This window comes from Ylistrum balloti, unplaced genomic scaffold (genome assembly GCF_031769215.1).
Source record: "Ylistrum balloti isolate Yb309-2 unplaced genomic scaffold, AGI_CSIRO_Ybal_v1 Utg370758, whole genome shotgun sequence".
In the NCBI taxonomy this organism is placed as follows: domain Eukaryota; kingdom Metazoa; phylum Mollusca; class Bivalvia; order Pectinida; family Pectinidae; genus Ylistrum; species Ylistrum balloti.
Window position 1 is genome coordinate 1,133,315 of NW_026782445.1, and position 72,089 is coordinate 1,205,403.

Genomic DNA, 72,089 nt, shown 5'->3' on the forward strand with positions numbered 1-72,089 from the left:
ACAAAGATTGCTTTCTTCTGTGTAAAAGTTTTAATTTGGGGAAGAAATGTATGAAGTTCCTCACTTGGATTCTAAACTAGAACTACACTGACATCAGTAACAGAAAATTACAATGATAAAGTTCAGAAAATAAAAAGATAAGACAATAATACTGAGAATTTTGGAATAAACCATTTTAAAGTTAACACAAGCCATATGATATGAAAACAGACTGAATTCCAATCTATTTTAATTAGAAAGTCTTTTCTAGCACAGCATGGATTTTATATAACTACTCAAATATTATTGCACTTTTATCAGCACATCACCTGAATGTACCATAGTGATCTAAAAACACATAAAACATGAGAATTAGAAACCTCAGTTGTGTAGATGAAGTCATTGGTTATATTAAAGAAATTACCTATCTTCTACTTTTCATCAAGATATCCTATTTATTTCAGCAGTAAGCAACACACATATTCTATATATCAAAACAAAGTAACTCTTTGTAATGTTACAAAGCAAGAGAACTCTCTGGCCATTGTTTATGATATATCTGGAAACTGCACATAAACCTGACTGTGCTTGGTGTATCTATTTCTCAGCCACTGCAACACCGTTCTAAATATAATTTTGACAGATGATGTATAGATTAGAGTAATTTCACTCTATATAATAAAGTTATTCTTATATTATTTTGTAAATCTGATCATTTGAAAACGTGTCACTTATCAGTTGAATGATTCCCAATACCTGAAACCTTTAAATCCAGTAAATATTAAAGATGAGATATGTGTTTCACATAGAACATAGATAGCAATAAAATTCCACAACACTTCACAACTGTAATAACTTGTGGCAGTAAACATTGCAATTTTCATGATTTACTTTATTTATCAAACTTTAAATTTTAAATCATTGAAATCCTCAGATTAAAACAGATTTCTCTTACAAAAAGGGTCCATTAGGCCTGTATCACACAGATCTCTGTTACAACAGAGGTCCATTAGGCCTGTATCACACAGATCTCTGTTACAACAGGGGTCCATAAGGCCTGTATCACACAGATCTCTGTTACAACAGAGGTCCATTAGGCCTGTATCACACAGATCTCTGTTACAACAGGGGTCCATAAGGCCTGTATCACACAGATCTCTGTTACAACAGAGGTCCATTAGGCCTGTATCACACAGATCTCTGTTACAACAGAGGTCCATTAGGCCTGTATCACACAGATCTCTGTTACAACAGGGGTCCATAAGGCCTGTAGGTCGTGGTCCGGCATAAGAGGCCACCTGCCGGACCAGGTCTCTGTTACAATAAGACCCCTCGCGCGCTTACATCCGGGCCAACAAGAGTGATTAGTATAAGTTGACATAACTTGTTTCGCAATTGTTGTAAAATAAATAAAGTTTATATATATATAAGGCCTGTATCATACAGGTCTCTGTTACAAAAGAGGTCTATAAGGCCTGTATTATAGAGGTCTCTGTTACATCAGGGCTCCATTAGGCCTGTATCACACAGATCTCTGTTACAACAGAGGTCCATTAGGCCTGTATCATACAGGTCTCTGTTACAAAAGAGGTCTATAAGGCCTGTATTATACAGGTCTCTGTTATAACAGGGGTCCATTAGGCCTGTATCGTACAGATCTCTGTTACAACAGGGGTCCATTAGGCCTGTATCATACAGGTCCTCTTTAGGCCTGTATCACACAGGTCCCTGTTACAACAGTGGTCCATAAGGCCTGTATCAAACAGGTCTCTGTTACAAAAGAGGTCTATAAGGCCTGTATTATACAGGTCTCTGTTACATCAGGGCTCCATTAGGCCTGTATCACACAGATCTCTGTTACAACAGGGGTCTATAAGGCCTGTATCATACAGGTCCCTGTTACAACAGGGGTCCATAAACCTGTATCATACAGGTCTCTGTTACAACAGGGGTCCATTAGGCCTGTATCACACATGTCCCTGTTACAACAGGGGTCCATTAGGACTGTATCACACAGATCCCTGTTACAACAGGGGTCCATAAGGCCTGTATCATACAGGTCTCTGTTACAACAGGGGTCCATTAGGCCTGTATCACACATGTCCCTGTTAGAACAGGGGTCCATAAGGCCTGTATCACACAGGTCCTCGTTACAACAGGGGTCCATAAGGCCTGTATCATACAGGTCTCTGTTACAACATGGCTCCATTAGGCCTGTACTGAAGTATTGTTTGTCAGGTGAACTAGGAAAGAATTTATCAATTCCAAAATATTATCAATAAGATATTTTCATTCAACAGAAAATTATCAATGAAGGGATGCTAAATTCTGTCCATCAACTCAAAAGCACTAAGAACAAGCAGGTTAGTTTAAGAAATTAAAAGTTGTCTAGCTAATCTTTCAAAAATATAACTTAAATGCAATTCGATTTTTTATTGAGTAAGAAAAACAGAAACTTGAAACACCAAGATCCAGGTGATAACAAGCAGATTTAATCTTGACAAGTCAGCGAGGAGCCGAGTTTTGAACAATGGAATGTAAAACATGTCAACATGTGTTCAACAACCACCATCATTCCTCAGATAAGTAACAAAATCAATGCATGCACCAGGCTTTATACAACTTCTTCTTTAAAAACACAAAACATTCCTCATCATATCATGTACACACATGAATGTTCACTTCATAACTTTTTAAAACCTTAATGAATGCCAATTCATTGTTTAATTTTAAAACTGTCATATCTATCTGATCCAGTATCGTATGTTGGAGTCAGGATGTATAATGTTTTATATAAATTCAAAAGCAAATTATACAAACAGAGAATATTTCTAAAACATTGAAGACACATTATGGAAAACCAAACCCCATAAAACTGACAATGATGTGATGTCCATGTCCCTTCACTACACAGTATCTCAATGACTCTTAATATCCAGATTCCCCCAGGACATAGTAACACTGACCCTCAACATTACGGTCATTTCACTATATAGTATCTCAATGACTCTTAATATCCAGATTCCCCCAGGACATAGTAACACTGACCCTCAACATTACGGTCATTTCACTATATAGTATCTCAATGACTCTTAATATCCAGATTCCCCCACGACATAGTAACACTGACCCTCAACATTACGGTCATTTCACTATATAGTATCTCAATGACTCTTAATATCCAGATTCCCCCAGGACATAGTAACACTGACCCTCAACATTACGGTCATTTCACTATACAGTATCTCAGTGTCCCCTAACATCTAGGTCCCTTCACTACACAGTGACTCCTAACACGACCCCTAACACTGTGGCCCCTTCACTACACAGTAACTCAGTGACCCCTAACATCTAGGTCCCTTCACTACACAGTGACTCCTAACATGACCCCTGACACTGTGGCCCCTTCATTACACTGTAACTCAGTGACCCCTAACACCCAGGTCTTTCTATTGCTAAGTATCAAATAGACCCCTAACACCCAGGTCTTTCTATTGCTAAGTATCAAACAGACCCCTAACACCCAGGTCTTTCTATTGCTAAGTACCAAACAGACCCCTAACACCCAGGTCCTTCTATTGTTAAGTACCAAACAGACACGTAACACCCAGGTCCTTCTATTGCTAAGTACCAAACAGACCCCTAACACCCAGGTCCTTCTATTGCTAAGTACCAAACAGACACTTAACACCCAGGTCCTTCTATTGCTAAGTACCAAACAGACCCCTAACACCCAGGTCCTTCTATTGCTAAGTACCAAACAGACCCCTAACACCCAGTTACCACAGTGAGCTCTTTCTATCATTCTATGAGACAGTTGTCTATGTGCTGATTGATTTCAGTATTACTTATTTTATTATCAAATTCCTTCCCACATACAGGACAGTTCATGTTAGGTTTGGCTTCCTTCTTTGCTGTAGCCTTGGCAAACATCGACATGATGTTTGATTGTCGTGGCCGTTTGGCTGTTCTGGAAGATGCCTCGTTCTCAGCACTGCGTTTCTTAGAAACATTTTGTTTTCCTGAGTTCGAATCTTGTTTTGAGACTTGATGACTATTGCCAGCTTGAGTTCTGCAGTTTGCATCTGCAAGTTCTGACTTTGGGATAATTACACAGTCAGACTTTGAGTTATTTCCCTTATCTGAACTTTCAAGGTCACTTGAACTTTTCCTTGTAGTTCCTGAATCAGAACTTGACTCAGATGACACATGTTTGTTATCACTTTCTGACAATTTATTAGCATCCTGGCTGGATTTCGTGATATTATCACAGTGAGGCGATAAGGAGCTACTTTCCTCCTCAATTGATTGTGCATCAAAGCTGGTCTCTGATGGAGAACTAAACACACAAGGCTTGGATTCACTTTTTTGGATATTTTCATTGATGCTCTCAGTCTTCTTCTGGCCAGCAGATTTGAAGAAAGTTTTAAGTGTAACAGGTGGTCTGAGAGCTCGAGCTAGAGACTTGCCATTAACTTCAGTAACTTCCTCCACAACCAATGATCTCACTTCCTGTTTCCCATCATCCTCTGCACCACTTCCTGAAGCCTCACATCCACTGGTAGCAACACTACCATCTGGGTTTCGCATCATTACCTAGAAATATAATCACAGCTCACTGCATAACTGAATCACACCTACAAGATGTATATTGAACTGTAATTTAATTATGTTCCCAGAATGCCTTCTGATTTGTTTGTTTACAACTATATAACAATATTAAATAAAGGTAATATTCATAGAAAACACATAAAAAACAATGACATACAACAATCATGTAATACCGGACATCAACGTTACATTTGATACATGTGACTAGAAATACAACATGTTTATATTTAATTATTTGAAGATTACAAATTTCAGTGAGAACTAAATACTGACTTTCAGTGAGAACTAAATACTGACTTTCAGTGAGAACTAAATACTGACTTTCAGTGAGAACTAAATACTGACAGTGAGAACTAAATACTGACAGTGAGAACTAAATACTGACTTTCAGTGAGAACTAAATACTGACAGTGAGAACTAAATACAGACTTTCAGTAAGAACTAAATACTGACAGTGAGAACTAAATACTGACAGTGAGAACTAAATACTGACTTTCAGTGAGAACTAAATACTGACAGTGAGAACTAAATACTGATTTTCAGTGAAAACTAAATACTGACAGTGAGAACTAAATACAGACAGTAAGAACTAAATACTGACAGTAAGAACTAAATACTGACTTTCAGTGAGAACTAAATACAGACAGTAAGAACTAAATACTGACTTTCAGTGAGAACTAAATACTGACAGTAAGAACTAAATACTGACTTTCAGTGAGAACTAAATACTGACTGTAAGAACTAAATACTGACAGTGAGAACTAAATACTGACAGTGAGAACTAAATACTGACAGTAAGAACTAAATACTGACAGTGAGAACTAAATACTGACAGTGAGAACTAAATACTGATTTTCAGTGAAAACTAAATACTGACAGTGAGAACTAAATACAGACAGTAAGAATTAATACTGACAGTGAGAACTAAATACTGACTTTCAGTGAGAACTAAATACTGACTTTCAGTGAGAACTAAATACTGACAGTGAGAACTAAATACTGACAGTAAGAACTAAATACTGACAGTGAGAACTAAATACTGACAGTGAGAACTAAATACTGACAGTGAGAACTAAATACTGACAGTAAGAACTAAATACTGACTTTCAGTGAGAACTAAATATGACTCAGACTAAATACTGACAGTGAGAACTAAATACTGACAGTGAGAACTAAATACAGACAGTGAGAACTACATACTGACAGTAAGAACTAAATACTGACAGTGAGAACTAAATACTGACAGTGAGAACTAAATACAGACAGTGAGAACTAAATACTGACTTTCAGTAAGAACTAAATACTGACAGTGAGAACTAAATACAGACAGTGAGAACTAAATACTGACAGTGAGAACTAAATACTGACAGTGAGAACTAAATACTGACAGTGAGAACTAAATACAGACTTTCAGTAAGAACTAAATACTGACTTTCAATAAGAACTAAATACAGACAGTGAGAACTAAATACTGACAGTGAGAACTAAATACTGACAGTGAGAACTAAATACTGACAGTGAGAACTAAATACTGACTTTCAGTAAGAACTAAATACTGACAGTGAGAACTAAATACTGACTTTCAGTGAGAACTAAATACTGACAGTAAGAACTAAATACTGACAGTAAGAACTAAATACTGACTTTCAGTGAGAACTAAATACTGACAGTAAGAACTAAATACTGACTTTCAGTGAGAACTAAATACTGACAGTAAGAACTAAATACTGACTTTCAGTAAGAACTAAATACTGACTTTCAGTGAGAACTAAATACTGACTTTCAGTAAGAACTAAATACTGACAGTAAGAACTAAATACTGACTTTCAGTAAGAACTAAATACTGACAGTAAGAACTAAATACTGACTTTCAGTAAGAACTAAATACTGACAGTAAGAACTAAATACTGACAGTGAGAACTAAATACTGACTTTCAGTGAGAACTAAATACTGACAGTAAGAACTAAATACTGACAGTAAGAACTAAATACTGACAGTGAGAACTAAATACTGACAGTAAGAACTAAATACTGACAGTGAGAACTAAATACTGACAGTGAGAACTAAATACTGACAGTGAGAACTAAATACTGACTTTCAGTGAGAACTAAATACTGACAGTGAGAACTAAATACTGACTTTCAGTGAGAACTAAATACTGACTTTCAGTGAGAACTAAATACTGACTTTCAGTAAGAACTAAATACTGACAGTAAGAACTAAATACTGACTTTCAGTGAGAACTAAATACTGACTTTCAGTGAGAACTAAATACTGACTTTCAGTGAGAACTTTCAGTGAGAACTAAATACTGACTTTCAGTAAGAACTAAATACTGACAGTAAGAACTAAATACTGACAGTGAGAACTAAATACTGACAGTGAGAACTAAATACTGACTTTCAGTGAGAACTAAATACTGACAGTAAGAACTAAATACTGACTTTCAGTGAGAACTAAATACTGACTTTCAGTAAGAACTAAATACTGACAGTGAGAACTAAATACTGACTTTCAGACTTTGACAGTGAGAACTAAATACTGACAGTAAGAACTAAATACTGACAGTAAGAACTAAATACTGACTTTCAGTGAGAACTAAATACTGACTTTCAGTAAGAACTAAATACTGACAGTAAGAACTAAATACTGACTTTCAGTGAGAACTAAATACTGACAGTGAGAACTAAATACTGACAGTAAGAACTAAATAATGACAGTGAGAACTAAATACTGACTTTCAGTGAGAACTAAATACAGACAGTGAGAACTAAATACTGACAGTGAGAACTAAATACTGACAGTGGGAACTAAATACTGACAGTAAGAACTAAATACAGACTTTCAGTGAGAACTAAATGCTGACAGTAAGAACTAAATACAGACTTTCAGTGGGAACTAAATACTGACTTTCAGTGATAACTAAATACTGACTTTCAGTAAGAACTAAATACTGACAGTAAGAACTAAATACAGACTTTCAGTGAGAACTAAATACTGACAGTGAGAACTAAATACAGACTTTCAGTGAGAACTAAATACTGACAGTGAGAACTAATTACTGACTTTCAGTGAGAACTAAATACTGACTTTCAGTAAGAACTAAATAGTGACAGTGGGAACTAAATACAGACTTTCAGTGAGAACTAAATACTGACAGTGAGAACTAAATACTGTCCCTCAGTGAGAACGAAATACTGTCCTTCAGTGAGAACTGAATTCTGACTATCAGTTTTCTGTGGCTTGAAATTTTCTCTATGTTCAATCTTCCCAGGAGAATTTTAAAAAGCTAGGAAGCATAAAAATGATTTTTTTAATCGTAACTTGAGATTGTGTACTTAAAGCTGAAACTCTAATTTCCAGTTGGGTATGAATCCCACTTGACATGATAAGATTTCACATGACTGATATAGTGTACCCAGTAATCCAGCAATGATTTGAAGGCAGAAAGAAGAACATGCGTTTTAATTAGCTAACCCTGTTACAGGCTAACAATGTTTTATGTATGGGAGACTATCATTCACTCATCAGACTTTTTATTTTATCTAATGTTCTTAAACTAATCAATACATGAGAAGCTTTGTTGGATTTCCAACAGTTTAACACTTAAAATTCTGGCATAAATGATTTAAAATCTACTGTAAGCCATCAAATTCAATTATGTTAAACTTCCAAATCAGTCTTTGGAGTTTTAACCTAAACACTGAGCTTGGTAACAAAATCAGCTATTGACTGGAGCAAACTTAAATTGATTTGTCGTAACCTGCCACAGAAAAAGTTGTCACTACGAAGTCAGAATCCAATATGGTTTAGAGAAGCCAAAGTGCGCTCTGTAGAGATCTCTCCTTACCCGCAGTGTAGTCTTAAACTACTGATGTTTGGAAATCAATGTCAAAAATTAGTCAATTATCATCAGTTATAAGAGGCCTACTTAATGACCCTGATTGATGTAGCAGCTTAAGATGTGTACAGAGTTTCTTTTGAAGACGGAGTGGTGCTTGCTCCGATAACCACGATTACTAGCGGGAGTTTTTACAACATGCTCTCGCACAGTTTCCAAATCGAAACACTAATTACAGACAGTCATCAATTTTCACATGGAAGATTATGTTTCAGCTCATAATTAAAACAAATTAATAGTCAAAATGATTTCCAATGTCCCAGATGTCGAAGTTGTGATGACACATGAACATCTAAATAGGCACCATTGAATAAATGATAGGAAATCACCGATACTGAAACACAGAAAATGAACGTCCTGAAGATGAATAACGGTGAATGGAAAAGACAGAAAATAACTAATGTTATTTACGATGTGATAAAGGTGACTGACGGTTCGTTCCAACAGGTGTACAGTGTTTGCTATTATAATGAGTCATTTTTTAATTCATGATTGATGGTTATTTAAGTTGACAAAGCTAAAGTTGTTTGAGAACAACATAGATCGCCTATTGATAACATATTGCATGCACTGGTAAATACGAATTTACCCGGTTGGGCCCCACAACTACAACAAATATAGTTCAGCATATTGCCAATAATCCGTATACTTGCCTGAACTTTGGAAATTTTGAAGATATTTTTGATCCAGTACTGCTTGAAAACACTTGCTCAACAAGAAGCCCAAAGCCTCTATATATATATGATATGATAGTGGCTCAATGGGTTTAAGTTGTTCACCTGTTCAACTGCATACACAGAAGACTGTCAGTTCATGTCACTATCTGTAAACTTGAAATCCTATTCCTGAACCATGCTACTACAAAAATACCATGACTCTGGACCTATTGCTTGTTAAAAGAAGAAATTTGAAGTTCTTAACACATTTGACCCAAAGGACCTTGAAAGTAGGTCAAGTCAAACATTTGGACAAACTTTGTATCCCTTCATTCCAGGATGCTACAGGCCCAATATCAGCACCCTGGACCTTTTGCTTATTGAGAAGTTGTTTGAAATGTTTAAAACATTTGAACCCTGTATCCTTGAAAGTTGGTCAAGGTCATTCATTTGAATACATTTGGTAGCCCTACATCCAAGCATGCTACAGGCCTAATATCAATACCCTGGACCTTTTGATTATTGAGAAGCAGTTGTTTGAATGGAAAGTTTATGTGTGATGGACGCTGCATGATGACGGATAAAACATTTTAACAGAGATCATGTAGGATATTAGTTACAACTTCATTCAGCCTTTCAAGAAAAGAAGCTAACTTTCAGTCATACCAAACAACAAAATCAGATTACAAGACACTTGGAGATAAAATGGTGATTCATAAATAAATATTTTCATTTTATTGATACTAAATTTCCAGTTGTTAATACATGCCAGGTTAAACAAATTCTATACAGTATAAGATTTCTGATCTTAAATTTAAAACAAATTACCAGATTTGTCATATGGACCACAAGTTTACTATATATTGAATTTGACAATACAATTCCTGATCCTGAGTCAGATCTACAAGATTTTACCAGTCACTGATATACCTAGGCTCCACCATGTACTTCTCCACCATGTACTGATATACTTACAGACTGAGAGAGATGTACTTCTCCACCATGTACTGATATACTTACAGACTGAGAGAGCTGTACTTCTTCACCATGTACTGATATACTTACAGACTGAGAGAGCTGTACTTCTCCACTGTGTACTGATATACTTACAGACTGAGAGATCTGTACTTCTTCACCATGTACTGATATACTTACAGACTGAGAGAGCTGTACTTCTCCACTGTGTACTGATATACTTACAGACTGAGAGAGCTGTACTTTTTCCGTGTACCAATATACTTACAGACTGAGAGAGCTGTACTTTTTCCACCATGTACTGGTCCTTGAGGACTTTCTCTACTTCAGACAGAAGGATGACAGGGTAGCGAACTCCCACCACCCTTTCCCCACTGTCTAATTGTACACGTACAACACGAACAGACGACTCAGATTTACTGTAATATAAAGGATAACTTTATCATAGCGAATCTGTCTAGGAATCCGACTTAATGTACCCACACAATAGACATATACACCAATCAAATTTATTGTACCCACACTAAACATACAGATGACTCAGACTTTCTGTACCCACACTAAATGTACAGATAACTCAGACTTTCTGTACCCACTAAATGTACAGATAACTCAGACTTTCTGTACCCACACTAAACATACAGATAACTCAGACTTTCTGTACCCACACTAAACGTACAGATAACTCAGACTTTCTGTACCCACACTAAACATACAGATAACTCAGACTTTCTGTACCCACACTAAACATACAGATAACTCAGACTTTCTGTACCCACACTAAACGTACAGATAACTCAGACTTTCTGTACCCACACTAGATGAACAGATAACTAAGACTTTCTGTACCCACACTAAACAAGCAACATATGCAATAAGGATTATGCAAATATACTGCTATTTTGAATAATACATGCAATATGTAAGAGTGACTATCATACAACGAAGATTTTTCAGATTATGCTGTTTAGTCAAATGCATTGACTTGAAAGATCAATTACCTCTATTCTATGTGTGACACTCCTGAGTATATACAGCACAACCTCACCTCCCCAAACGTGTATTCCTTGCATATTCCCTATTCATCAAACTGATCTCTTGCTTGTGACCATGTCCTTATACAATCATGGTTATTTCACAATAATTAACTTGAGTCACTGTTCTACGAAAATCCGTCATCCATTAAACATGTTTCATCACTTCACTATGTGTTCACAAAATGACACCTATCCAATGACGAAACGGGTGTCTTATCTGACAGTTTTTTATTTTACCTTGGTCACACATGAGAATGTTGGATTGGTTGAGGTGTTCGCCACGACACAATTAAAGTCTGTACCACCACGTATATGTACAGTAGCATTTCTAGTCATCCCTACATGCCAAATTTTGTGGAAATTGGACACCATGTAAATTTAAACCAAGCAGAAGCCACTAGGTGGCCATTTTGTCCAATCAGAAAACAGGTGTCACCATTGTTTCTATTGCCATATCTACTTATAAACCATTTACATTAAAATCGGACATCATCTTAATTCTCCAACAAGTTCCCAATTTTGTACTGCAATAGTTTTTAAACTAGAAAATATTCTGTTTGTCAAGTCGACTTTAGTTGGAAAAAAAACCTCTCAAAACAATTACCAGGTATATTGGAAACGTTTGAGGTAATTCTGTATAGGATCATAGTAATGGTGCTTCATGCCCATGTCTTAATCATGAAAATGAAAGGTATGAAATCAATCACAGGTGGACACCAGTCATTCATAGGATATTAATATCATGATAGTCTAGAACCTCTGATTACCCAAAAACCTCTCATTTCTGAAACTAATCACTTCATCCAAATGAGTATAAATTAGTGGAGTTTGGTTGTATAATGTACTGACCTGAGGTTGAGTTTGGAGGAAAACCGGTTCAGGGTGGCTTCTAGTACAGACATTAGTGAGACAATACTTCCACACACTAAGTGAATGTTGTAACACCTTTTGCCAACTGTAAAATCAAAGAAATGACTTAACACAACCTTCCTGGTCAAGGGAGGTAACACATGACAGCTAGTCATATCAAGGGGGGTAATACATGTCAGTTGGTCATATTAAGGGAGGTAATTCATGTCAGTTCAGGGGAGTAATACATGACAGTTGGTCAAGTCATTGGAGTAATACATGACCGTTGGTCAGATGTGGGGAGGGTATACATGTCATTTGGTTATTTCAAGAGTGGTAAAACAGGGTCATATAAGGGTAGGTTATACAAATGTTTACATGTCATGTCAAGGGAGGTAAAACATGTCAGATGGTCATATCAAGGGAGGTAATACATGTCAGTCATTCATATCAGAGGAGGTAATTAATGTTTGTTGGTCAAGTCAGACGAGGTAATACATGTCTGTTGGTTAAGTTAGGGGAGGTAATACATGTCAGTTATTCATATCAAGGGAGGTAATACATATAAGGTATTCATATCAAGGAAGGTAACACATGTCAGTTATTCATATCAAGGGAGGTAATACATGTCAGTCATTCATATCAGGGGAGGTAATACATGTTTCTTGGTCAAATCAGGGAAAGCATGTCAGTTAGTCATATCAAGAGAGGTTATACCTATCAGTTGGTTAAGCCAGGGGAGATAACACATGTCCTTGGGTCAAGGGGGAGTTAACATGTCAGTCTTCCATTTCTGCAGAGACAACAAACATTTTCTGATCAGGTAGAATGTTTATCCAATTTTCATGTTCTTTTTCAAGAGGACAACAGACACATGATAGAAGCTGTTTATCCCAACACTCAACAATTACTGTCTCTGATATAATGAAGTATTGCATTTTCCCCAATCATGCATCAAGTGATTGAAGCCAGACCTTATCACAGAAGGTCAATAAAATACTGTTGTTAAAGTTAAAAGACCACTTTGGTGGGTAGGATGATGTCCAGAATGGCCTCCATTACCTGAGATTTCTTCTAGTTGTCTCTATCTAATGGTGGTACATTACATGGACAATTATGGAGAGCAGTTTCCATGTCATTCATTGACAAGTGTAACTATTTCATAATACCAAAAGGTCTAGACAAGATGGCTAGAGTAAACTAGAAATAAGGGTTAGAGACGCAGAGCCCCTCATCAACCTTTCAATGATTGTTACTGACCAAATGATATCTATAATTACTCATTGTCTTCTAACATCCATTACTAAATCAATAAAAAACAATTTAAACTAGAGGATGTCTGTAACACATGCATATCCCTGCTTCTATACATGTAAGTCTCATTTTAAATAAAGTTTCAGAAGTTGTCAAATTTGACCTTTGACCTTGTAACATTGACTGTTGACCTCCCTAATATAATAAGGTTTAGAAGTTGATGTTATAACACTATGGGAGTAAATGTGAACTAAATTTGTTCGGAGGTGATCAAGATTTAATACTGATTCTGAATGGGACACCATGCAATATATTGACATCAGTTACACCAGGCGCCTCGTTTCCCCAACTAAAATGGAAGTCAAACATCCATATGAAATCTAGTAAGTGAAAATAAAAGACAGTCCTGAGAAAAGGTTTCTATACTTGCTTTTGTTTCTGTAGATAAAAATACCTTACAGAATTAATCCTGGTTTTTTCCACCATGTGACCTTGACGTTCGACAGATTTCGTTAAAGGTATAACTTTGAGTACTACACCTATCAAATCAGTCAATTTTGACAAATACACTGATGCAGTTCATGAGTTGTGATATAAAATCTGAGTAACCATTTCCAATTTATTTTCATTTATCCAGTTAATTTCAAAATTAAACATTCACAACCAGGCATTGAGAAACCTACATTTAAAGTTTGAGAAAGATCCTTTGTGACCTACGCAAGAAATTGTGATAAAAAGAACTTTAAAGGACAAATGGACTGCAGATAAATTGTGGGCATAGGACAAACAATGGACAAAAGAGTAATTTTAACCATCCATCATATTGTAAAGATCTAAAATCACCTTTATCTACACTAAGAGGTTATTGTAAACTTCACTTTCTCAAATGTGTCCTGTCCTCAGGAGGACCAGTCCCTCTCTTTTATATGAAATTTAGTCCTATAAACCTAATTAAGGAGGACCAGTCCCTCTCTTTTATATGAAATTTAGTCCTATAAACCTAATTAAGGCATTTATTTTATATGAAATTTAGTCCTATAAACCTAATTAAGGAGGACCAGTCCCTCTCTTTTATATGAAATTTAGTCCTATAAACCTAATTAAGGAGGACCAGTCCCTCTCTTTTATATGAAATTTAGTCCTATAAACCTAATTAAGGAGGACCAGTCCCTCTCTTTTATATGAAATTTAGTCCTATAAACCTAATTAGTCCCTCTCTTTTATATGAAATTTAGTCCTATAAACCTAATTAAGGAGGACCAGTCCCTCTCTTTTATATGAAATTTAGTCCTATAAACCTAATTAAGGAGGACCAGTCCCTCTATTTTATATGAAATTTAGTCCTATAAACCTAATTAAGGCATTTTCTTTCTGCACCAGCAGTGTCTATAAAGCTATTCATTGTGTTTTACAAACAACAGAGGAAAAATCATTGAGCTCCACAAATTACTTGTCTGACAGAACAAAAGAAGGCTTTACTTGTGTTACAATAAACTTTACCTGTGTTACAGGACAATAGAAGACTTTACTTGTGTTACAGGACAATAGAAGACTTTACTTGTATTACAGGACAATAGAAGACTTTACTTGTATTACAGGACAATAGAAGACTTTACTTGTGTTACAGGACAATAGAAGGCTTTACTTGATAAGACAATAGACTTAACTTGTGTTACAGGACAATAGAAGACTTCACTTTTCTTACAGGACAATAGACTTTACTTGTCATACAGGACAACAGACTTTACTTGTCATACAGGACAATAGACTTTACTTGTCATACAGGACAATAGAAGACTTTACTTGTGTTACAGGACAATAGACTTTACTTGTCATACAGGACAATAGAAGACTTTACTTGTCTTACAGGACAAAAGAATCTTACCTTTACAGCGACGACCATTCTTACAAGAGTTTCCATGGATACACTGGTTCAGAGTTTGTTCATACAGCTCCGTCCATGCCTTCTCTGTAACATACGGTCATTCTACATGTATAAACATGTAAACAAAACCTACCCATATACAAAAGTTCAGATGATCATGTGTACACTGAAATGTAAGCTAACTTGTTGAAAGTGACAAATGTGGTCACTGAAATATTCTGAACAAGAGATCCTGGTGCCCACCATTATATCACCTTTATCGGTTTGATACTTTTTGTTCAAATAAAGTTGTAAACGGTTACATCACTGTTTCCTCATCAGAGGTGTTGGCTACTCTTTATGGTATTTTTTTCCAATATATTTTTCAGATAAGCTGAATTTTGTCTGCGATCCTGCCCTTGCCTCGACCATCACCATAGATACGATCCTCATGTCCACACTACTGTTACTCCTCGTACCCATCATCTTGTGAGGAGACAACGTTGCGACATCAAAGCACATAAGATGTCAATCATCAGGGATTTCCTCAAAATCACCATTCCCATGTTTTGCAAAGAAACAACGAAAATTCAACATCCTATGAATAATGACCCAAACATAAAACCTACTGGGCCAAATCTAGTGCAGTAAACAGAGGGATCCCGGGGATCACAGGTCAAAGGTCAAGGATTTGGGGATGACAGGAGATACAACAGGCTGTACAGCTATGGGTGTGAGACAAACACATATTCATATGGACAGAATCTGGAGGAAAGTTGGCAAACAGTACTAGACATCCAAGTTAGAATGTAGCCTGCATAAAGTCAAAGAAATATCACAATGAATGAATCCACGAAAACTTCAATATGAGCCATATGCAGAACTGGTGACATTGAATGATAATATGAAAACAGATCATCAGAAGGAACGAAAATTAATGACGTGAATGGCTCTGATGTTTATTACTGCCTCAAATAGCGAACATAAACCAATACATCAACAATGTATAAAGAAATTCTCTGTATGCAAATTAACATTTGAAATCTTCACTGTAAACTTGTAAGTACCAATTATTCTGACGCTCTATGAATGTCAGAATAACTTGCACTATGTGAACTTGTGTAACAGCAATAACAGATGATTCCTGGTATAGTTCTGATGTTTACATTGTTACAGTGTGTTTGTTGGTATATAGTTCATTTATCCTTTGTCTGTTTATTGTTAACTTTTGGATATTTTATGTTAGAAAATAAAGAAAATAGATATTTTACATTTTATGTGCTTCATCCCATGTACTACATGGTTTTATGTGCTAAATCCCATGTACTACATGGTTTTAGGTGCTAAATCCCATGTACTACATGGTTGTATGCTCTACATCCCCTGTGCTACATGGTTTTATGGTATAGTCCCATACTTCATTGTTATATCTGGTAACACAAGGAATGATAAAACACTGATTGTAAGTTTACCAATTACTGATCCTACAGACACATAACAGTACTGATCCTACAGATATATAACAGTCAGGTGTAAGTTTACCAATTACTGATCCTACAGACATATAACAGTCAGGTGTAAGTTTACCAATTACTGATCCTACAGACACATAACAGTACTGATCCTACAGATATATAACAGTCAGGTGTAAGTTTACCAATTACTGATCCTACAGACATATAACAGTACTGATCCTACAGATATATAACAGTCAGGTGTAAGTTTACCAATTACTGATCCTACAGACACATAACAGTACTGATCCTACAGATATATAACAGTCAGGTGTAAGTTTACAATTACTGATCCTACAGACACATAACAGTACTGATCCTACAGATATATAACAGTCAGGTGTAAGTTTACCAATTACTGATCCTACAGACACATAACAGTACTGATCCTACAGATATATAACAGTCAGGTGTAAGTTTACCAATTACTGATCCTACAGACACATAACAGTACTGATCCTACAGATATATAACAGTCAGGTGTAAGTTTACCAATTACTGATCCTACAGACACATAACAGTACTGATCCTACAGATATATAACAGTCAGGTGTAAGTTTACCAATTACTGATCCTACAGACACATAACAGTACTGATCCTACAGATATATAACAGTCAGGTGTAAGTTTACCAATTACTGATCCTACAGATATATAACAGTCAGGTGTAAGTTTACCAATTACTGATCCTACAGACACATAACAGTACTGATCCTACAGATATATAACAGTCAGGTGTAAGTTTACCAATTACTGATCCTACAGACACATAACAGTACTGATCTACAGATATATACAGTCAAGTGTAAGACTGATACAGACACATAACACTGTACAGACACAGTACTGATCCTACAGATATATAACAGTCAGGTGTAAGTTTACTGATCCTACAGACACATAACAGTACTGATCCTACAGATATATAACAGTCAGGTGTAAGTTTACCAATTACTGATCCTACAGACATATAACAGTACTGATCCTACAGATATATAACAGTCAGGTGTAAGTTTACCAATTACTGATCCTACAGACACATAACAGTACTGATCCTACAGATATATAGGTGTAAGTTTACCACTGATCCTACAGACACATAACAGTACTGATCCTACAGACACATAACATTACTGATCCTACAGACACATAACAGTACTGATCCTACAGATATATAACAGTCAGGTGTAAGTTTACCAATTACTGATCCTACAGACACATAACAGTACTGATCCTACAGTTTACCAATATATAACAGTCAGGTGTACCAATTACTGATCCTACAGACACATAACAGTACTGATCCTACAGATATATAACAGTCAGGTGTAAGTTTACCAATTACTGACTACAGACACATTACTGATCCTACAGACACATAACAGTACTGATCCTACAGATATATAACAGTCAGGTGTAAGTTTACCAATTACTGATCCTACAGATACATAACAGTACTGATCCTACAGATACATAACAGTACTGATCCTACAGACACATAACAGTACTGATCCTACAGATATATAACAGTCAGGTGTAAGTTTACCAATTACTGATCCTACAGACACATAACAGTACTGATCCTACAGATATATAACAGTCAGGTGTAAGTTTACCAATTACTGATCCTACAGACACATAACAGTACTGATCCTACAGATATATAACAGTCAGGTGTAAGTTTACCAATTACTGATCCTACAGACACATAACAGTACTGATCCTACAGATATATAACAGTCAGGTGTAAGTTTACCAATTACTGATCCTACAGACACATAACAGTACTGATCCTACAGATATATAACAGTCAGGTGTAAGTTTACCAATTACTGATCCTACAGACACATAACAGTACTGATCCTACAGACATATAACAGTCAGGTGTAAGTTTACCAATTACTGATCCTACAGACACATAACAGTACTGATCCTACAGACACATAACAGTACTGATCCTACAGACACATAACAGTACTGATCCTACAGACACATAACAGTACTGATCCTACAGACACATAACAGTACTGATCCTACAGACACATAACAGTACTGATCCTACAGACACATAACAGTACTGATCCTACAGATATATAACAGTCAGGTGTAAGTTTACCAATTACTGATCCTACAGACACATAACAGTACTGATCCTACAGATATATAACAGTCAGGTGTAAGTTTACCAATTACTGATCCTACAGACACATAACAGTACTGATCCTACAGACATATAACAGTCAGGTGTAAGTTTACCAATTACTGATCTTACAGACACATAACAGTACTGATCCTACAGATATATAACAGTCAGGTGTAAGTTTACCAATTACTGATCCTACAGATACATAACAGTACTGATCCTACAGATATATAACAGTCAGGTGTAAGTTTACCAATTACTGATCCTACAGACACATAACAGTACTGATCCTACAGATATATAACAGTCAGGTGTAAGTTTACCAATTACTGATCCTACAGATACATAACAGTACTGATCCTACAGATATATAACAGTCAGGTGTAAGTTTACCAATTACTGATCCTACAGATACATAACAGTACTGACCCTACAGATATATAACAGTCAGGTGTAAGTTTACCAATTACTGATCCTACAGATATATAACAGTCAGGTGTAAGTTTACCAATTACTGATCCTACAGATACATAACAGTACTGATCCTACAGATATATAACAGTCAGGTGTAAGTTTACCAATTACTGATCCTACAGATACATAACAGTACTGACCCTACAGATATATAACAGTCAGGTGTAAGTTTACCAATTACTGATCCTACAGATATATAACAGTCAGGTGTAAGTTTACCAATTACTGATCCTACAGATACATAACAGTACTGATCCTACAGATATATAACAGTCAGGTGTAAGTTTACCAATTACTGATCCTACAGACATATAACAGTCAGGTGTAAGTTTACCAATTACTGATCCTACAGACACATAACAGTACTGATCCTACAGATATATAACAGTCAGGTGTAAGTTTACCAATTACTGATCTTACAGACACATAACAGTACTGATCCTACAGATATATAACAGTCAGGTGTAAGTTTACCAATTACTGATCTTACAGACACATAACAGTACTGATCCTACAGATATATAACAGTCAAGTGTAAGTTTACCAATTACTGATCCTACAGACACATAACAGTACTGATCCTACAGACACATAACAGTACTGATCCTACAGATATATAACAGTCAGGTGTAAGTTTACCAATTACTGATCCTACAGACACATAACAGTACTGATCCTACAGATATATAACAGTCAGGTGTAAGTTTACCAATTACTGATCCTACAGACACATAACAGTACTGATCCTACAGACACATACCAGTACTGATCCTACAGATATATAACAGTCAGGTGTAAGTTTACCAATTACTGATCCTACAGACACATAACAGTACTGATCCTACAGATATATAACAGTCAGGTGTAAGTTTACCAATTACTGATCCTACAGACACATAACAGTACTGATCCTACAGATATATAACAGTCAGGTGTAAGTTTACCAATTACTGATCCTACAGACACATAACAGTACTGATCCTACAGACATATAACAGTCAGGTGTAAGTTTACCAATTACTGATCCTACAGACACATAACAGTACTGATCCTACAGATATATAACAGTCAGGTGTAAGTTTACCAATTACTGATCCTACAGACACATAACAGTACTGATCCTACAGATATATAACAGTCAGGTGTAAGTTTACCAATTACTGATCCTACAGACACATAACAGTACTGATCCTACAGACACATACCAGTACTGATCCTACAGATATATAACAGTCAGGTGTAAGTTTACCAATTACTGATCCTACAGACACATAACAGTACTGATCCTACAGACACATAACAGTACTGATCCTACAGACACATAACAGTACTGATCCTACAGACACATAACAGTACTGATCCTACAGATATATAACAGTCAGGTGTAAGTTTACCAATTACTGATCCTACAGACACATAACAGTACTGATCCTACAGATATATAACAGTCAGGTGTAAGTTTACCAATTACTGATCCTACAGATACATAACAGTACTGATCCTACAGATATATAACAGTGAGGTGTAAGCTTAACAATTACTGATCCTACAGACATATAACAGTACTGATCCTACAGATATATAACAGTCAGGTGTAAGTTTATCAAAACAATTTACACCAATTATCACATTTTAGACAGATGATAATTTAAGGATAATTTCATTTTGATTAAAAAAGAAAAAGCATTTTAGGTAAATGTGAATGAAAACATTAATTTCTGATATTAGTTTTCTGATCAGAGTCAAGCTACTAAAGCAATTATTGACGATAAATCAGGGAGATTCTTACAAAATATTGTTAAACAAATGTGTTCATAGTATATCAGTTATTGCCCATTGATCAATTAGATTGAATCTTGCAAAATCAATAGCTGAAAATTGACAAACTAGGGGTGACAGTAAAACAACCATTGATACCCGAACAATCACAGAGGCTCTTCAGAAAATAATCGCTGATAATTGTCCAAAGTAGAATCACCCTTACTAAAACAGTCAGAGACACCGGACTAATCAGGGCACTATTTTACAATGTTCAGAGACTATTAAAACTATTTAGTTTAAGCAATAACACTATTGTTCTAAGCAATACATAAAATGCTCCCTCCACATCACTGTTCATTGTTTGAAGAACTTTCTCGTTCAACTTTTTTTAATCACTGTTCATTGTTTGAAGAACTTTCTCGTTCAACTTTTTTTAATCGTTCAACTTTTTTTAAACAAAATGTTTAAAATTGAACAATGTGATCATGAATATGAAAGTCACATTGTGATAGTGTAATTGTTTTCATGTCAAATTTTCTTGTTTTATACTATAATCACTATTTCCTATGCATTTGGTTTTTACCTACATATTTAAACCAAGAGTATAATCATTAAATCTGTAGGTAAGTGTATATATTGTCTCTGTTTCAGAATTACCCAATTAATTTGCTGTGTATTGTTTTTGTAAAGAACCCTGTTATAATTTACTTAACTTTTGTCCTCTACTGTAGATATATATGATAGACTTGAGAGTCAATAACACCAGCAGGGACAAGGGAATGTACATTTTTGTACTTATTATAATCTTATACCTATACGCAACCTAACAGGATTGTTTTTCAATTTGAGTATAATTTTCCAATTAAATGTTTCCTGACATTGTTTATTTCAAAGAAATTGTTTAGGAGGTCACTGATTATCATTATAATACGTTTTCAGAGTGCAAGTGTATTTGTATGGTATAGTGTATGACATTTCTGTGTCCCTGCATATTGGTTCATTATGACTTATAAGTTTATACAATACCCTGTGTGACTTTTCTGTGTTCCTCAATATGTTTGTATGGTACAGCGTAGTGCTTTTCTGTGTTCCTGCGTATGTTTATAAGGTACAGCATATGACTTTTCTGTGTTCCTGCGTATGTTTGTATGGTACAGCGTAATGCTTTTCTGTGTTCCTGCGTATGTTTGTATGGTACAGCGTAATGCTTTTCTGTGTTCCTGCATATGTTTGTACGGTACAGCATATGACTTTTCTGTGTTCCTGCGTATTGCTACAGTATGACTGCTACATTTGTACAGTACAGCGTATGACTTTTCTGTGTTCCTGCGTATGTTTGTACGGTACAGCGTATGACTTTTCTGTGTTCCTGCGTATGTTTGTGTGGCAGAGTGTATGACTTTTCTGTGTTCCTGCGCATGTTTGCGCGGCAGTGTGTGACTTTTCAGTGTTCCTGCGTATGCATGCGCGGCACAGTGTATGACTTTTCTGTATTCCCTGTGTATTGTTGCAGTATGACTGCTACATATGTACAGTACAGCGTATGACTTTTCTGTGTTCCTGCATATGTTTATAAGGTACAGCATATGACTTTTCTGTGTTCCTGCATATGTTTATAAGGTACAGCGTATGACTTTTCTGTGTTCCTGCGTATTGGTACAGTATGATTTCTACTATGACTTTTCTCTGATCCCTGCGTATTGGTACAGTAGGACTTCTATGTTTGTACGGTACAGCGTATGACTTTTCTGTGTTCCTGCATATGTTTATAAGGTACAGCGTATGACTTTTCTCTGATCCCTGCGTATTGGTACAGTATGATTTCTACTATGACTTTTCTCTGATCCCTGCGAATTGGTACAGTAGGACTTCTATGTTTGTACGGTACAGCGTATGACTTTTCTGTGTTCCTGCGTATTGGTACAGCATGACATCTTCATTTGTACGGTACAGTGTGTGACTTTTCTCTGATCCCTATGTATTTGTAAAGTATGTATATGGTGTATGTGATCAGTGATCCCCAATTATCAGTACTAAATAATTTTGGTGTATTTCTGATCTCTGAGTTTCTGTATGTTTTTCTTGTGTGGTGTACAGTATCATACAGCATAATTCTAATCTGTTTTGTGATCTCTGTTTATCATTATTTTGGTGTATTTCCCCAAGTACCCTGGCTACAGTATATATGTAGGGTGATCTGATGTGTATAAAGGCAATACATTGTATAAATATATCAATGTTTCTCTGTATGATATATTCACATCAAGTATGGGTACACATGTATCATACATTTGGTTAAATCAGTTGATTGTGAAAGTGTTCCTATCTCACCAGATATATGTGTTTAATAAATGTATACTTTATATATATATTGTACATTGTAGACTTTAGAAACTTAATGCCCTGTCTGCAGGTGCAATTTCACAAATTAATTTTGTCATAACTTGTGCATTTTTAATGTTTCAAAGAACTGAATTATGACAGCTGATTTTGTTCAGCAAATATTTATCAATATATATGTTTTATGAAATGATAATGGCCCTCACAATGACTCAACAACCGAGAAATCCACTAGCTTTGTCTAACTGCTGAATCAACCCTACTGGTTTCTGTCCGTTAATCCTTCATACAATATACAAGTCCAATCTATCTATCGACCAAGTTAACATAAGCCAAGTACAGACGTTTTCTAACGCAGGTGAGTCTGATACTTGGAAAAGACATCAGCTGTGTGATTCAGCTTTACAATGCAGATAAATATCTGTATTGTCGTTAGACATAACAACTACTAGAGAATATGACCTAAATGTACTAGGACAGGCCCAAACATAATATGTACTAAGTTGGGGCCTGACATACCACGTATATGGTCATGGTCAGACATAATATGCAGATATGATATGTACTAAGTCATGACCTGACATACTGCGTATAAGGTCGTGGTCAGACATAATACGCAGACATGATATGTACTAAGTCATGACCTGACATACTGCGTATAAGGTCGTGGTCAGACATAATACGCAGATATGATATGTACTAAGTCATGGCCTGATGTAATACGTACAAGGTCGTGGTCAGACATAATATGCAGACATGATATGTACTAGGCCAGGCTAGACATAATACAAACTAGGTCGGGGCCAGATATATACTACTAGGTTGGGGCCAGACAATACATATATGGTCAGGGTCAGACATAATACATACCAGGTCGGGGCCAGACATCTAGTGTATGACATTCCACTCTACACATCTTAAATCTCTTGTCTAACAAAATGTGCCCACTCATGGGTTTTTCTATAAATCCACACATTTTTTTTTATACATTTGTAATTTTATATTAGAAGTTTAACATCTTTATCTTCTTAAATATTGTAGATTAGGTTTTCTTTGTAAAACAAACACCATATACATAATCTATGAAGAATTCTGAAGTTTTCAAACCAAATGGTGTGTAAGGATGTGCTAACTCCATATACATCCTGATGTCCTTTAACATATATCAGGGGATCTTAATACAAATATACAGCTATTTAACAAATCTATAAAAAGGAAATATTGAGATATACAGATGTATATTTATTGGACAAATTTTTTAAAGAAAATATTGAAATCTATTTATGCCAATATACAGCTGTGTAACAAATATATAAAGAAAAGGATGAAATATTGAAATGTACAGCTTTTTTTACAAATTTAAAAAGAAAATAGTGAAGTAAACAGATTTCAAAAATAACTATTTAACAAATTTGTATAGAATATATCTAAAATATACAGATGAACAGCTGTTCAACATGTTTTTTTTTAAAAATATTGAAATATATGTGAAGTTTATCAATAAATTAAAGGGCAAAAAATATAAATATGTATATATATATATATATATATTATAAAATAATACTCAAGTGTATTGAAATATTCAGGTATATAAAAAGTTACAAAAACTGTTTAAACATTCTTATCTTTAAAGTATTTTGAAATGGAAGACATTCCTGCTTAAAAAAAGACCAAAACAAAAAAGAATTCAAATATTCACTTTGAAAATATATGATATATTCTGATATTATACATTAATTTAGAACTGTTTTAGCATGCTTTATACTTTGTGGTAAGTAAATCTGACCTATTTGAATACATGGTTAGTAAGAAAGAGGTCAGCATGCTTCTACAGTCTTATCATCCAGGACTATTTTGATCAGTTAACAGAAAAGGCATGTGTGTGTGGTACCTTGTTTTCACCAAAACGGTCAAAGTTTACATACATGAAGCTTTATCTGGTATCTGAACGACCTTGTCCTTTAGTTAGAAAACGCCATGGGAGATACCTGTACCATGAACCTTGTGTAAACCTTCTCTGGACATTTAAGAAAGAGATGATTTTAAAGTTAACCTTCAGTTATAGTACACAATTTGGCATTTTCAAACATGATCACCTCTACATGTTGCTTGAAATTATTGATCAATATGTCATGATACAAAATTAAGATATAAAATGCGAGGAAACCCAATGTCATGAAAATCAGTGAGACAAATGTGTAAAAGTGTATCTATTGAATAGATGTTATTTATACAGGCACCCTGAGATAATAATAGAAATTCTCAACAAATAGTGTTTTATCTATTTATTTATTTTTATTTTGAAACTATATATGGAATTATTCATTTTCTGAGAGTCAAAAAGGCTAAAATTAAGCAGTTGACAAAACATTTTTTATCTCTGTACACCACTGTTTATATAAAGAGATGTTACTTGTATCTTCCGATGGGTTTTTTGGTGTATGATACAATTTTGATATCACTTCCATTGACTTTTATATATAACCAATACTTCATAATCTATTCATAACTCACAAATATTAGCATGATTTTCTCATATATTAGATACCGAGCTTAATACAAGTTCTAACTCTTTATTGAATCAAACTTAATAAAATACTGTTTCTGAACTTTCACTGTTCTGTTAGAGAACAGATCTTCATCCGAACTTGTACTAATGACCTTCATCAGAACTTGTCCTGATGACCTTCATCAGAACTTGTACTAATGACCTTCATCAAAACTTGTACTAATGACCTTCATCAGAACTTATACTAATGACCTTCATCCGAACTTGTACTAATGACCTTCATCAGAACTTGTAATAATGACCTTCATCCGAACTTGTCCTGATGACCTTCATCAGAACTTGAACTAATCACCTTCATCAGAACTTGTCCTGATGACCTTCATCAGAACTTGTCCTGATGACCTTCATCAGAACTTGAACTAATCACCTTCATCAGAACTTGAACTGACGATCTTCATCAGAACTTGTACTAATGACCTTCATCAGAACTTGTACTAATGACCTTCATCAGAATTTGAACTAGCAACCTTCATCAGAACTTGTACTGATGACCTTCATCAGAAATTGTACTAATGACTTTTATCAGAACTTGTCCTGATGACCTTCATCAAACTTGAACTAATGACCTTCATCAGAACTTGTCCTGATGACCTTCATCAGAACTTGTACTAATGACCTTCATCAGAACTTGAACTAATCACCTTCATCAGAACTTGAACTGACGATCTTCATCAGAACTTGTACTAATGACCTTCATCAGAATTTGAACTAGCAACCTTCATCAGAACTTGTACTGATGACCTTCATCAGAAATTGTATTAATGACCTTTATCAGAACTTGTCCTGATGACCTTCATCAAACTTGAACTAATGACCTTTATCCGAACTTGTCCTGATGACCTTCATCAGAACTTGAACTAATCACCTTCATCAGAACTTGAACTAGCAACCTTCATCAGAACTTGTACTGACGACCTTCATCAGAACTTGTACTAATGACCTTCATCAGAAATTGTACTAATGACCTTTATCAGAACTTGAACTAATGACCTTCATCAGAACTTGTCCTGATGACCTTCGGGACCTTCACCAGAACTTGTCCTAATGACCTTCGGGACCTTCATCAGAACTTGAACTAATGACCTTCATCAGAGTTTGAACTAATGACCTTCATCAGAACTTGTCCTGATGACCTCCATCAGCTATCATTATAACTTGTACCGAATATCAATAGATGTATAATGTATACTGGCATGCTGTGTCTAGTGAGAAATTGACCAGTGTATTTATTTGCTTTACATAAAATTTGGGGTGGAATGATTCTTTAAACACCAATGTCACTGACTAAACATACAGAAAGCATGAAGTGTGTGAACTCTATATATGTTAAAAAGCAGTATATTAAATGTATGGAAAAATTGTTGTAGAAAAGAGTATATCTGTTCAAATACTAACTGATCTCAACTGTTTAAAAGGACCACAGGGCAATAAGTTTAAAATCAGGCGGCTAAAGTATTAAATTAGGAGACAATCTCATTGCTTTAAAATAGACACCAATTATACATTTACATGTCTTGTTATGGTCAGCAATTGTCAATGATGCCTGTTAAAATGACATATTAGTTTTAAATAAGAAATTTCTTAGTTGTTATACTTTCACAATCAAATCATCTAAAACATCTCTGCCTCCTTTTGAAACTTTTTTTCAAAAATATGTTTGTGATCCCAAATATACTTCAGTTTTACAGGCATTGAAGATGAGACACTGAAGGGGTAATTTTCTGGCAAGAATAATTGCAATGCTATCAAAAAAGCAGGTACTGCTGGGTACATACTTTTTTTTTGTCTCCCTATATTATTTATTCATGACTATGACACTATCAGTGTAGAATAATTATGCATTTCCATTAATTGTACATAGTATATATGTATATATAGTTGTTCTAAGTATGGATAATCTGAATGTATACGCACATGCAACCTTATCTCTAGTTTCACTTTAGGTATATTAACTACTGACTGTCATCAGTACCTTATCTCTAGTTTCACTTTAGGTATATCAACTATTGACTGTCATCAGTATTTAGAATTGATTAGGTTAAAACTTCTAGTAGTTTAATGTTGTGTATTGTCCTGTGTACTCTCACTAAACTAATCTTTGGTGCAAATTTATGAAGTTTACAAAAATAAAAGATTTACTTCTCTCAATGTTTTTTTTATTTCTTTATACCTTTTCACAGATTTTACGGTTTCCATTGTCACCTCTGAGAACTGTGACAGGTCAGCAGGTAGAGTGTTGGCTTTGCAATACCAGGTGACAATCTAAGGTGTATGGTTCAATGATCCCTTCCCTAGGCAGTTGGTGTTCCTCAATAAGCCCAGGTCACAGAGCATCCTGTACTAGTGTGTCCTTGGGCTAGACACTTTAGTGTGATCCATTTAGATGGAAAATATGTAGTGTGCCTCTCTCATAGTGTTAAGTTAGGTTGCAACCAGATACTACATGTACAAGGAGACCCAAGCTCAAAATTGACAAGAAACCCAGCAAAGAAACCATTAAATGTTGTGGTTATTGGTGACACACAAGACAGAGGCACGCAGGAAAATGTAGTTAGAAACCAGAAATTAAAGTAGTGGTACAGTGCTTGCTGCAGCTCTGATGAGTGAAGACAAAACACAGAAGTTGTTAGCTTCTGAAGGAAATATGTTCATTAAAACTTGATGACTACCCCAATCCAAATACTGGTTAATAATGCACAATGTCATGTCATGATAATAAATATTTTTAATATTTGTTGAAACATCAAACAGGAGGTCATTATCACAAGACAAAAAGTGGATGGAAAATGACACAAAAAAAATATCCTTATAGCAAACTTCTGAAAGGTATTGCTATATAAAAATCATTTAATAGATTTTAAACAGTTTACTGTGAACTAACCTGCTTTAGAGGGATCCACTGCTACATAGCGATGATTGAGATCAGTTTCTTCTTCGTCGACCTGGGACAGTCCTGTATTAGGTCTGTAACAGATTATAGGTAAGGTTAATACATACATGTATGACCTGGGACAGTCCTGTATTAGGTCTGTAACAGATTATAGGTAAGGTTAATACATACATGTATGACCTGGGACAGTCCTGTATTAGGTCTGTAACAGATTATAGGTAAGGTTAATACATACATATATGACCTGGGACAGTCCTGTATTAGGTCTGTAACAGATTATAGGTAAGGTTAATACATACATGTATGACCTGGGACAGTCCTGTATTAGGTCTGTAACAGATTATAGGTAAGGTTAATACATACATGTATATATCAATTTGACAAAAACACAAAATACATTGTGCCATTACTTTGGATTTCCTTGTCAAAGTCACTTTTAAGTCTAATTGCTTGCATGGCTGGGCTTGTTTGTGCTTTTAAGCCAAAAAGTTGAGGAAAATAAAAAAACTATGCAGTATGGCTGTTAATTCAAAGGATTCAGTACCATTAACTCAGAACACAAACAGGACCAGAGATGACCACCTACCTTGTATATCTAAACAGATGACTGGAATGTTCCTTCTGTGTAGCCAAGATATAGAGTTTCCTGCCAAATATTTCTCTTTTTGAGGCATAGAATCCATCTCTAGGTCCTTTGTGAGTGTCAAGCCTGGTCAATGCTGATGACCAGCTGACACCTCGGTCAACCTTCAGCTCAAGAAGTCTGACAGAAAAATAAACAGTAAAACTAACCAGTTTGTTCTCCTAGAGAATCCATTACAATCACAATGTACAGGCAAACTACAAAACCACTCTTTAATCCAAACTACTTGCATCCACAAATAGTTAATTTGATATTAGATTTCAACAGGACCCATGAACCCATAAATAGCAAGATCTTGATGAGAGCCAAATTTGAAGCAGGGCCCAATTTCTTTTAATTGGAAAAACCTATTCGTCAACATTTTAAATGGAACATAAATTGGAAGAGATCTGCTGATATTAGTATATAGGCATAATAGATCTTAATTTAGGCTTGTCATAAAGTATAATAAGACCAGTAGGTCTACCTTTATTGAAAGCAAACAACCTTGGTCTTGATTAAAACAATCAACAAAAATGACCCTGGTCACATGACAAGTTACAGCATACACACATCTTCTTTTAAATGTAGGAAGGGAAATAACTCTACCTTCAGTGTCAGTTTCTTCTAAGTAGAATCAGAGTTCTGAAAGTTCCTTGATAGCATGTACTGTCAACTTCCCCAACATTCAATCCCAATATAATATCAAATAGTACCTTTTCCAATTTACTGTTACAGTTTTAATGTCACTAATCTACCATATAACACAGTTGTTTTATCATCTCTATCACATCACAAAGAAAAAGAAATATGAACTGCCAAAGAAACCGGAGTTAGAAACTGTAGGATATCATTAAATATCTTCTGATTTCAGGTGAGTAGAACACTTACTTTGTATCTGTATGTCCCTTAGTGAGGTTTTTAAACAGCTCTCTTGGTTTGTTGACAATCTCTACTGATGAGGCTTTGATGTCCAGCATTCCCTCGTTATACCTGATCAATTCATAAAGTCATTACAGCGACAAACATATTGTACTGGGGGTGTAATCAGTGAGACCAGACATTTGTGCTTTGGGTGTAATCAGTGAGACCAGACATTTGTACTGGGGGTGTAATCAGTGAGACCAGACATTTGTACTTGGGGTGTAATCAGTGAGACCAGACATTTGTACTGGGGGTGTAATCAGTGAGACCAGACATTTGTACTGGGGGTGTAATCAGTGAGACCAGACATTTGTGCTTTGGGTGTAATCAGTGAGACCAGACATTTGTACTGGGGGTGTAATCAGTGAGACCAGACATTTGTACTTGGGGTGTAATCAGTGAGACCAGACATTTGTACTGGGGGTGTAATCAGTGAGACCAGACATTTGTACTTGGGGTGTAATCAGTGAGACCAGACATTTGTATTTTGGGTGTAATCAGTGAGACCAGACATTTGTACTGGGGGTGTAATCAGTGAGACCAGACATTTGTACTTGGGGTGTAATCAGTGAGACCAGACATTTGTACTGGGGGTGTAATCAGTGAGACCAGACATTTGTACTGGGGGTGTAATCAGTGAGACCAGACATTTGTACTTGGGGTGTAATCAGTGAGACCAGACATTTGTACTTGGGGTGTAATCAGTGAGACCAGACATTTGTATTTTGGGTGTAATCAGTGAGACCAGACATTTGTACTTGGGGTGTGATCAGTGAGACCAGACATTTGTACTTGGGGTGTAATCAGTGAGACCAGACATTTGTACTGGGGGTGTAATCAGTGAGACCAGACATTTGTGCTTTGGGTGTAATCAGTGAGACCAGACATTTGTAGTGGGGGTGTAATCAGTGAGACCAGACATTTGTACTGGGGGTGTAATCAGTGAGACCAGACATTTGTACTTGGGGTGTAATCAGTGAGACTAGACATTTGTACTTGGGGTGTAATCAGTGAGACTAGACATTTGTACTTGAATAGTAGTGAAGGAGATAGACCTGGACAAACCTTTTCTTTGATGAAGGTCAAAGGTCAAAATGTATATTAGCCTAGGATGCTAATACATAATCTGAGACTGGAGGAGGAAGAGGGTTTGATACAGGACCAGGATACAGAATATGCAAACAATTCTAATAAAACTGTCGTAGACGTTGGTGGATTTTATTACTGGATATATAACACCTCTTACTGCAATAGTAACAATTTAATTTACTTACATTTGATGTGGTAATTCTGTACAGGCTATTCTAGTAACACATTCACTAATTACAAGACTCTGAAATAGCTCCAAGATTCAATTCCAGCAAATCACTTCTAAGCAAAATATCATTTAAATTCAATGGGTGGATACCCCTACATAAGACCTAGAGTTCTGGGGTGGCATATATAACTTATTGGAACAGCTCTTAACACAACCAAGAGTCCTGGGCTGGGATAGATGATTGACTGGTATAATCCTTAACAAAACCTGGAGTGATGGGATGGGATAAATGTATTTTATGTAACAGCCTCAAAAACCATGTAGAGTCTTGGGTTGGGATTGCTAATTTACTGGAATAGCCCTAAACAAAACCTAGAGTCCTGGAGAGGTGTAGATAATTTACTGGAATAGCCCTAAACAAAACCTAGAGTCCTGGAGAGGTGTAGATAATTTACTGGAATAGCCCTAAACAAAACCTAGAGTCCTGGAGAGGTGTAGATAATTTACTGGAATAGCCCTAAACAAAACCTAGAGTCCTGGAGAGGTGTAGATAATTTACTGGAATAGCCCTAAACAAAACCTAGAGTCCTGGAGAGGTGTAGATAATTTACTGGAATAGCCCTAAACAAAACCTAGAGTCCTGGAGAGGTGTAGATAATTTACTGGAATAGCCCTAAACAAAACCTAGAGTCCTGGAGAGGTGTAGATAATTTACTGGAATAGCCCTAAACAAAACCTAGAGTCCTGGAGTGGGGTAGATAATTTACTGGAATAGTCACAAGATTCTCAAGAAGATCTAAATATCTTCTAATTTTACTTAAACATAAACCGGTGTCTAGAGGTAAATATATAATTGGAGAGTTTTCACTCAAGAGGTAATGGTCAATACATACCTGCCCTCCATCTTGGCATTTTGTACCATCAACTTCATACACTCAATAAAATAGGTGAACACCTGATAAAGAACAAAACAAAATGCACTTCTTAGCAACATATATTTTGCGCTGATTGCATATAAATTATCTCACCAGGTACGTGAATTTGAGGACAAATCTGAAACATAAATGTAACCTCTTCTTACTTACAGTTTGGAGTACCTTATCAATAAGATGCTTACATGACAATCTATATGTTATTTCAGAAAAAGCAATCATCTTGAAATATTCTAATATAAATATTTTGAAATATGTGAAATAAATATTTAACTCGGTATAAAAACCCTATGGCCATCAAAGAATTTTTAGGAACCCTTTACAGAGTTTTGAATCTTTATGGTGTGTTGATATTTACAATCGCAACATGCTTATGACAGTATTACAGAATACAGAATACAAAATATACATTTTACTTGATAAATCATGAGATTTATGTCCCCTTACCATGTTTTGCTTAGAGACGCTCAGTCCCAGTATCCTGTTCAGAAACTTTGAGACATCGCCCATGTCTTTGTCCTTGGGAGGCGCACCGATTCTCACTGATTCTATCTCAATCAGGCCCATGAGAACCAAACACTCCTGTGACGGAGAATAAAGAGACCAAATGTCATTAAGTATTAATTGAAACTCCTTTCATAAGTCCCCTAAACTACTCCTTTATTCATGACTGATGCTTATTAAAAGTATTTCAACATAAGCAAGAAAGTTCTTCAGAACCTTGACACATTTAAAAAAATTCAAAGAATAAATATGACACTAGCAGGGAATCCTAACATACAACCATAAAAATGTATCTCTCAACTAAACCCCTTGCTGAATATTTTTTCAAGTCAGAAAAAAGACATCAGCAATGTCTTTCATATGTTATACAACATCTACAAACCAAATTTGATTAAAATCAGACAAAAAGAAGGAAAAGAAAGAATAATAAGAATTTGTAAGTCCTGAAAATTTGTGTCAGGGACTACTTAATTATATTGATAAAGTAGAGTTTCATGAGAAATAAACACTATTGAGGCAGAGATTAAAGAGGTCAAAGGTCACCAAATATGCATTGTTAGCTGTAATGATACCGATTGATTTATCAAATCAAAAGAAATATTTGCAATCAAATTTGATACAATATTGAATCATTACCTGCATTGACATATTGAACTCCTCGAATGTTTTGTGAACTTTGGATATATCTGGTAGATTCAAACCTGGCACCAGAGTCCTCTACAAAGGAAGAAAGACAATTTTTACACGAAGTTGTAATACATCGTGTTTATTTAATACACAAACAGCTTTATTTTCAGAAGTTACAAAATTGCCAGCACACAAAATAGAGTTTCTTTATCTATACTGTTTTACATGTTTTAAATATATTTATATAGGATTTAGCACTGAGGGGTATAACCTCTACCTAGAATTTTTGAGAACCTTGATGTCTTGAGATAATTTTTATATCCCACTATATCTTTAACTGTATTAACCCACCATTGTCACTGTTAAGCTGGTTACACAAACTTGTACAACAAGTACAGAGAGCCAAACTTCATCAGTAATCAGTACTAGTATAACAAGAGGCCCACAGGCCTTAAGGTTCATTTGATTATAAAGGCCTATATATAGAGGCCAAATAGGCCTGAAATAAATTGTTCAACTACACTACAGCTTACATAGAAGACATTGGTTGGTTCATAAAGATATTTTTTGGAAACTTGAAATCACATTCTTTATATGTACACCTTGAAAGTGGGTCAAGGTAATTCATTTTAACAAACTTGGTAGCCCTTCATACTAGTATGCTACAGGCCCCAATATCAGCACTACGGGACTTTTGGTTATTGAGAAGAAGTTGCTTAAACCATTACGGTCAGATGACCTGATTATAACTTAACAAGGACTCACATGGCAGATATTGTGGTACATCATGCGGAGAGCATTGCGGCCATAAGGTGTGTCAAAGTTGAACTCATCAAGGTTAGCTCCAGTCGCTGCTCGTCGATCTCCTTTGGTCAATGCACCTGATAAGTGACAAAGACACTTTACCTTATTATCTAACCTTGACTCTTGGAACGTAAATTGCCTGATTTCTTAATGTGAAAACCTGCATATATCAAAGTATTCCATGCAAGAAGAATAATGTTATCTTACCTAACCATATCTATGCACCAACAATAGACCTACTTATAGGCAAACATTATATCTAGTTAAGTGAACCAGTCCGACCTTAGGTAGTTTACTATGTATGGAACATACCCATGGACTGAAGTCTCCGAGCCACAGCAGCAGCAAATCGCCTTTCTCCTCCTAAGTCTGTGGTAAGCAGTTTATACAGTGGACCACTGTCAACAAAGGTTACCCAAGGTCAAGCAAAAAATACACTTCAGCTGATAATCATGTATGAAGTTTATACTACGTGAAAACAGCAGAGTAAAAAAGTAAACATTATCACAGGTAATGTTTATTCTAAATAAATTTATTCATAGTTCTAAATCATAAAACAAAATACACAGACAATCCTTCTAGACTCCTGCAACCATTCTCAAGGTTTCCAGCACAATGAAGAAAATAATAAAGTCATGTCAAAACATCGAGATCTAGACTCACCTTGACTGGTTGGACCTGTGAGATCTAGACTCACCTTGACTGGTTGGACCTGTGAGATCTGTACTGACCATGACTGGTTGGACCTGTGAGATCTAGACTCACCCTTGACTGATTTGACCTGTGAGATCTGTACTGACCATGACTGGTTGGACCTGTGAGATCTAGACTCACCTTGACTGGTTGGACCTGTGAGATCTAGACTCACCTTGACTGGTTGGACCTGTGAGATCTAGACTCACCTTGACTGGTTGGACCTGTGAGATCTAGACTCACCTTGACTGGTTGGACCTGTGAGATCTGTACTGACCATGACTGGTTGGACCTGTGAGATCTGTACTGACCATGACTGGTTGGACCTGTGAGATCTAGACTCACCTTGACTGGTTTGACCTGTGAGATCTGTACTGACCATGACTGATTGGACCTGTGAGATCTGTACTGACCATGACTGGTTGGACCTGTGAGATCTGTACTGACCATGACTGGTTGGACCTGAGAGATCTGTACTGACCATGACTGGTTGGACCTGTGAGATCTGTACTGACCATGACTGGTTGGACCTGTGAGATCTAGACTCACCATGACTGGTTGGACCTGTGAGATCTGTACTGACCATGACTGGTTGGACCTGTGAGATCTGTACTGACCATGACTGGTTGGACCTGTGAGATCTAGACTCACCTTGACTGGTTGGACCTGTGAGATCTAGACTCACCTTGACTGGTTGGACCTGTGAGATCTAGACTCACCTTGACTGGTTGGACCTGTGAGATCTAGACTCACCTTGACTGGTTGGACCTGTGAGATATGTACTGACCATGACTGGTTGGACCTGTGAGATCTGTACTGACCATGACTGGTTGGACCTGTGAGATCTAGACTCACCTTGACTGGTTTGACCTGTGAGATCTGTACTGACCATGACTGATTGGACCTGTGAGATCTGTACTGACCATGACTGGTTGGACCTGTGAGATCTGTACTGACCATGACTGGTTGGACCTGAGAGATCTGTACTGACCATGACTGGTTGGACCTGTGAGATCTGTACTGACCATGACTGGTTGGACCTGTGAAATCTAGACTCACCTTGACTGGTTGGACCTGTGAGATCTGTACTGACCATGACTGGTTGGACCTGTGAGATCTGTACTGACCATGACTGGTTGGACCTGTGAGATCTAGACTCACCTTGACTGGTTGGACCTGTGAGATCTAGACTCTCCATGACTGGTTGGACCTGTGAGATCTGTACTGACCATGACTGGTTGGATCTGTGAGATCTGTACTGACCATGACTGGTTGGACCTGTGAGATCAGTACTCACCTTAACTGGTTGGACCTGTGAGATCTAGACTCACCTTGACTGGTTGGACCTATGAGATCTGTACTCACCTTGACTGGTTGGACCTGTGAGATCTAGACTCACCTTGACTGGTTGGACCTATGAGATCGGCCTAACTGTTGTACAGCCTTGTCAGCACTCCAGGGAAGTTCCACCGTTATGTGAACTCTCCGTCTCTGGTTCCCTGCTCTGGTGTCAGCATGGAGAGATATTCCTACAAAGAATCAAAAGAAAGCCATAGAATATTACTAGTAATCATTTCACTGTACAAGTTGTAAGTTAGTACAAAACCAGAAGAAATTCATATGAAAAATCATTTTCTTCAGGTAGGTTAAGTATATATAGATTAGAAATTCTTATATAACAACTAGTAATTTTTCCTGAATAAATAGTCTGTATCATATTGTTTGAGGTTAACATCAACAGAACAACACACTCCATATACAGATTACATCTACAGAACAACACACTCCATTTACAGATTACATCTACAGAACAACACACTCCATATACAGATTACATCTACAGAACAACACACTCCATATACAGATTACATCTACAGAACAACACACTCCATATACAGATTACATCTACAGAACAACACACTCCATATACAGATTACATCTACAGAACAACACACTCCATATACAGATTACATCTACAGAACAACACACTCCATGTACAGATTACATCTACAGAACAACACACTCCATATACAGATTACATCTACAGAACAACACACTCCATATACAGATTACATCTACAGAACAACACACTCCATATACAGATTACATCTACAGAACAACACACTCCATATACAGATTACATCTACAGAACAACACACTCCATATACAGATTACATCTACAGAACAACACACTCCATATACAGATTATGGGACTAAGTGTTGTAACAGAAAAATATCATAACCTTTGTACCATGACATGACAATCCATCTAGTCACATTATATAATTGATAACAGGTCCTCAGCGCTTGTTTAAACCTGAACAACAGACAGAGAGTAACAAATATCAGTGTTCCCCTTGTGAAATCTTTCTTTCTTTATAAACAGACATTACCAATATCTTGGATGAACACTCAAGATAATGATTAAAACAGATATACCAGTGGGATTTTTGTTCCCATCATAATATCTACTCTTATCTTTATCTATATATACCTTATTTATTTTACAACAATTGCAAAACACACTTTAAACTTTAAGGAGGAGAGCAGAGTAACCAGGGAAATCCCATGTGATTGGACAAGTGACTCCATTTCACATCCATTACGGGTTGTCTTACCCCAGACACCAAGGTTAAAGGTGAACATGTTACCCTCTGACCACCTATACATTACTTTCTCTCTTTGATCTTTCATGGTCATAAGAACAGTAACAGAAGAATAAATGATAACATTGATCACAAGGAAAACCTACTGACAGAATAGGACAAACGGTAACCATGACATTCTGGAATTCAAAACCCAGGACGGCCACCTGTCAATTCATTCTACTCCTGGCCACTGTAAAAAATGGACAGGTACAAGTTGGGATCAAGGGGAACCTTAACAGATGTTTAAGATAAGGTCATCCAGTTCTTCTGAAGGAACTTTAAGCTGTAACTATCAAATCCAAGATGATTACCCATTTTTAGTATTTTTGATCTGCCTAAAATTGGGCAGGCACAACTCGGTACCAACAGCAACAACAAGACTTTTGATCTGCCTAAAATTGGGCAGGCACAACTCGGTACCAACAGCAACAACAAGACTTTTGATCTGCCTAAAATTGGGCAGGCACAACTTGGTACCAACAGTAACAACAAGACCTTTGATCTGTCTAAAATTGGGCAGGCACAACTCAGTACCAACAGGAACAACAAGATTTTTGATCTGTCTAAAAATTAAAAAGGTACAATTCAGTTCCAACAGTAATAACAAGAACTGTTTCAGGAACGGATATGCACCTTAGACAAAATTTGAATGGGCCTTCATCACTCATGAAGGTGCCTGAAAGAGGTAACACCAAGCAAGGCAAAATTAAAAATACAAGAGATAGTAAAAATGTGGAGATCTGAAAAACTTTTGAAGCATTTAGCAGATCACTTTTGATAACAATCATGTTTACATGGAAAAAACAAAAATAATTCCCAGATCTACAGGTAGTGCTCTGATAAGTCCTATTTCTTCACAATCAATTCACAGCATGTATTTCTTACCTGTGCTTGCTGCATCTGAAATGATGGCGACTAATTTCTTCCCTGCCATGAACATATTCCTCTGAAAAAAAAAAGAGATGTAAGATTTTTCTGAGTTATCATTATCGTATTTTGCTGTTGGTTTGTTTGTTTTTTGATGAGTTCAAAAAATTTTCACCTCACCTCCATTACGTTTAGACTCTCAATTCCTCCATAGTTATCAATGTCCTGGGTTCTTAGTTCGTAATGAGGCCGGTCTTTGACAGACTTGCGGACAATCCTGCCACGCCTTCCTGTCATCTCGGCCACAGCTTCTGTGCCACCAAACTGATCGATCATCTCATCTAATGGACTGCAGCAAAAATGTATTCATCTATCAATTCTAGATGTAAAAGTACTTTTATGTCAACTCTAAAGAGTCCTCTCTCTATCACTTTAAGAGATCAACAAGGTCCAGATCCTTTATACAATAACCCATGATCTTAATACTTGGAAATATTTTCAATTTTTCATGCTAGAGAAAATTACCTTTACTAAAATGATGTATAAAACATGGATATTAAATGGTTTCTTTGCCATCAAAATAAAATATCACAGGAAAAATTTTCAATCAACTGAAAAATTGAGAGAAATTGAATTTCAAAAACTAGAAGACAACTTTCCAACAACACTTGATTCCTAAAACTGACTTACCTGTTAGGTAGTGAGATTTTGCGGGCAAAGCCTATAAGCATCTCCTTGGCTTTAATACACCAACTGTCTGCTACGCGATCCTCCTCATTCTATGTAAAGAGATGTCATTATAATAGTACTGACACTGGACACCAATAACACCAATGTGTTGTAATCATTCAACTTCCTATTTTCCTACATTAATTCATATGCATCGTCATTGTGGTATTTCTCTGTAAAATGTCATAAATTTCCATGAAACTTGTACAATCCCAATTTTCATGAAAACTACCATTTTCTGAAGAGAATAACACTTATTTTGTTCTCCCTAAAATGTCTTAAATTTCTACAATCCCAGTGGACACCTTAAGAGAATAACACCAATGTGTTGTAATCAGTGTTCCTGAAAACTACTCCTTAAGAGAATAACACTTATTTTTTTTCTACATTTATTCATATGTGTCATCATTGTGGTATTTCTCCCTAAAATGTCTTAAATTTCCATGAAACTTGTACAATCCCAATGTTCCTGAAAACTACTATTATCTTAAGAGAATAACACTTATTTTGGTCTCCCTAAAATGTCTTAAATTTCCAGGAGATCTATACAATCCCAGTGTTCCTGAAAACTACTATTATCTTAAGAGAATAACACTTATTTTGTTCTCCCTAAAATGTCTTAAATTTCCAGGAGATCTATACAATCCCAGTGTTCCTGAAAACTACTATTATCTTAAGAGAATAACACTTATTTTGTTCTCCCTAAAATGTCTTAAATTTGTCTTACAAATTTCCTGAAAACTACTATTATCTTAAGAGAATAACACTTATTTTGTTCTCCCTAAAATGTCTTAAATTTCCAGGAGATCTTAAGAGAATAACACTTATTTTGTTCTCCCTAAAATGTCTTAAATTTCCAGCAGATCTGTACAATCCCAGTGTTCCTGAAAACTACTATTATCTTAAGAGAATAATACTTATTCTATTTTTATATATTGTGATACACTTATACATTCTTTTTGTATAATGTACAAATTTCAAGAAACCTTCCAGACAAAACTGAAACTTTTTTCTTTTAATTTTATAGGCAAGCCATCCAGTGTTATTTGGAAAGTTTCTTGACATATGTGTATTTTACAGAAAGAATGTATTATATATATATATATATATATATATACACACTGAGTATAAATGGCTGAAAATAGACCATTGCAATAAGCTACAAGAACTTCTCTTGATGTAATGAACAACTCATGGCAACCCATTTCAACTAAGGAACAGTAAATTTTCTCATAAAATAGTAATCATTATGGTAAAACTTATCAGTAATTAATATGATTTTATCATGAAATCTTGCTCTGTTTGCCGTAAGTGTTCTAATATCATATGCATCCTTACAACTCTGTTTCTGTGACATCTCACCTGACTCTCAATCATGGTAGGAAAATATTGTGTGATGAATCGTAACAAAATCTCTCGACACAAGGAAACAAATCCAGTAATCTCCCCTTTATTCTTTCCTATCTCTGCTTCTAACGAGGCCTGCAATTAAATTATCTACATCAGACAAAAACTACAGAGATAAATAACAAGAAACTATTTACTGAGGTTAAATTACAAGTTTAAACAAAAGTTGATCTTTCACATGATTCTGTTAATTAATCCTGGTAAATTCCTGTAGATCTTTCATTAGATATCAGTCAGAAAAAATTTAATTAAAATTGGTGAGAAATGGATTTTTGAATGTCGTTCCCATCAAGGTTGTTGTTTTACTTGCCTCACCAGTTGTTTGTAGACCAATCACTACACAGTAGCCAGTATCAAGTGCTTGTTTAGCTTCCTTTATCACAGTTGGTACCTTCATACCCATGCTGGAAATATTGACATGTTCGCAGTCTGATTATTAGAGGACAAAATAAGCAAACATTTTAAGTGCTCGATAGGATCCAAGCATAATTCTGAAATTGACATCAAGTGTCCAAACCTTTCTGTACCTAGTGAGCTGACAAACACATCATGCATTACCTATTCATAAACCATGTCAATCTAATGAAACTTCTGTACAAACATGCTTTCATTTCTTCTGTATTCAAAGTCACAAAGTCAATGCTGAATCTTACCAGAGTTGTTTAAAGAATCTTTGATGAGATGCCCAGAACTGCGCCCACATTCGGCCACCTGAAAAGCCTGTTCTGGACATTGCGCTCTCAAGTGCCTTGCGTAACTCATTCCTGGGTGTAAAATAAAGAATATTTCTAGGTCAAATCTTTGAAACAATGAGTAGAGATCTACCAGATAATTTCTCTATTTAGCCTGACATGAAGACAATATCTTTTCTGAAACTGGTCAGAATAAAATCGAGCAACCTATCAAATTATAAATCAATTTCAAACAACCACTAACAAATTATTTCTGTAGCTGTAGATATTTAAGCCGTATCATATAAAGAACAGGAAATCAAGAACTATTTACACTGAAGCTATTGTGCTAAATCATGATAGTACAAATTGCAGTTTCTTTATGCTGCTTAAATAGTAATTTTTGTTGATGTGCAAATTAATCATTTTTCTATTATGCCAAAAAAGTGATTATGCACTAAAGTTTGTTAGCACCAAAATAAGCGTGTTTACAGTAACACAAAAACAGAGACAATAGAGACAACAGAAAAAGAATATTGTTAGTAAACAACATCACTGACGTTTGAGGTTGGAGACAAAAAGAATATTGTTAATTAACATCATCACTGACATTGTAGGTTGGAGACAAAAAGATATTGTTAATTAACATCATCACTGACACTGGAGGTTGGAGACAAAAAGATATTGTTAATTAACATCATCAGTGACGTTGGAGGTTGGAGACAAAAAGAATATTGTTAATTAACATCATCACTGACATTGTAGGTTGGAGACAAAAAGATATTGTTAATTAACATCATCAGTGACGTTGGAGGTTGGAGACAAAAAGAATATTGTTAATTAACATCATCACTGACACTGGAGGTTGGAGACAAAAAGATATTGTTAATTAACATCATCAGTGACATTGGAGGTTGGAGACAAAAAGAATATTGTTAATTAACATCATCACTGACGTTGGAGGTTGGAGACAAAAAGATATTGTTAATTAACATCATCACTGACGTTGGAGGTTTATAATCTTGGCAAATTTTTACTAAAGTTGTGCAAGAAGTTTGTTATAAAATCCTGTCGTTAATGTGATTTATTCCCAATGGTTCAAATTACACAGTAGTGATGAAATGAGATAAGGTTTTCTCTTTTAATTTTATTTCGTAAGATTTTTTTTCATGATTTTATAACAAGTTTAAAAAAAGTGGAAAAAAAAGTCCTCAAAAATCAGAATTTTGGAATTCCAATATTAAAGCGTCTGGTGCTACAGCATCTGATTTTTATCCATGATGTTGACTTTCGGGAGATAAGCTAATGTAATGAAACAAATCTCCATGGATCCAACAAAGATATCAACAGACAGGTCATCAGACTGAAAATGGTGTTAAACAAAACAAAAATCCAATGATATACCACTTAAATACACTTACCAAACATGGGCTGCTGTGTCATAGGTCTTTCTCTGTTCCTTTGTCAATGCAGCCTCTATCGTCATGAACTGCATGACAAACAAATAAAAGCCAACATGTACTTATCTACGTATTATCCTTTTCATAAAACAGTCTTACTTCTTTATATCTATTTCTTGGTGAAAAAGTAAAAAAAGGAATCAGTAGATCTTACATGTCCAAACCACTAACATATAAAAAAATCAATAACATAAAAAGTATAATTGAAAAATTGAAGTTCTTGCAAACTGTCCATTTTTGAACTGATTTTGGGCTGATTTGAAGATTCCTTCTCTCTGTGTGTGTACACTGAGGCAGACTTTCTGTAAATCATTAAATGCATAAATGAGAAGTTAACGTTCCATCTTCTCGAAAATAAATTGTTCCAATTTTTACTCAAATCACTGTAAAATTAATATGATTGTTCCCCTTAGTCCTTAATACTGAAGTTATTGATTCCATTATCCAGCTACGACTGTTCAGGTTACCTCTGCCTGTTTGTAGCTGAGACCACGGGAGATATACATCCCTGACGTCTTCATTTCCATAGCCAGTATCTCAGCCATACCTAGTCCTTTCTTCTGTACCAGGTCCAAAAACTGCTCAAATGATCGGAAAGGTGCCCCCTCTCCCCACAAACCCAATCTTTCCATAAATGCCTGTAAAATTGGAGTTAATTTTGTATAAGATATTGTTATCTAACTTTCATTGCTGGCTACAAACCCATTTCTGTATAACAAGTTCAAGGTGATTAATTTATGTTAAACAGACCACACTTGTATATTTTTCTATTTTGTTTTTCATTCTTGGCTTGAATTTCAACAGCACTTAGTTTCTCAAATTTCTTAAGCTTGCAAAAAATTTGAAATAAATTGCACACTTAAGATAGTGTGTTTACGGGAATCCCAATTATATAGATAAAACATTTTTGGCTGTAAACAAATCTGAAACAAGAACACCCAACATCAACTGCTTGAAATCCTGTTATTTTTGACAACATTGAAAAGTGAATTAAATATTTAGAACTAGTAAAGTCTTAGTGGTCATCAAAAGACAGATTCAAGGAAAATTCAAAATCCACCAGAAGAAAACCTAGTAAATTCAGTATTTCTAACTAAAGTATTACCATGTTTTTGACATCTGTGACCCCAGTAGCACTACAGTAAACAACACGAGCCTTCGGCAACATCCTGTAAAATAAAATGGAGTAATTCCTAATTTCATTCTAAAGCAAATCAACATTTTGCAATAAGTGTTTTCTAAGGACTCTGATTTTTTTTACAGACATGAATTTAGGAAAAATGGAACAATTTTTAGACAATAAGGCTAACTTCCCACCCCGTCAGCTCATATTTAATACTTGTTCCCAGCATATTTTTAACATTAAAAAGTCTTTGTTTAAATCAGTAGATCATGACTGCTTCATGGACATAAATTCAGGAGAAATCCTTCAAATATTGAACAAATGTAGAGAGAGCAATTAACTCCAAACACAGATAAAAATCAGCAATTTCTATCATCTTAAAAACTTGGAAATTGAGATGGGATTCAGCGTTTCCTGAAAAGTTCTTTAAAATCACAGGTATGTGATTGTTGAGGAGGTATAACTTGTGTATGGAAATGTAGTACTGTGTGCTAGCACAAATAATTCACCATTAATTTATATCTGGTAAGGATTTGCTCACCTCTGTATAGACATAACCGCCATCGCTACCTTAGTGCTTGCTTGCTCCTTGCCCTACAATAAAACTCAAATATTATTCATGAGAAATTTGCTTTAAAATACAGCACTAGACAGAAACCAAATCTGTGGTTGAAGGAACTACAGTTAACTACATTTGTGCCTCAGAGTTTCTCATACAAAGGTGTTAGTGTCTGACATTTGAAAAAATGTAACATTTTTAGTACAGGGTTTCATTCGAAAGTTTTTATTCATCAACCTTATTTCCTGAAAACCAACCAGACTTACTGGGACAAAGTTCTTCGCCTTGTGACATTCATCAAATATGAGACATCCCTGGAACTGTGGTCCCCCACACCAGTCAACCAGCTGTTGAAGTCTGCTTGTCTTGCTGCCACTGACTGCACCTGGGACAGAAACACCACCATTTCGGTTAATGAAGACGCCCAGTATTCTGAACCATCAATTGTAAAATTGGTATCCATGTTTAGTCAAGATGTGGAGCGAGGGAACAATTTATTGTGACATTTATCTTAAAATTTTTCATTGGAATTAAATTATTTCAATTATAATAAGATTTATTCTGACTTATGAATGCTTTTTCATAATTTTGGTTCTGGCAAACATATGTACAAACAATGCATATTTCCATTTTGATTTACAAAAATAAACAATTTTGAATTTTAAAAAAATTCCAATTTTGGTTCTAATTTACAAGCATTTCCATGATTTTATGATACTTACTTCCTCTATGGACAGAAGATACAAGTGTTGCGTAGGTACTAAACACAACTCCTTCTTTAAAGTCAGCAGGCAAACCTAGAACTCTGAAAAAATGGGAGGCTTTCATATTATTATCGTCACAACACGAGATAGATAACATACACAACTTACGAAAGAATCATCTCATTTTGTTATTTGAAAAGAATTTCTCAAATATCCAGCAGAAACACAGGAAATTTAAATTCAAACCAGAGTGGCTGTAACACTTTTTCCTAGTACCGGGTATGTGTAATGATAACAGGTTGGTATCCAGGCCATATATATTTCTCTGTAATGTGTATACCATTCTACAAAGAATCATGGAAAGACGGTAATAATGATCGCTATATATAAGGGATCTTACATGAATGTTATATGGACTTTATTAACCAGGTTCAATAATTTGATTCAGTCATGAAACTGAACAAATTACATTATCAAATTATTCAACAAGCTTATTAAATTCCTTATTACATTGACACAAAATTAATCATTTAAACGGAAAAATCTGAGAAAACTTTCAAACCAATTTCTCTATAAGATGGATTTATTTTGTTGTGGAGGGTATGTTTTTCACCACCAAGTCAATCATATGTCAAGAAGTGGTTTGTTTATGATTTCAAAATAAACTATGTGTCTTATAATATTTTTGACAAGTCAGTTTGACACAACAAGCCAGCTATGTGATAGACAGAATTCTTATTACAAACTTTTGATATACATATGGCAAAGAGATAAAGACCATCCATAATTTGATACATAGTAAATTTTACATGTGAACAGGACCTGCTGTAGGGATTTCCACCTCATCTTTATATATATATATATAAAAAAAAAAATCAGACAAAATCCATAATCACCATTTCTACATCAAATAATGATATACATGTTGTGTTACCTTGTTTCTCGATCAAGTTCCTGACAACCATCTATGACCTTCACATAACATCCGATATCAGTCAAGTCCCTGGGAATATGATAAAAGGATAAAATCATGGACATGCATACCATAAAAAGGATTGCAATAGTTTAAATCATCACATATGAGGTTATGGTTGAATGAGAATCATGTGGATTATCACTTACGAGGTTATGGTTGAATGAGAATAATATGGATGATCACATATGAAGTTATGGTTGAATAAGGTTTGTGTGGATTACCTCCTAGAGTCGACAATGAGATCAGATGAAATAGTAAACCAGATATGCTTGGTCCTTTTTCTGGCGTAGTTGTCCAGGATTATGCCTGCAATCTGTGGTAAAAACAACACAACATCTGATTTTAAAATGTTTTTTAGGATAGTTTATAATTATGCTCCTTTTCAATCACAATTCATTACCTTAGTGTCCACCTTTGTATATCATTTACCTATCTAACAGAACACCTGGTCTTATCCTCGTGCTGCTATATCAAGGATATCTGTACATCTTTCATAATTTGCTCTTGTTCATTTATCTTGAGTTTAAATTACCATTTTGGTAAAAATGTTCGGATTTCTTTCTCGTTATCATCAACTTACCTGTCGGCCTTTACCAACACCAGCTGCGTCACCGATAAAGAATCCAGCTCGCTGACCATTTGGTAACAAAGTTTGGTGTCTTTGGCACTGTATACAGACCACATTTTAAGTTACACCCGTAATAACTGAGATCTTGATCGTTGTTATAAACTACCTTCTACGAGATAGAGGAAATAATGGTGAGGTAAATCTTATTTCATACTTGTTTTTTGTTGATCACCATTGATTATAATTAAAAAAAAGGCTAAGTGTCATGTATTACTGGTGTCTGGTATGTATAATTTCCCAGCCACTTTCAAAGGGGTTAAAATTCATTACCATATGATTGCACTAAAAAGATTTCATGGGCCTTTTAATGCTGATCAGCATTACTTATGTAGTAACTTCAACTGATTGATGAATTTTGAAATGTCATGATTAATTGAAATCAGTTTTGTAACCAGTCAATTGTCAATTATATTTGATCATAGGGATACACTACTTACGGCATACAGGATTCCTTCAAGCTGAAGACTACTAAGTTTACAAGTAGTGATCATCTCTCTAGGCAGACTGTCTGCGAGGGGATACACTGGTTCAGGTGGTAACAGTGACTAGAATTATACAAACATTTACTTCAAACTGACTTATCTTACAAATATGTTACTGAATTATATCACAAGTACAGTAACTAAAATGATACAACCATTTACATAAAACAGACCTATCTTGTTTACATGTAAATATGGTCACTGAATTACACAGCCATTCACTTTAAAACAGACCTATCTTGTTTACATGTAAATATGGTCACTGAATTACACAACCATTCACTTTAAAACAGACCTATCTTATTTACATGTAAATATGGTCACTGAATTACACAGCAATTCACTTTAAAACAGACTTACATGTACAATACTAACCCTTCAAATCAGACATAAAAATTGTGTATACTTACAGCGAGAGGACCCGCCTCTACAATATCCCCTGGATGGGGTTGACAGCCAGGAATAATTTCTCTATACTTGTACACGGAAAAGACCTCTGCACTACAATGCAACAAATTGTAACTTCATAAAAGAATTTTAAAATCTTATTTTCACAGTGAATCGAAGATACAAGGACTAATGGGTTCACATTCATTATTGGTAAAACTTCTTCCATCAATCTTTTATTTACCATGTTTTTTCCATGTCTTTGAACACTTTTAGATGCTGTCCATCAGTCCCAGCATTAGGGCAGACAGAACAAAACTGATATAGGCATACTTAGAAAGATTTTATTTGTTGTTAAGCTTGAAGTCTCAATTTGCAATTAAAATGAACTGATAACACTGTCTTTTGTTGTAGTTTAGCATATTTGACCCCTGTGACCTTGAATGAAAGTCATGATTATTCATTTAAAAAAACCTGATAGCTCTTCATCCTAGTATGCAACTGGCCCAATATCAAGATCTTGTATTTGGTTATTGAAAAGAAGTCAAAATATTAATTGTTTATGATACCGGAGACAAAAGATGATCGTAATAGGTCACTTGAGACTTCATCTCAGGTGACCTAATAAACACAATTCAGAATTGACAACAACTCACTCACCATGGCACAAATAAATATCTTGAGCATGATTAACTGATAGTGAATGATGTTCAAAAAGATCAATTACACCACACAATTATAAGAATTTAATGCAACTTCCTATGAAAAATTATTTTCTACTGTTACAGGCAGCAGCCACGTTACGAAGGGGATAAATTGGAATAGGTGTGCGAAGAGGCTGCAGCCCGCTCCTTCTGGTAGGGTTCTAGGGACTCCCCAAATATAGTTTGAAATATTAAAAACTCATACATTCTGAACACTTTTCAGGTAGACATTAATACTTATTGACTAGTTTGTAAAATGTTCATTTGTTACAAGGCATTTTTAACGAATGAATGACATATTGGGAGCACATAATCAAGCAGTTTTACAGCGTGTGAAATCTATAAATACAATGAAACAGAGTAGAAGATTTTATCAGTAAGAAAATTTGGTGTTATATTTTGATGACTACGGCGTCATCTTCAAGCCAAGAATGACCAGTGTGACACATATTTACACTGATCTATTCAAGAAGTCTGATACCAACCTAACACTTTCCTGTACACCATCATCTTTGATTTCTTCTTGGTCTGGTTGTTGCCCAGATATTGGTACACTTTTTTGTACAGTGCTGGGCAAGGTCTGACCATATAGGTTGTTTATGACATCAATCTGCTGTAGTATAGGGTGGACAGGTGCTTGTAGGTGGGACATGAGGTAGGAGGGCCCCTGAGATGGACCAGCTTGTGATGAGGCTCCTGGCCCAGTATTCTGTGAAGACATCTGTGGATTTCTATACCCTACCTCAGCCGACATTGCCATGTGATTGCCAGGGGTAAGAGGTGGGGTTCCATACATAACATTAATGTTGATGTAAAGTGTCTAGTTACACTCTACCAACAAAAGTCAATGATACGTTAATGGAAAGTTTCTGTGGCACATCTGGAAAGAAATCATTAAAGACAATGTAACACTTCTCATGTTATTAAAACAAAGCAAACCAACTTGCAGCACAATGCTTGTTGTTGTTTTTTATCAGTAATAGAAAACAAATGAACTGATTGACCTTCACTTATAGAAATATTTGCATTGAAAGGAATGGGCAACTCATATGCTTAATGATCTACATATTATTCTGTTATCTCCCATCAATGTGACTTTGAATTGGCAAACTTGTGTATTTTTTCTTAATACACATATTTACATGTAAAATATCCTCCCAGATATGATGAAATAACCAATCAATCCATCCTCGCATGCCCGTGTACTGTTGTCTTCTGCCATGTGAATAAGAATTGACCAAGAATAAAAGGTCATGCCTACTTGCAAATTTTTGGCAACGACAGTCCAAACATGCATGTCTTATAAGGGAATAGTGGTGTTTTTAAATTATCACATTTGATGACTCATTTGATTTTAATTAACTAGCAGATTGTAGACTGACTGATGAAAACTCAACTTTATCTAAATAATTTGTTTACCAAATAGAAGTTTACCAAGAAATATGGTTTGTTTGTTTGATTTTTTCAGTCATCAGAATGTCATTTTCGTTCAACTGATGATTTATATAATACGTGTGTACTTCTAGGTCACTGTAAGCTGTTAAGCTGTGTCAAGCGGTTCTGAGATTTAGTGATGCCATCAGAAACGGAAGTACACTCATATGTCCGATACACATGTCGATCTTTTAAGGTGAGCGAATTTGAAGACGGGTCTGTGAATATTTTTATTAGAGAAATACTGGTGTTTCACAGACATTTCAAAATAACTCTTATAATATGAATATATTTGAATAAATTTATTTATTTGTTTGGTGAAAATTCGTTGACATAGCGTAGTTAGCGTGAAATGGTTCTGAAGGGGTCAGAAACTAATGCGTCAAGGATACTGGTGGTAATTTTGTAAACAATCAAATTTGCAACTCAGCACCTTGTTAGCATCAGCCATGATAAATTAAAACGTATAACAAACTTATGTCACGTGTCAAATCTAGATGGATTTCAATGTTTTCGAGACGTAAAATGGTTAAAATCGGCCTAACATCTCAAATACAGACTTACCACATACAGCAAATCATCAACTTTTCTCCCGCCATCTAACAGGAAGTCAACATTTTAGTACCTCATTTATAGAGAGCTCCAATACTAAAAGGTAAGACAAAATGCGACCGGACCTTGGTTATGGAAACAATTTTGAAAATATGGCTCGATGATTGCAGATGAAATTGATGTCATAAGTTACTAACATACGTCTGCATAAGAAGCATTATCCTTTTTTCTTTGTCGGGTTTCTTTTAGAAAGATTTTGCACTTGAATGGCTGCTTCAGTCCAGTTAGATATAACGTAACCATATTGTTGTAACGCCTCAAGAGTTTTAATAAAATTTAAATAAAGTCGCTTCATGTAACATAACACCATTAGCGCTGTAGTGATACAAAACAAAACATTATCAACAATATCAACAATATCACATCAAACACTTTTTACCTAATGAACACTTCCAGCTTTCTCCGGGCTCTGGATATTAAATTGTTAAAAGGAGCGGGTCCATTTGTCTTGTGGCATAAACACGGTTTCTGTCAATCTGTTGATGGTACATGTTTCTATGACTCAGTTGGTAGACTTGTGACTACATCAATCCGTGATTTTATATTTTACTTGGTTTCAGTGAATGGATAGCACTTGATATGTAAGAAATATTTTTAGCAACACATGCATAGCATTTTCCTACTACCTTACATGTGTAAGTGTCAGAGCTAGTGACAGTTAAAGAAATATATCAACTCTGTTTTTCAGACAACAGAAGTATCATACACATTTTGATCATGGACACCAATTATGTAAGAGTTTACTTTTTGTAGGTTTGGAACAATGTTTTTTATCCTTGGCAGACTAAATTTCACAATTAAGTCAGTTAATCGCAAGATGCCTACCAATAGTTAATATTAATATCTAGGTATAAAGATAACTGCAGATGATGAAAAAGCAGTGTAAAAATCCCTGTAACAGATGACATAAGACTTGATTACAAAACATGACACTAATTTAATACATGACAGCTAGACCAGGTATGGAGTAATGATTAAGATGTAGAAGTTTAAACAAATATAATCAATCAGTACATTCAAAGAGCTACTGTAATTCCTTCATTTTAAAATGAATAATGAATTTCTCTTTTTTTTGCAGATATGATGGATATTTATTGTGGTGACCAACTGGAATTAATTTAGGATAATGTTGAAATCCTACCATGAAAATCTGGCGTGTCTCTCCATTTCTGAGATCTAGGTTTGGTAAAACCATTCTATTGTCGCTATGCGTTCTTGTGTTGGTTGTGTTCTCAAACCTTTTTTATGGATTCAGTATTCTGACGAAAAACTCCCCTAAGACATTGACTTCTAGTGTCAACTACTTCAGATTGCTACAACATATGCCTAAGAAATTAATTAGACAATCTAGCAGTCGGACAGAACAAGTATGTCGTCATCCAAAACTGTCACTTTTTCAAGATTCTCTACGAAGTGCCTTTCATCCTATGGATCCATTAGTTTGTATAGGGAAGAATTTGTTTTACTTTGAGAAAGGCGTTCTTCGTATGAATGATACCGTTTTATATCCAGTAGATCTGTATAACCATCATGAGTTCAGAGAATCAAAAACAAATATTACAGCAGATGAAACAAAAACTATTCGTAAATGTTTATACAGAGGTATAGAGAGAGTGACTGATGATTATTACACATTTACAGAATCCATTGTCAAGGAAACACCACCTTTCAGCTTGCTAGTAGAACATGACTTTATGTCAGTAAAATGTTTTTATCATCATCCAGAAGATGACAAAAAAGAAACTGATTCAGATGAGAAAAAGGCAGATGAGAAGGATCTGCCAGAGTTGGAAGATGAGGACACAGAAAAGAATTTTAGGCCTGTTGAATTTGATCAAATGAACCATGAAAATTTCCAAGATGTGGATAAAACTTTGAATGAGCATGGGAGAGATGCCTTGTTTGGTAGTAACTATGACTTTGATGGGAACTTTTCCTATGATTCTTGGAATTCCTGGAACGACTATCACATAGATCCAGATGAACAGGAGGTAGCTGATTTTGATCAATTTTTAGTACAGGTTCACCCAAAACAAAATGTCTTTCAAAGGATTCAGGATAGTAATTGGAATAAACATTCAACACGTCTGAATGTCCTCATCCTTGGTTTGGATTCCATGTCTCACCTCGCCTACCAGCGGAAGCTGCCAAATACATATCGATATCTCAGGGATCAACTGGACATGGTCATTCTGGACGCTTATAACATTGTAGGCGATGCCACAACAGCTGCCCTGATACCTATACTGACAGGTAAGTTTACACCTATCTCATACTGACAGGTAAGTTTACACCTGTCTCATACTGACAGGTAAGTTTACACCTATCTCATACTGACAGGTAAGTTTACACCTATCTCATACTGACAGGTAAGTTTACACCTGTCTTTGTATACTGACAGGTAAGTTTACACCTCTCTTATACTGACAGGTAAGTTTACACCTATCTCATACTGACAGGTAAGTTTACACCTATCTCATACTGACAGGTAAGTTTACACCTGTCCTTGTATACTGACAGGTAAGTTTACACCTGTCCTTGTATACTGACAGGTAAGTTTACACCTGTCCTTGTATACTGACAGGTAAGTTTACACCTATCTCATACTGACAGGTAAGTTTATACCTATCCTTATGTACTGACAGGTAAGTTTATACCTATCCTTATGTACTGACAGGTAAGTTTACACCTATCTCATACTGACAGGTAAGTTTATACCTGTCCTTATGTACTGACAGGTATGTTTACACCTATCCTTATATACTGACAGGTAAGTTTACACCTGTCCTTGTATACTGACAGGTAAGTTTACACCTATCTCATACTGACAGGTAAGTTTATACCTATCCTTATGTACTGACAGGTAAGTTTATACCTATCCTTATGTACTGACAGGTAAGTTTACACCTATCTGATACTGACAGGTAAGTTTACACCTATCCTTATGTACTGACAGGTGTGTTTACACCTATCTTTATGTACTGACAGGTAAGTTTACACCTATCCTTATATACTGACAGGTATGTTTACACCTATCCCATACCTACCTTGCCATGAGCATATTAGGATGAAGGTCTTTATATTTTGTTAGAAAGACCTTTGCCCACTTTCTGGATGATAGTTGGATGTATTGAAAAATTGAAATTTTGAGTAAAAATCAGAGCTGAGATAGTAAGTGATACATGTAAAAAGTGATCTGTCTTGGACTTTTGTTTCCTTGATTTTGGATTTTGGATCATGTTCTACTTAAAGGGAAACATTCCCCTTGGATATTTTTTTACCATTGCATGAAGTTGTTTATTTTCGCCCTGGCACATGAAGTTGCTCATCTTTGCCCTCACGTAAAGCTGTTTATTTTCGCCCTTTGCTGAATTTGCTCTAAATGCATCGTAACATATATCTCAGTTCTCATGCCTGATTATATCACCTTTCATTTTTGCCCATTTGACCAAAGTATGAAACTTAAATTGTTGCAAACATTTCCTCATGTATAGTATTCAAGAATGTTGATTCTGATTTTTAAAAATTGTGGAGGACTTTTGTGATCCAGTGTAAATTATGATCATGCATTGTCTTATGTTTAGGTAAAACTGAAGTGGAATTGCCAGAGGCTCGCATACATCACGAGGGTACAGACACTGTGAACAGGTACCCAATGATCTGGAACAATTTCAGGGACCAAGGCTATGCAACGTTATTTGCAGAGGATGAACCAAGTATAAGTGCCTTCAATTTACGATTATCGGGATTTGATAACCAACCAACAGATCACTACATGCGTCCATTTTGGCAAGCGCTCTGGGGATCCCAGCTACGCGAGGATAGTGTACGTTACTGCACAGGAGCAACACCACATCACACATACACTCTCGACTATGTGAAGGATTTCTTTATTAAGTACAACAATGTGTCTAAGTTTGCTTTTGCTTTCATGTCTGAACTAACCCACTGGGATAACAATCCAGGTGAATATATTGACAACGATTTGTTAAAGTTTTTGAAATATTTTGAGAAATCTAATTTTCTTGACAATACCTTACTTATACTGATGTCAGATCATGGTGCTCGATATAGCCGTGTGAGACACACAATACAAGGTAAACTGGAGGAGAGGCTGCCGATGTTTGCTCTCAGATTTCCACCTAAATATCAATCATTTTACCCGAGACTGATGGAGAATCTCCGAAGGAACTCAAAAAAACTCACAACTCCTTTTGATATTCATGAGACTCTTAAGGATGTTTTAGATTTGTCACGAGCTAGTAAGTCCACTTCTCCTTACAGTAGAGGCATCAGTCTGCTACAGCAGATTCCAGGAAATCGCACATGTTCAATGGCTCACATCGATGTCCACTGGTGTACATGTCTGTTACAAGAAAACAGGGATGTCAAAAGTGAGAAGGTTCAAATGGCAGCCAATGAGATTCTTTCTTATATAAATCAGTTGACTGAGCCAGTCAGGTCGGAGTGTGTCAAGTTACAAGTGAAGGAGATCATACTAGCTTACCTAATGATTCCAAATGAAAAGGTAATATTGATTTATAAAATTATGTCCCCCTCTTTGTCTTTTTTATGCTAATAGCGGTTATCTTTAATTTTCATTTTATGGCTCAATAACATATAAGATGATTACATTTAATCCATATACATATGTAATTTGATCTCCGATTTCCATATTTTTTACATTTAAAATGGACTTTTATTATAAGATAATTTTTTATGCCATTTCTTTATCTTTCCACACGAGTTCTGATACACTTGACATATTAATTATTATCTGACCTCACAGGTAATAACATACCTGTCTGATTTTTGATATTCTTCCTCACAGGTAATAACATACCTGTCTGAATTTTGGTATGCTTACTCACAGGTGATAATATACCTGTCTGATTTTTGATATTCTTCCTCACAGGTAATAACATACCTGAGATCCAAGGATGAAGACAACAGAGTAGCAAACTTCAGTCAGGAAGCCAAGGTAGACATTGTACATTACCAAATCACCATGGTTACTGTTCCAAACAATGGTATGTATGAGGCCACTATTTTAATGAATGTAACTGATGGCACTGTCAAGGTTAACCCAGAGATGATCAGTCGTTTGGATTTGTATGGTAACCAGCCAGCCTGTATACAACGGCGCTACCCAGACCTGCGCAAATATTGCTACTGTGAACAACTCCTGATGCATCGAAACACAACTCGGCATTCTGGCTGATAAACTCTTGATACAACCAATCACAGCATGACATTATATAGAGCTGATTCTACATGTAACTTTGGGCATTAACCTAAAGATAAGGCCAGTTAAGTTTTCTTTTGGAGTTAACTGACACTTGTACTTCAAAGAATTGGTTGTAGTCTCAATCCTAATCCTTGTTTCTGTACAATCCATTGTTATTATCGGAATATTAACAAACTCAGATAGTTTTTTTTTTTTCGCTATTAAATTGTTCAAACTAACAAATAACCAAATTTTTGTGTTGAATAATCGAAATCATTCTGGATGATAATTATAGTTTATATACAGCTTTGTATTGGAACTTTCATTATTTTTCTTCATACTGGTATATATTTTGTTTTTGTTTATTTCCTTTGTTATCTTGGCTGTTAATCTTATGCTAATTATTCATTTGTATCTGTTTAATTCTTAGGGGTTGGTTTTGCCAGGGCCAGGGTAAGTCTGCCTAATGAAGCTATGTTGACGTTCATATGCTAATTAGGGGAATTTTTGGATTATTGACCAATCACCATTTACCCCTAGAGGGGTATGATGTATTGCAGTTTCAGGCTTCAGTAATTGATTTCTGATGAATGGTGGTGTTTGTTTGTGACTTTTGGTTGTGTATAAGTGTTCTATTGACTTTTTTTTTTGCATCAGTTTGGAATCAATGAACGTCAGAACTCTGTCCCTATAAAAGTTAGGGAAATAAGTGACCTGTGCCTGGGACAGCATTCAAATGATAATTGTAGAAAGAACTTGTCATTTGTACATGGATATTGTACATGGATGTAAAGGTCGTTATCTACAAGCTGATACCGATGTCATGTTTCAAAGTTCATAGCAAACATATACATCTAAATACTTTCTCTGTGTCTAACTATATTTTGATGGAAATTAGGGCAGGAATGAAACCATAAGATCCTGTGATACCCAAAATATTTACCCAATAGGATGTAATACTATTCAATTGAAAAGTAACCCTGACAAATATAAATACATGCTCTCAGCTTAATTTCACTTACGAAAATGAATGTTCTTTGGTAATGTTGACACTTTCTTAATTTTAAATGAACTATCTCTTAGTCATAATCTTGATACAAGCTCTATCCTGTATCCAAATGGCACAGAAGTGAAGTGGAAGAGGTAGAGCAAAACACTGTACATTACTGTCTAAACATTTACGCCTGCGTAAGAAATGGCAAGACTAGGCGCGTGCCTGAAGAAGGTGTGGCTAACACAGATGTAAACTAAAATAGATTCAGGAAGGGAAAATATATGTTTAGGGAGTGTAGTATACTAAGAGAGTACCTTGCCATGAGCATATTAGGATGAAGAAATAAAAGACCATGTGTGCCCACTTTCTGGAAATAGATTTGTATTGAAAAATTGAAATTTTGAGTAAAAATCCTGAGATAGTAAGTGATACATGTAAAAAGTGATCTGTATATGACTTTTGTTTCCTAACAATTTTGGATTTTGGATCATGTTCTACTTAAAGGGAAACATTCCCCTTGGATATTTTTTTACCATTGCATGAAGTTATTTATTTTCGCCCTGGCACATGAAGTTACTCATCTTTGCCCTCACATAAAGTTGTTCATTTTCGCCCTTTGCTGAATGAGCTCTAAATGCATCGTAACATATATTTCAGTTCTCATGCCAGATCACCTTTCATTTTTGCCCATTTGACCAAAGTATGAAACTTAAATTGTTCCAAACATTTCCTCATGTATAGTATTCAAGAATGTTGATTCTGATTTTAAAAAATTGTGGAATACTTTTGTGATCCGGTGTAAATTATGTTCATGCACTGTCTTATGTTTAGGTAAAACTGAAGTGGAATTGCCAGAGGCTCGGATACATCACGAAGGTACAGACACTGTGAACAGGTACCCAATGATCTGGAACAATTTCAGGGACCAAGGCTATGCAACGTTATTTGCAGAGGATGAACCAAGTATAAGTGCCTTCAATTTACGATTATCGGGATTTGATAACCAACCAACAGATCACTACATGCGTCCATTTTGGCAAGCGCTGTGGGGATCCCAGCTACGCGAGGATAGTGTACGTTACTGCACAGGAGCAACACCACATCACACATACACTCTCGACTATGTGAAGGATTTCTTTATTAAGTACAACAATGTGTCTAAGTTTGCTTTTGCTTTCATGTTGAACTAACCCACTGGGATAACAATCCAGGTGAATATATTGACAACGATTTGTTAAAGTTTTTGAAATATTTTGAGAAATCTAATTTTCTTGACAATACCTTACTTATACTGATGTCAGATCATGGTGCTCGATATAGCCGTGTGAGACACACAATACAAGGTAAACTGGAGGAGAGGCTGCCGATGTTTGCTCTCAGATTTCCACCTAAATATCAATCATTTTACCCGAGACTGATGGAGAATCTCCGAAGGAACTCAAAAAATGACTCACAACTCCTTTTGATATTCATGAGACTCTTAAGGATGTTTTAGATTTGTCACGAGCTAGTAAGTCCACTTCTCCTTACAGTAGAGGCATCAGTCTGCTACAGCAGATTCCAGGAAATCGCACATGTTCAATGGCTCACATCGATGTCCACTGGTGTACATGTCTGTTACAAGAAAACAGGGATGTCAAAAGTGAGAAGGTTCAAATGGCAGCCAATGAGATTCTTTCTTATATAAATCAGTTGACTGAGCCAGTCAGGTCGGAGTGTGTCAAGTTACAAGTGAAGGAGATCATACTAGCTTACCTAATGATTCCAAATGAAAAGGTAATATTGATTTATAAAATTATGTCCCCCTCTTTGTCTTTTTTATGCTAATAGCGGTTATCTTTAATTTTCATTTTATGGCTCAATAACATATAAGATGATTACATTTAATCCATATACATATGTAATTTGATCTCCGATTTCCATATTTTTTACATTTAAAATGGACTTTTATTATAAGATAATTTTTTATGCCATTTCTTTATCTTTCCACACGAGTTCTGATACACTTGACATATTAATTATTATCTGACCTCACAGGTAATAACATACCTGTCTGATTTTTGATATTCTTCCTCACAGGTAATAACATACCTGTCTGATTTTCGATATTCTTCCTCACAGGTAATAACATACCTGTCTGATTTTTGATATTCTTCCTCACAGGTAATAACATACCTGAGATCCAAGGATGAAGACAACAGAGTAGCAAACTTCAGTCAGGAAGCCAAGGTAGACATTGTACATTACCAAATCACCATGGTTACTGTTCCAAACAATGGTATGTATGAGGCCACTATTTTAATGAATGTAACTGATGGCACTGTCAAGGTTAACCCAGAGATGATCAGTCGTTTGGATTTGTATGGTAACCAGCCAGCCTGTATACAACAGCGCTACCCAGACCTGCGCAAATATTGCTACTGTGAACAACTCCTGATGCATCGAAACACAACTCGGCATTCTGGCTGATAAACTCTTGATACAACCAATCACAGCATGACATTATATAGAGCTGATTCTACATGTAACTTTGGGCATTAACCTGAAGATAAGGCCAGTTAAGTTTTCTTTTGGAGTTAACTGACACTTGTACTTCAAAGAATTGGTTGTAGTCTCAATCCTAATCCTTGTTTCTCTACAATCCATTGTTATTATCGGAATATTAACAAACTCAGATAGTTTTTTTTTTTTTCGCTATTAAATTGTTCAAACTAACAAATAACCAAATTTTTGTGTTGAATAATCGAAATCATTCTGGATGATAATTATAGTTTATATACAGCTTTGTATTGGAACTTTCATTATTTTTCTTCATACTGGTATATATTTTGTTTTTGTTTATTTCCTTTGTTATCTTGGCTGTTAATCTTATGCTAATTATTCATTTGTATCTGTTTAATTCTTAGGGGTTGGTTTTGCCAGGGCCAGGGTAAGTCTGTCTAATGAAGCTATGTTTACGTTGATATGCTAATTAGGGGAATTTTTGGATTATTGACCAATCACCATTTACCCCTAGAGGGGTATGATGTATTGCAGTTTCAGACTTCAGTAATTGATTTCTGATGAATGGTGGTGTTTGTTTGTGACTTTTGGTTGTGTATAAGTGTTTTATTGACTTTTTTTTGCATCAGTTTGGAATCAATAAACGTCAGAACTCTGTTCCTATAAAAGTTAGGGAAATAAGTGACCTGTGCCTGGGACAGCATTCAAATGATAATTGTAGAAAGAACTTGTCATTTGTACATGGATATTGTACATGGATGTAAAGGTCGTTATCTACAAGCTGATACCGATGTCATGTTTCAAAGTTCATAGCAAACATATACATCTAAATACTTTCTCTGTGTCTAACTATATTTTGATGGAAATTAGGGCAGGAATGAAACCATAAGATCCTGTGATACCCAAAATATTTACTCAATAGGATGTAATACTATTCAATTGAAAAGTAACCCTGACAAATATAAATACATGCTCTCAGCTTAATTTCACTTACGAAAATGAATGTTCTTTGGTAATGTTGACACTTTCTTAATTTTAAATGAACTATCTCTTAGTCATAATCTTGATACAAGCTCTATCCTGTATCCAAATGGCACAGAAGTGAAGTGGAAGAGGTAGAGCAAAACACTGTACATTACTGTCTAAACATTTACGCCTGCGTAAGAAATGGCAAGACTAGGCACGTGCCTGAAGAAGGTGTGGCTAACACAGATGTAAACTAAAATAGATTCAGGAGGGGAAAATGTATGTTTAGGGAGTGTATTAGTATTAAGAGACATAACCTGTTTGAAAATATTGTAGATAAAGAAATAAAATCCATGTGTGATATGCTTTTGAAATGACGATTTCTTTCCACAACTATCATTTGAATGCCGACTCAAGTGAATAGAATGCCAGAGTAATTAGGATTAGTATATGACCTATTCTAACAATTTTATTATTTGTGTCATTTCTCTTCTAAATCTACTCCAGCTCAATTTTTCTTTTAAAATGACTGTGATCTATAACACTTAGCGGAAGAGAATAATAATATTATAGTTTTAACTCAGTGTTATTGTTTTAAACACATGAGAGTATGTATAGTGATTTTGCCTCGTATTTACACCTGGGATTTGACATTGAAAGGAATAGATTGTTACTGATTTTAATGTATAATTGTGCTGTTTTATTCTACACTTGGGTTATTTTATAACAAAGGAGTATATATACTAATTGATTTATGATTTTATATAGGAATATTTGCTCTCATTTTTTAATTACTTATAGGGAACATACGGTGTTACTGGCATAAGTTTATATATGAAGGGAACAGAATAAAGACATAATCAAAATATTGTTGAAATTAATCTATACCTGTGTATGTATTTAGTTTAAATATCTTTTATTTGTGTTGAGTTTTTGGAAGTTATCAGCTGACAACATGAAATCCATTATTCTGTCTATTTTCATGGAATGATCTTTTGTATTCAGACATTATTCCGTGACTTGTATTGTCTCCAACCTGATGGTTCGAGTGTTGACCTTGAAACAATGATGTCCCAGACCTGATGGTTCGAGTGTTGACCTTGAAACAATGATGTCCCAGACCTGATGGTCAGAGTGTTGACCTTGAAACAATGATGTCCCAGACCTGATGGTCCGAGTGTTGACCTTGTTACAATGATGTCCCAGACCTGATGGTCAGAGTGTTGACCTTGTTACAATGATGTCCCAGACCTGATAGTCAGTGTTGACCTTGATACAATGATGTCCCAGACCTGATAGTCAGTGTTGACCTTGATACAATGATGTCCCAGACCTGATAGTCATTGTTGACCTTGTTACAATGATGTCCCAGACCTGATAGTCAGTGTTGACCTTGTTACAATGATGTCCCAGACCTGATAGTCAATGTTGACCTTGATACAATGATGTCCCAGACCTGATAGTCAATGTTGACCTTGGTAAATGATGTCCCAGACCTGATAGTCAATGTTGACCTTGTTACAATGATGTCCCAGACCTGGTAGTCAATGTTGACCTTGATACAATGATGTCCCAGACCTGATAGTCAATGTTGACCTTGGTAAATGATACCCCAGACCTTATGGTCAAAGTGTTGACCTTGTTACAATGATGTCCCAGACCTGATAGTCAATGTTGACCTTGATACAATGATGTCCCAGACCTGATAGTCAATGTTGACCTTGATACAATGATGTCCCAGACCTGATAGTCAGTGTTGACCTTGTTACAATGATGTCCCAGACCTGATGGTTAGTGTTGACCTTGGTAAATGATACCCCAGACCTTATGGTCAGAGTGTTGACCTTGTTACAATGATGTCCCAGACCTGATAGTCAGTGTTGACCTTGTTACAATGATGTCCCAGACCTGGTAGTCAATGTTGACCTTGATACAATGATGTCCCAGACCTGATAGTCAATGTTGACCTTGGTAAATGATACCCCAGACCTTATGGTCAGTTCTTTCTCTTGTACTATAAAAGTGCCTCCAGTAAATTCTACATGCCTTAAACTGTTTCCACTCCTTTTCATTTTGTCTATCTGTGTCTCATTACATTGTAGTATACATAGTGACAGATTTAAAACTTAAACTTCAAGAGAAATTAAAATACCTTCATGTACATGTATTTTATTACATTGTATGTGTAAATTACAATATGGTTAAAATTGGAATAGAATATATATATATATATATATATATTTTTATTTGTAAATATTATGGAATATCCATAACTAATGGTTATGCTATTTTGTGCCTGTGACAACTTAATTTTTACAGTGTTTTACTAAAAAATCATTAATTTTGATGGGGTGTTATTTAGCTGATTTGATAGGTACTTTGTATCTACAAACTTAAATATCCATGAAATGTTAAACGATTGAAAATTAAGAGATTTTTAGTGAATTTTGTAAGATTTACCTGGTACCAATGAAATCATAAGTGTCAATGAAAATATGTATGTTCTTGTAAAAACACAGAATTTTTACCTAATGAAAACAATAAGTTAAAAGTATACATTCTGTGGTGTTGAAACCTGTATAATGGTGTCATATACAGTGGGGAAGAAACTTGTAAAAAAGGTTATTTTTCGATTGACTTTCTTCAGCTGTCATGTTCTGGAATGACTTAACTGTTTATATGGAAATGAACATTTGCTTTCTTTTTTGTGGAAAAACTGGTTTGTCAGAATTTTTATATACTTTGTATATATTTAAACCATTGGCTGAACCTTACCATATTAATACAGGCCTCAATCTGTGTTTTCAAGAAAGTAGATCAGTAGGTCCCTCCTGATCTTATAAACAAACCAGCCTTATTCAAATGTTAAAACCTAAAAAACGAAACGGTTCTCATTTGTTACATACTTTGCAATGAATTTGATGAGAACTTCATATTGATTCTGCAACTAAGGTTTGTATTGGTCTGTTGTAATGCATGTTTTGCGATAAAATACATAAATACATGATTACTATACAAAGACATACATGTGATATATGTCTTATAAATGATATATGTTTTTATGACATGGAACATGAAATGACTCTGGCATTTAGTTTTACTTCTAGATGTCATTTCTCCATACTTTAGGGTTGTTTAAATTTGATATTTCATTTTGATATATGGGCTGTTGTATAATGAGAAGATGCAGTCAAGTGTTTTTTTTTTTTTTTTTTTGATTTTGGTCAACTTTTGTACTTTTTAGTGTTATGTCTATTTCAAGAAATGTTAATTTTCCATCCATTGTTCCAAGCTTGTTTGGGATATCTGAAACTGAAAGATGATGTGTTGTTGAATCAGGACAAGTTCGTTTTTGGTTGTGACTGACTTGCTTTTTCAGAGTTATTGCCCTTGAGTAATTAAAAAAATTTGAAATGATTTTCTTATAGTGTTGGATGAGAATTTTCATATGTAATTATGATGTTGCATTAAGACTTTTTAAAACCCTAGTTAACCTGAAAAGCTTCCTAGTTCTCACTGGTAACCATTGGGTATTTGTGTTGAGTCAACACCCATAGTTTAATTAATGACAGAAGTGAGTTTATATATTAAAAGGATTTTTTCAATATAGATTTTTCTATTGAGCAAGATTGATATTCAAAATATCAAATTTATTCTTTTGAAAAAGAACGAAAAATGAGATATGACAATATATCAATAGGTAGAGTGAAAAAGTTCAAAGTAGCCCTTTTTTTTTGTGATTAAAGTAAAGGGACCCTGTTTTCTTCTAACACCTCCCCCATTTCCAGTACATTATGTCTCCCATTGTTTTTTTGATAATTTTGTTACTTTTGACTTTACAAAATGTCATTCATGGTGTTGTACTAAGTGATGATGTGTTTATTATTGTGCAGCTTGACTTAATTGTCAGAAATGTGTTTTTTGGTTATTTTTTTCATTTGTGACCAAATCATTATTTTAACCGAGGGTTGTAAAACAGATTTTGTATTTTCTTACTTAAGTTTTATCTATTTAAAGGCGATATACAATAGTGATTATTAAGATGTTAGATTGTGTATATAAACCTCTGGCTAATGATCTTAAGGACACACCTATCTACTGGTTGTACAGAAATCATATAGTAGCAGTTTTTTGATACTGCTTTAAATTATGAATTGCTAATTGATATATATTTGTATGTGAATTTTGGACCCATCTTCCTCATCATCATTACATCCATGATCTGTCAGGCAGTGTAACTTATAGTCCTGAAACCTTCTGGAAACTTCAGGGACATGCTCACCATTTGTCCTTGTTGTTTGTGCATGTGTTTCAAAAGTCAGTGTTTTTATTCCATCATTGTCGTCACCATCCTCATCTAAAGATGATTCTCCAAGATCTGCTATTTTCAAGTTGAATTTTAGACTGACCCGATAAACAAAATGTCCGACAAGTGGCTCTCATTTGTTATGATGGTGAAGTTTATTGAAATTCTTCAGAAAAAACTGACCTTCTTAAATTTTATAAGATTACGTATTGTCATTTATCTCTGCTGAATTTTTGAGAATTACTGAGTCAAGCAAATCTTTTTTTTTTCATGATTCCTCTTAGTTCCTTGTACCTGTTCATTTCAATCGATGAAAAGAGTAATTCTCATTATTTCCTCAGAACTGCTGAATGGGTCTTCTCAAATTTTACATGAGGCTACTCGTTGGTTCTTAGTGTCAGTTTAACAGCCTCACCTCTGTGTTAGTGATGGCCATGATCCCTTCCTAATGTCTCACTGGTTATAATATTTTGACTTTGTTGCTGTTATTACTTCAGCCTTGTAGAAGTGCTCTTCATACTTGGAAGCAAAGGCGAAATGGTAACCAATATGGGGGTGTGATAGTCACATGCCAAGTTCTAAAATTTAAAGTGTGTAACGTTTAAACCGAAAGTACGGATTATAAATTGGAAATTGAATGGAAATAACGTACATTTGAGTGACAAAATCAATTTAGGTAAGCTTTTCTCATTGTCTCCGACCAGCCAAGGTAGGCCATGAAAGTCCTTGTTTGGGGTGACTGGGTAATGTTGAAGTGTGAACATTAAAGTATATGTTCAAGTAAACGTAAATCTTAATACACAGCAAACATACATCAATAGTACACAAGTCTGCATCAAAGAGTGTGTAGCACTCGTGTAATTTCATGTTATGAAATATGTCACCCGGATAAATACTACCTGGAATATAATGCTGAGTCGGAGAAAATTTTTCTTTAGTTTTAATCAAACGAACACAGGACTAGGAAGAAGTCCAGTTTCCTGTATTCAAAGAATTTTCATGGGATTTTTATAATACTTCAATTTTTACACTGCAGGACCCATGGTTTTAACAAAAAAGTTTAAAAAAGGACACATGAAAAAACATAACAAATTGATCACTGGAGACAGAAGTCCCAGGTTTTATTGCAGGTGGAGTCATTGAGTAAGAGTACAAATAAATGATGATCTGAAAGTGTTTATCAATGAAGTGCTGTGCTGGGGTATACTTGGTGTGAAAATGAGAAAATCTTTCTCAGTGCTAACTTTTGTGTCATAGAAAAAAAAATTCATTACATGATCTCAGATTGTCAAGTTTATTGCAAATATATTGTGCCGTATCTGTATAATTTTATATACACAAACTGGTTGTGTTCATGTATAGGACTGCTTTTTAGTCCTATCAAAATCAGAATGAAGATTATGTGTATGGTTCTGTGTTGAAAGACTGCTTGTTTGTAATGTGAGCTGTTTAATTTGTCGGCTTTTATGCAAAAAAAATCTTATTGTTGAATTTGAAGACTTCAGGAAATTTGTCTGCTAGTATTGTTTCAGGTTGGTTATTGTCTCCAATTTCATTGGTCTGGCAGTGCATGGAGAGTGACCTTCATCCCCATATGCTGTCCCTTTGGTCAGTTCACAGGGCTAAGCATCTCCCTTGACCTGATCAACCAGAAGTCAGATAGTGGGCCAAAGGCCTTACTGGGCTGTAAATGCCAAACTGTATTAAGTTTCAGACTTTCACCCTCAATTGCTTGCTACTTTTTATATGTTTTACACATGTTGATGGATGAATGCATGGCTATATGAATATATGGCTCAATGGCTGAAGGAGTAATGCCAGGGGACTGTGATTAAGGTAGAACCTGCAAACCCATGGTTTAAACATTTCAGAACTTCAACAGAGAGAAATCATATGCCAATGGTAAGGTGCCAGAATATTATAATTGAGGAATATTGAGCTTATATAGGCAGTATTTTACACGGATATCCTGGACTGCTATTTCCATTCAAATATATAGGGCGATATTTCTGTTCAGATATCTTGTACAGATATATACAGATTCTTGTCCATACAGTTACTTCTACACAATAGTTCTGTTCTAAAATTTCATACAGATATACTGTATATTTTTGGCTGTATTTGATTCAGATTTGTACATTTTTAGGGCTTTATGTTCTGTGTCTATGCATCAGCGTAATTATAGAAATCTGTGTTGTTACTATCTCCAATTTACTTCATTTAACCACCGAGTTCAAATCTGTTGAGATGTATAAAAATTTGTATATCAATAATCCGTGCTGTCAAATGATCTTTAGGGTTAGTGATTTCAATATGTTTGTTATACAGAACATCCATGTTGATGTTGAGTAATGATCTATGCACATTTTCAATGCTTGTCTCTTGATTATATATATTTACATGTGTATAGGATTAATTATTATAACATTGGTATGATAGAGAGTTTATATACTTGCTTCTGTTGATGGATCTTATTCAACTTGTGGGTATGATTTTGGTAATAAAATCATAAAACAGAATTAGCAGTTTGCTTATGTTTTAACTGACAAAATATTATCTGTAAACACCAAATCAAGATTTACAGTTACGGAATATTTTGAGCAAATTAAAAAACCAGAACAATGCTAGTTAGTGATTAATGCAAATCTCAATATTTGAATATTGCTGGGAACATGTAGCCTGTTACTTACCGTAAGTTTTTATTACAATACTTCATTCTGTATGCATCCTTAACACTGTTGTAAAAGTGGCACAATTATCTTTAGCACACGACTGCCACTACAGGTTGTGGGTAACTTGTTGGAAAATTTGAACCAATCCGAGAGCTAGTTCCAGGGCTGTGATAATAGGTTGAAATGGTAACTGCATTACGTTTAGCTTAATTAATTGGGTAATTGGTTTAGAAGCATTCCTTTATTGAATTATCACATGGAAATAACCTAAAATGTTAGAATCCAAGATGGACACTGGCCTGTTGGATTTCAGATCTGGCTAAAAATCAAACTAGGAAAACCATTCATAAAGAAATGTACTTTGTATTGAATTTCATTGAAAAGACCGAGAGAAAAAAAAACACATCTGTAAGGTGCCAAAATCTGAAACTGCCTCTAGTAACCATGGTGAATTATGTGGCAAACAACATCAAATCTCTGATTCAGGCTATGATTTATCTTTCATGGGTCTCTGATATTGTTGCATAATATTACCTAAAACTAAAACATTCCTTTATCCTACATGATAATTAATTACATTAACAGTTGACATCAGACCTAGTACCAGTAGTGCTTGTATGTCACCGGAAGTGTTACAGAAAATACATGTACCAGAACTTCAACCAGCTCACAGATAAATACACAGCATGTTTGCTTACCATTCCAAACCAATTAAACATGACAAAATTACTTTGAATTACAAGTAATTTATTTCACATAAAATATATAAATATTAATAGATACAATTTTTAAGCATGGTTTGAGGTTTGATAATCATAAAATTATTCGACAAGCAACTAGGAGTACAAAAAAATTCACTAGTTTAAAATATCACAGCATGTTTATAGTTACTATAAAATAAATGCAATTAGTGCTCAAGGCCACATTTGATTTACATGTCCTAGTGCACTGTTTCCTACAACATCATGTTATCATGATACTGAAGCAGGTACCCTTATAGTAGATATAAAGACTACAACAAATCACAACTGTTATACTGTAATGTACAAACCAAAACTATACATCAATTCTGGGCATTTAATCTGACCTTTGAGAATATGTTTCTCCCGTGACTCCCGAGAATGAGCTTTGACTCGGAGGATAGAAGGGACATTTCTATCTTAGGTATGTTTTGTCTATTCTGAAATTGTCAAATGTCAAAGGACAACTGAATGCCCTGTAATTTGAGAACTTACAGAGAGCACTTATTGTATCTATATCATCAAACAGCTGAATAAAACAATTTGTGGTGCTGTTACAAAGTCCAACAAAGAATTATTATTTTCTGTCTTGAAAAAAATTGGAGAGTTAAAACATTTTTGCTGAAGTAAATCTTACCTTTTCAAGAAGTCTTCCCTAAATCTGTTATACTACATGTACAGTGTTTGACCTGAAATCCATGTAATCTCAGTTTTTTTTACACACAAGAAAATGTACCTTTTATAATCATGTGTATGAATATCAGTGACCTTGATCACAACACCATAGAACTGTTCTCAGGTTATCACATATCTTACTTAATATCTAACGAAAATTCTCATGTAAATACAAATGTTATACATCTGTATTGGTAAGTGGTATATATACACTAATATTATGTAACCAATTACTGTACATCATGCAATCACTGTGAAATCTTAACGAATTTTATTTCAAAATGAGGACAAACAATTTTGACAAACATTAAATTTAACAAACTACTAGTACTTAATGTGAGAACTAAATTATCAAAAAACATACTAATTAAAATAAATTAACTAACTGTACATTTTTTGCTAATGACAATAAATAATGATTCTATACAAGTTAGAGTAGTCAGAGGCACTCTGATTTATGTCTACAATGTAGGTATAGGTATGGCAAAGGAGATTCCAGCATGGTGAATAAAGGGCCATAACTCTGTATCTAGTTAGGCGATATACACAATCTACATGTACAACAATCACGTGATAATTACAGGAGAAAAGGTCCCTGATGTGATGAGACTAGTATCACACACTAGCTGTATGCTACTTTATGTTCTAGCGTAGTCTAAAACCCTGATAATTTTACTATAACGCCGCTTAATTTGATGCAATAAAAGTTTAGTGCATAATCATTTTTTAATATTTGCACAATGATTAATTTTGCACATTCACAATATTTCTTATATAATCACCCTGGTCATCTGACAATGTATTTTGAACACCAGATCATCAGACACTAATTTCCACACCCTGTCAAATGATGCTGTCTTTTACACCTTTATCTAACATTTCATACTCATCTTGTCTACAACACAACATCATATGACACTGTAATTTTCTAACCTCATCATATAACAGTGTCTTTTACACTTCGCCATCTGACATTGTATACGAATACTGTCTTCAACACCATATCGTCTGAGGATGTGTAATTTTTACATCCTGTCATCTGACACCGTCTTTTACACCAAATCATCTGTTGCTGTATAATTTACACCTTGTCATCTGACATTGTATAATTTACACCATGTCATGTGACATTGTATAATTTACACCATATCATGTGACATTGTATAATTTACACCAAGTCATGTGACATTGTATAATTTACACCATGTCATGTGACATTGTATAATTTACACCTTGTCATGTGACATTGTATAATTTACACCTTGTCATGTGACATTGTATACTGTTAGGTGATATGCTGTCTTTCTAACCCTAAATTATCTAATCTGTGTTTGTGTAATGCTTCTATCATTTGCCATCCTTCTTCTGTTTTCTTAACTGTTCCTTCTTCTTCATATTCTCGTTTAGTTTCTGTAACAAACAAATAATGAAACATTGTAATGATTTAAAAGGTTCAATTAAAAAACGTTTCTGTATTAAACAAACAAATTAACACTGTAGTAATCAAAAGGGTTGAATTTCTCATCTATTTATACCAGTTGTTTCTCTCATACTTCAACAATCCAAACTTTTATAATTAGTGAACTCTTATCATTCTGGTAACCCATGTATGATCTTTTATTGGAAAATTGAGTTTACTGCATACTAGAGGTCACTGAATCTGGTAAATCCATTTAATCAAAGTATTGAGATGGGAGAATAACACTAGAGAATAAAATGTGACCATAATTGAAATAGATCTGTATCATCAGCACATGTGTAGCATGTTTAACAAACATTATTCTGGGTAATATTCAGCTTAGATAGTTATCTGTAATAACTTTAGTTTTATTATAACAAACTTTACTAGTATACATGTATAAATGACTGGATATAATCGTATGATTAGATTGGATTACATATCCACTGGGATCAGATATACACATCACACTATAGTGGCCACTGTACAGACCGACCTTGTGAATGATGAGAGGGAATGAGATGAGATTTAGTCAGAGATATGATACTGTTGCCAAGCTACACGATCAAAATAAAGTTGTTTCATATCCAAATGATATTTCATCATCATAAGTGACTTCATTTGTCAAATATCTTAAATCTGTGGATCAGATATTGCTTAAGATCTGCTGTAAGGAACTGAAGCGAAAAACTATTCTTCATGTCACCATGGCTACCAGCACTTGAAGAACATAACTTTTTTCCCTGTCACCATGGAAACAAGTGTATATAGAACAGCTAGTCTTCCTGTCATCGTGGTAATATATACATAAAAAACAACTTCTCCCCGTTACCATGGCAATCAGCATAAATAGATAACTATTGTTGGCATCATGGTAACCAGTGAATGTTAAAGATAGCTGGTCTCCTTTCCATCATGGTACCAGTATATGTTAATGACAACACTGCTCCCTCTCACCATGGTAACCAGTAGATACTAAAGACAAGCCTATCTCTGTCACCATGGTAATCAGTAAATATGTTAAAGACAGCTGTTCTCTTGGTCATCACCATAAGCAGTGTATATAAAAAGTAGATCTGTCACCATGGCAACCTGTCAATATCAATTACAACAAAGAACACACATTATAGACAGTACAGCTGCTTTCCCATCACCATGATGAAGTGTGGTGATAACACAAATGAAGTGGATGTTTTTGCTGAAAGAAATGAAGTAATGAATGTTGAAGAGATGATTCTGTGTCAGAAACCTGAAACAAACTGATATGGTCATGAATAAATATGTGTGATATAGGGTTATAAGTGTACAACATACACACGATTCATTTGTAATTAATCAGACTAAATGATTATAAATTCTGTTTGGATATGTTTGAGTTGGGAATGGATACAGTATAAAAGGATGTGTGATGGAAGATGTGTGATGGAGGATGTGTGATGGAGGATGGGAGGTGTGATGGAGGATGTGAGATGGAGGATGTGTGATGGAGGATGTGAGATGGAGGATGTGTGATGGAGGATGTGAGATGGAAGATGAGCGATGATTTAATTGTAAGTTATTTCGGTCCTTCACACTTTGACACACATTATTGTATTTAAGCATGTTACTCACAACAGCCAGTCTGTTCATTCCTGTTACAAAACCATAAAGTTTAGTGCTTTTCACATGCACACAGTGATGGGCACCCAACACACACCTGTTACATAGTGTAACCAAAGCGAGGCTCAAGGGTTATTTGAATTACAGTACATGTACATTGCTATCAAATCTTCCCACTCAAAAATATCCTTTAGAAGAAAATGGACTAAAAATGAAACGAGAGGTCCAATGGGCCTGCAGCACTCGCCTGGTATATATACTAACCAAATAGCATGCCTTAAGTAATGAGAAGTCATTAAAATGATTTTAAAAATTTGACCACCTTGAACATAGGTCAAGGTCATTTCTTTTTGCAAATCTTGTCAGGCTTCATCCT

General features: G+C 35.2%; 2 protein-coding genes and 1 pseudogene across 2 annotated transcripts; 2 read left to right on the forward strand and 1 right to left on the reverse strand.

Annotated features, from left to right (window-relative positions):
* Positions 1-1,230: 1,230 nt before the first annotated feature.
* On the reverse strand, positions 1,231-49,370 carry LOC132558114 (uncharacterized). Its single transcript, XM_060222643.1, has 32 exons — positions 49,013-49,370; positions 47,847-47,937; positions 47,392-47,499; positions 46,907-46,993; positions 46,548-46,639; positions 46,285-46,353; positions 45,369-45,451; positions 44,913-45,031; positions 44,629-44,681; positions 44,070-44,133; positions 43,432-43,602; positions 42,926-42,993; positions 41,487-41,597; positions 41,144-41,237; positions 40,789-40,908; positions 39,388-39,476; positions 38,878-39,046; positions 38,716-38,776; positions 36,582-36,711; positions 34,802-34,887; positions 34,451-34,566; positions 33,695-33,775; positions 33,002-33,136; positions 32,516-32,577; positions 30,332-30,433; positions 29,405-29,581; positions 28,810-28,892; positions 15,149-15,232; positions 12,010-12,115; positions 10,392-10,542; positions 1,900-4,575; positions 1,231-1,246 (listed from the first exon to the last, which is right to left on the reverse strand). Exons 1-31 carry the CDS (start codon positions 49,321-49,323, stop codon positions 3,781-3,783), a joined length of 4,068 nt encoding a protein of 1,355 aa, XP_060078626.1. The 5' UTR covers positions 49,324-49,370; the 3' UTR covers positions 1,231-1,246; positions 1,900-3,780.
* A 2,525-nt stretch (positions 49,371-51,895) lies between these two features.
* LOC132558133 (uncharacterized) lies at positions 51,896-55,794 on the forward strand. Its single transcript, XM_060222664.1, has 3 exons — positions 51,896-52,826; positions 54,158-55,101; positions 55,489-55,794. The coding sequence occupies exons 1-3, from the start codon at positions 51,896-51,898 to the stop codon at positions 55,792-55,794; spliced, it is 2,181 nt and encodes a 726-aa protein (XP_060078647.1).
* Positions 55,795-55,821: 27 nt separating this feature from the next.
* On the forward strand, positions 55,822-59,263 carry LOC132558134 (uncharacterized; annotated as a pseudogene).
* Positions 59,264-72,089: the final 12,826 nt, after the last annotated feature.

What these genes read in the sequence shown, in the direction of transcription:
- LOC132558114 (XM_060222643.1), bottom strand. Translation starts at nt 49,323, where the DNA reads ATGTATGGAACCCCACCTCTTACCCCTGGCAATCACATGGCAATGTCG. An exon ending in TTGAAGGAATCCTGTATGCC is followed by an intron (nt 46,994 to 47,391) that starts GTAAGTAGTGTA and finishes GTCTGTATACAG; the next exon opens with TGCCAAAGACACCAAACTTT. An exon ending in CATCTGTTTAGATATACAAG is followed by an intron (nt 28,893 to 29,404) that starts GTAGGTGGTCAT and finishes AATCTGTTACAG; the next exon opens with ACCTAATACAGGACTGTCCC.
- LOC132558133 (XM_060222664.1), top strand. Translation starts at nt 51,896, where the DNA reads ATGCCTAAGAAATTAATTAGACAATCTAGCAGTCGGACAGAACAAGTA. An exon ending in CCTGATACCTATACTGACAG is followed by an intron (nt 52,827 to 54,157) that starts GTAAGTTTACAC and finishes TCTTATGTTTAG; the next exon opens with GTAAAACTGAAGTGGAATTG. An exon ending in TAATGATTCCAAATGAAAAG is followed by an intron (nt 55,102 to 55,488) that starts GTAATATTGATT and finishes TCTTCCTCACAG; the next exon opens with GTAATAACATACCTGAGATC.